We start from the raw sequence: 72089 nt of genomic DNA, 5'->3' as shown, positions 1-72089 counted from the left end.
GTCAGGGATGTAGGCAAACCGTAACTTCAGGTCACCAAAGATTTAAGTCAAATGACATGAGAATTAGCAGTATCGTTATTAGGAATAAATATCTAAAACTTTTTGTTATCCTTACTTAATGCATTCAATACATATTTATCACAGAGAGAGCATCCGTTATTTGTTTAATCCTTATTATGTGGAGTTGCATCAACTAGGAACCAATGCAAAAGACAATTGTAAGTTTCACAGATACTAAGAACTTGCTTCATAACACACTAATAATAAGTGGAGCAGACAGGATTCAAAACTAAATTGTCAGTCTGAGTCCCATGCACTCAACTTCATTGTTTCCTGACTTTCTGAAAGTTTTGAGCAGAGGTACAGAGGTCTTAACCACAGGTGCATATGAGACACATTTTTTCAACTGTTTCAGTTTCCTGAGCAGGAATGGATCTCAAGACTCTGACTGTATATCTCCTTCTTTGGTTTAGTAGGCTGATTATAAGAATGGAGGAGCAAATAGGCAGTTGAAGTGAAATCCAGGAGCAGGGGCAAGAGAGAGACATCCACCCTGAATTATCATGCATGAACTCTCTATGATCATTGCCCATTTTTCCTAGAGTTGACGCAGCAAGTGCTACTTATTACTCTCCACTGTGGTCTACCAGAAACCCCTACAGGGAAGAGGATAGTAAACAGGGGGTCTCTGCCAGGACTGACAGGGAACTGAAATTGATACTGGCCATGATATCCATTCCCCTACATTAAACCCAGCATATATGGGGTCAAAATCAAAGCACTCATCCACTTTCCCTGCTTATTCTTCAGCTTCCTGGCACCAGAATACACCACCCACCACAGAAGCAGACAACCAAGGATATCCACCTCCAGATTCCCTTATCTTGCCATTCTGCTTGCTGCAAGCAGCCTCACAAGGCCTAACACAGGCTGATGTGAAAACACCAACTAGCAAGCCTACAGGCTACCCACTCCCTACAATCATTCGCATTCCTTACAAACTTTAAAACCTATGACCTTCTCCCATCTTTTGGGGAGAAAAGATGAATTTGAAGGCTCACTCTCATCTCCCAGCTGATATTAACTGAAATAAAAATCCCTTTCCTTTCCATAAGCCTAGCATTCCAGTTTTTATGCGGCCCTTCTTGTGTGGTGGGTAAAGAACCTGTGTATGTGGCAGGCAACAAAATGACTGTTTGGGTTGGCAGAGGAGAAGACTGGCCGGACACCCTGAGTCTAGAGTCAGCCCAGATTCAATTGTGACTGCAACTCTTGCTAACTTATGATCTGCTCAAGTTATATAAAATACTGTGCTCCTTTATTCTTACATGAAATAATAAAAATTATACATTTATAATTTGGGAGAGATTATGCAGATGAAATCAAATAAAATACATGAAACAGACCTCAGAGCACAGGACTCAGGAAGCTCTCAATAAACATGATGTTTGGTTAATGTCATCCTCCTCCTCATCATCATCATTACCTTCATGATCATTTTGAAGGGCTTATGGGAAAGTTTAGAGAGACCCATTTGGTGCTACGGAGGGGAAAATGTCAACCAGAAGCAACAGCACTGAAACTGGAAGCAGAACTCTGAATTAGAGATCTCACAAGATTTCACAAGAACATAAACTTCATAGATGTCTGATCTGCAGTTTTGTATATTGGTGCCCTCCCATCTGTCTGTTGCAACTGTCAAGTTTGTTTTCTTGAAGAGGAAATAATGCCTCAAACAGTCTGTCCCCTAATCACTGTCTCCCACAGCACTTACTGAGATGGGCTGCATCTCTGCTGGAGCATGACCAAGGAGTATGGATTCACTACCCCTCTCCTGTCTGGGGTGTAATGAAGGCTCAGGATCCCTCCTCAGGACTGACAGGAAGACAGACTCATACTGGGACCTTCTGATGCAGATGCCCATCAAGGGAGGAGACACAGGCACAGAAGCACAATAATAGAATTAGCAAACTAAAGTGCTGCAGTCCATTATCTTTTCGTTTATAATTGTATGACCATTTATTTACAATTGTATCACCTTGGGGGTTCAATGAACAGAGTTCATAATTAACAAGTTGTGCCATGTTATCCCACTCTCTGAGGACTTGCTAATACTAATGGAAGAAGAATTGGAGACAAGTGAATGTGCCTGGAAAGATCTGTGTTCTTCCTCTCCTCAGGATAAAGTTACCTTACTTCTTACTTCCAAGTTGCAGGACTTTAACATAAAATTCCAACTTCTTCTCGATTTAACAACTCAGTGTGTGATTTTGATATCTTTAAATCCATTTTATTAATCATGAAATCTATGCAAAATTAGTTCTTCTATAACAAGAATGTGATACTATTCCATTTTCTTAGTTAAAATTTGTCTCTAAGGATAAATTATTTTCATTTCCTTAGCTCTTGTTTGGGTTGGCATTTTGCATGTTGGAGATTTACAGGATTTTTTTTTTTTTTTTTTGCTAATTTGAATGAGACGTTCTAAATTTTTTATCTAATCAAACTACATTGACATATTACAAAACTAATGATTTTTACATATTTATTTGGCAACTGATACTTTACTTAAAAACTTCAGAGGGCCTCTTAGAAGGTTGCAATCAAGGTGTTGACTAAGAATTCAGTCATCCCAAGGCTTGACTGGCAGAAGACCATTTTCAAGCTCACACATGGGCTATTGGTAGGATTCATGTGTTTGCAGGCTATCAGTGAGAGAATTCCCTCAGTTCCTTGACATCTGGACCTCTTGATGGGTTAGCTCATAACTTGGCAGCTGAATTCCATCAATGTGAGCAACATAGAGAGCAAGATAGATGCAGCAAAAATAAAAATAGATTTTTTTCACTCTATTCCCAGAAGTGACTTCCCAACATTTCTTCACGTTCTCATTGTCAGAAGTGAGTCACAATGTCCATCTAATGGTTATTGTGAAGGAATACGAAATACACAAGGGAATGAAAAAATGAGTTAGGAACCATTGGGAGCATCTCAAATACTGCCCACCACACAGGCTTCATCTTATACAAGGACGTTGTGCTCCCAGAACTTCAAGATTCAGGTCATCTACACACACACACACACACAAACACATACAGTAGAATATTATTCACCCATGAAAAAAAGCTATCCTGCCACTTGCTATGATGTGGATGGACGTTGAAAGCATTTTGCCAAGTGAAGTAAGTCAGATGGAGAAAGACTAATACTGTACAATCTCACTTTTATGTGGAATATAACACATAAAACTCATAGAAATGGAAAATGGATTAGTGATTGTCAGGGGCTGAGGGGTGCTGAAAATTGGGAGATGTTGGTCAAAGGATACCAACTTTCAGTTTTAAGATGAATGAGTCCCAGGGATCAAATGTACATCCTGGTGACTATAGTTACCAGTACTGTATTGTGTACTTGAAAGTTTCTCTGAGAGTAGAGTGCATGTTCTCACCATAATATCAACAGCAACAAAGTGGTAATTATGTGAGGTAACGGATGTGATTTGAAGAGCCCCACCCCAGCACCACAAAGCAAAGCAGAGAAGTGTGAATTCGGAGCCAGAGCGACAAGAGCTTCGTAATCAGCACAAGTGCCCAGGTGTATGGTGTAGAGAGAGGGAAGATATTTGAAGGAACGTTATCAGGAATCATGGGGAAAACACATTGCTACTGCTACAGTAGAGTTTTTTGTATCTTCCCTTTTGGAGCTCTCATCTTTTTAGGATCTTTGGCATTTGCCCATGAGTACTTAGGACCCAAGACATACAGGTTACCTTTGAATGAAAGATCTGGTTTAGATCAGTAGTTCTCAATGTTGGCTGCACAATAGAACCACCTTGGGGCTTTTAAAAATCCTCATGCTCGGGGCACATCCCAGTTCTGTTAAATCACAATCTCTGGTAGTGCGATCCAGTTATCAGTATTTTTTAGCTTCCCAGGTGATTTCAATAAAACCAAAGGCTGAGAACCAGTGACATGCATCCTCACACATAACTTGCATGAACAAATTTGATAAATAAGAAATTTATATAGAAAATACACAAGAGATTTGTGAAAGATGTAACTTTTTACTATATAAAAAAGAGTTGTTCATCCTCTGGGATGCCTGGGTCATCAATAATAAACTGCAGAAGGCTCAATAGATATAACAGGATTCCATCACGCAGTGATTATGATATGCAAAGGAACCCAGAATATTCCCCCAGTCCCACTAAAGATATAACAAAAGAAGCAATATTCAGATATTACAAAATGAGAGAAATAAAAGCTACAGAACTGTGTGTTAAGAGATATAGGATTTTCAGATCTAGATATTTAGTTGTGCTACATTTCCCAACTTTCACTTCTAGTGGATGGCACAGGTACTGACATTAGATATTGTGCTGAGAAGCTGTCACATGGCTCTTTTGATGTCTCTGTTCCTCAGACTATAGATGAAGGGGTTCTGCATGTGGGTGACCAGTGTGCACCACCGAGACCACCACATCGTTCCTGGGAGAAAGTGAGACTGCAGAACTGAGACAAACCCCAAACCCTATTCCATAAAATAAGCAAACAATGGGCAGATGAGAGCCACAGGTAGAGAAGGCTTGTACTTCCCACCTGATGAGGGAACCCTCAGAATGGAGGAAGCACTTTTATAGTAAGAGAGAAGGATCGCTGAGATAGGGAGAAAACCAGAGATGGCACCAATCAAATACATGACTGTGTTATTAGTGGAGGTGTCAGAACAGGCAAGGTTGAGGAGTTGAGAAGTGTCACAGAAGAAATAAGACATTTCCATATCTTTGAAGTAGACAAGTTGCAACACAATCAAATTGTGCATCTAGGAGACCAAAAGGCTAATGATTAGTGACATCAAAACCAGAGGAAAGTACATTGGAGAGGAAAAAGTACATCAGGGTGTGGAGGTGGAAGTCAGAGTTGACAGCCAGGATGGTGAGCAGATTCCCAAGCATGGTGACAGGACAGGAACACCCCACAGAGCACAGACTGCAGTTCTGGATCATCTGAGAATCCCTTGAGGTAGAATTCTGAGACATGTGTTAGACTTTTTGGTTCTGTGTAACTTGGACAGTTTTTGAACAAGAAAGGAGGGTTGGAAGAAAAGGAAACAAGTATATGGAAACCCAGCTCTGTGTCCATATTGTTGATTCAATCAATTCACTTGTGAGGCCATACACCCCAGGACCTTCCCAATACTTCTCAGTGTCTCAAATCCAATTTTATTAGCAGTGTTCTTCATAGCTTTCTGTGTTATTCATCTTTTATATACACACTTTACTTTAGAGCTTCTCACCTGAAAACGTTATAACAACAAGGACACTTAAAGATAACAAATTCATGAACACCATAAAATACAGCCTATTATTCTAAAGAAATATATTAAATAAGAAATATCCTTCTGCCTCCAAGAGAAAAAGATCATACTAATTGAGTGACACTTAGAAGCAGTTTTATTTTATCCAGATACAGTGCAAGAAATTACTTTTATTTGGAATACTGATAAACTGCATAATTGCTAGAACTGCATTATCTGGATTCTAAATTAAGGTTAAATGTTCATGATCAGAAAGACTTTTTTATTATGTACAAGATATCTTCCTGAGTTTTTATCATTCTTTCATTTTCTGACTTCTCACTTCCATGGAAATACGTGCTCACCAGAGTATTATTGCTGTCTTTTAAAAGTGTTTTCAAATATAACCCTAACTTTGACCCGGTAGAGTTCAAATGTTGATAAACATGTTTTGCTAAATGCACAAAATCATACAGTATCATTGACCCCATGGGAGGCACTAGTGCACAACATATCTCACAATTTAAAAAATAAGTAAATTTTTAAAAAATTTTCCACTTTCTCAACTTATGTGCAATTATGTATCAACCCTACATAAAATTGAGGAAACATCTGGTGTTTGACACGGATCTTTGTTTTTTTTGATCTCCATTTAGTACTGCTTGGTAAAGTGCTTACGTGTATTTCTAAACTAAACATTTGAAGTGCAGTGTCCTCATCAAATCCAACTGTCTTATTTACAGTTAAAGAATGTAGAACCATAGGAGTCCCCAAACCAGGTCTGAAACCCAGCCTGCTTATGCCTGCTTCACTTCAGTCTGTACTGAAACAACGGAGGATTCTCCTTCAATCAATACTCGTTTAAATCAATTCTCCTTATATACAATTCTCCTTAAATCAGCTTCCTGAAGGCAACTTTGACCTTCACTTCCTTTAATAGATCACACTATGAGTTAATCTTGGGGAAAATGCAAAAGAAAAAAGAACAGAGATGGATATATCAAACACCTGGGGAGTTTCCAGGTTCGTAAAATGGAGATAATAATTGAATTTACATTATAGGGTTGTTTTAAGAAATTAAATGAAATAAAACATAAAGTGCTCAGACCCATGGTTCTCAGTCCTAGTTGATTATTGCATTTACCAGTGGATATGGTAAAATGTACCAATGCCCTGGCCACAGCCAAGGACCAACTAAATAATAATCTCTACGCACATGTTTCTTAGTGGTCTCATGTAAGGACAGAGTCAAGAAGAATGCCTTAGAATATTGCTGAGCACTTAGAAAATGTTCAGTTAATATTACCTATTATTAGAGTAATTAATATACAGTGTCTAAATTAAAAATATAAGCATTTAATAATATTTTCTTCTAAACTTATATTTTATAGGCATTTGAAATATTACCAATAAAATCTGAGTTGTCTTTAAATCCCTGCCTGGTTCCATTGCCTTGTACACCTGTCCCCCAAAATAACCACTGTCATTAATTTGGTGGGTATATTTTTTGTCAGTGTTTCCGTCATGGTCATATTTATTTATCTATCTATTAAGGATTTTCTTGGAAATTTACTTAAATAGCATATTACTACACATATTGCACCTAAAGTGTTCTCGTTTACTACCACACTGTGTTTAATACTAGATATAATACTTTAACAGATGCATAGTATTACCTGAGGGATGAACTTCATTTTTATGTACCAATTCCTTACTCAGCAATCCCAGGAAAGTTCTTTTGCCTCTCTCTACGTTGTACAAGTATGAATTTCTATATGATATGTGCATGGAGAACAACTGTTTTTGTTGTAAAAATCAATGCCAGTTAAATTTTAGTAGTTATTGCCTGTATTTGTTTTAACAATAGAAAAATCAGCTGCCATCAACTACATGTATTATTAAGATATAAAATCAGAAACATTCTCAAGTAGCTAATAATACTCATTCCGTGATAGCTTCATATGAAAATTCATGTCTTACATAGGGAATAATATGTCCATATTTCAGATTTTCAAACCAGGCTGTAAATTGAATTACCATTAATAGAAAATCCCATCATCCACTATATTAGTGCTAAGTGCCCCTAAAAACCAGTGGTTCATTACTCTAATTCACAGAAGTGTGTGTAAATCTCTCAACCTCTCTGTGCTCGTGCTCCTGATCTGGAAATGAAGAGAATAACAGCCATCTGAGAGATGCGTGGCATCCAAGGGAAGCGGAAATTCATGAATATTTGTCATTGTTTTGTAACTGGAATTTGAATCATTATTGGAACAGTGTGTTTATTGATGAAATAAACTCTAAGAAAGTCTTAATAACCTTTTATTTGATTATATGGCAGAGAATCTGAAGGATTTCTTGTCTCAGGGCACTAGAAATCCTAAAAACGTGTTTCAGACTGCACAATAAAATGTACCTTCCTGTTCTCATTCTGCCTTTTCTTTTTCATATTTATGAACATCACTGTGATTTTTTTTAGTCACTCAAGGCTTTATATGTTATTATATGGAAAATAATAGATCCTACTGAGGGTCTATGACATACACACAAGTACTATTTCATCCTGTCTCCTATCTCATGGGACGTCCCTGAAATGGATGTAGACACGGGCAAGGAAGCACCACTGTGTGTGTACCATATTGACTGTGCTCTGTTTCTTGAAGCAAAAAAGGGTCTATTCAACATTTAACTTATTTTGGGGTTTTCTATTGTTCTTGTTACCTACTCTGTACCAAAGGAGATATAAGCTCCAGGGAATTAGAAATGAATGTGACTCAGTCATTTCCTTTCAAGTGTTCAGTATCTATTTGCATAGGGACAAAAATAAAATGTTTAGTCAGGTATCCATTGAAAACCAAACCATCATATCACAAGATATTTTGATCAAATTGTACTGTATAAATGTAGCTTTGTGTTATTAATAATAATAACAATATCTAGATAGTTTGCCCATATATGATATGTATCCCTTGCATATTTAATCACATAGGTAGTATGCATTATCTACTTAGTCTTTACTCAACGGAGTGCTATCAACTAAGGATTAAATCTGATGACAATCTTGAGGCTCCAAGACACTAAGAAATTGCTCCATGTCAATGCATAATAAGTAGAGCAGGTTCAACTAAAAATTACACTATGGATCTCTGTAGCACATGCGATTAACTTTTTCACTTCATTAAAACTCAGAAAGTTTAAGGCAGACATACACAGGTCTTAACCAATGACACATCTATTGTACACCTTTTAATAGTTTCTGGTGTTCTACATATAGATGGACCTGAAACACTGATGTCACATCTCCCTTTGAAATAAAGAAGGGCTAAATTACAAGAATGGAGGAGGAAATGGATGGCTGAGGCAAAATACAGGAGCAGGGGCAAGAAAGAGATCTGCCTTAAATTGTCATGAGCCAGCTCTTTCTGTGGTCCCTGCCTGTCATCTCAGCCATCCTCCCTGTAGTTGATAGAGCAAGTGCCACCCACTGCTCTCACTCTGGTCTACCAGTAACCTCCAAAGAGAAGAGGACAGGGAACACAGGGTGTCTGCATGAAATGACTAGAGAAGGGATATGGCTTGTTGGGTTGGCAGTGGAGAATTCGATCCAGGGGCCTTATGTCTAGAGTCAGACTGTTTGATTCAAATCCAGGTTCATCTCATCCTGTCCCAGATCAAGTTAAATTAGAAGTCTATAATCCTTTTCTCATCTGTAAAATAGCCATAATGTGTGCACATATATCTTAGGGGTGACTATGCAGATGAAAAGAAACAAATTACATGGAGCACTTAGATCAGATCCTAGCATGTAGGAAAATTTAATAAGTATTGATGATATCGTGTATGTGATCATGCAGCATCATTCCCCACTCATCTTCATGATCATTTTGGAATGTTTAGGGGACAGTTTAGAGGAACTCATTTCCTGCTCCAGTGAGACAGATGCCTATGGGAGCTGGAATAAAGTGGGAGGAAAGCAGAACACTAAACGGGAGTTCTTGGATCCCCACCAGAACCAAGGCATTAACTTCATAGGCCCCTGAGCTGAAACTGTATATTCGTGCCCTCACATCTGGCTACCACAACTGCCCTAACTATCCTGATGATAAAGAAACAATGCTCCCCCAGTCCCTCCTGTATCCAGTATTTCCAATGGCTTCACCAGACTGTACTTCCTCTATGCGGCTGCATGACAAAGGAATGAAGATCCATCGTCCTTCCCATGCCTGGTGAGTGATGAAGGCTCAGACTTGGTTCTTGGGACTTGCAGGAAGACCAGCCAAGCATGGACCCCTGGACGCATACAATGACTCTGGGAAGAGGAGACACACATATAGGTCCAACTGTACTGGGTCCAGCAGACAAAGTTTGCAGGGCACAGGCTGATTATTTACAGCTGTTTGGGCTGGAAAGTTCAATGCACAGAGCTCATAATTTGTCAAATTGGCCCTTGTTATCCCAATGTCTGAGGATTTGTTAAGAGTAATGGAGCGGGTCATAGGAAAAGTAAATGTGTTTTGTAGCATAGGAGGAGATCCACATCTCATGAAGAATCTTACCTGTTCTCCTCTTTCTGACCTTCAAGTTTCATACATCTTCATAAGAAATTCAGACTTTTTAAATTAACATACGTCAACATGTGAATTTATTGTCAAATGCATTCCAGTGACAAAGTAATTTGGAGAAGATTAGTTTCTCTACATCAAGATTCTGATACTATCTCCATTTTCCCAGTTAACATTTGTATCTCTACAGACAGCACTTTTTTACGGTTATGGAAATAACAATTAATATGAGATCTAGCCTCTCGATAGTTTCTAAAGTGTTCATATGTTATTTTTGGCTATACGACAATGCTGTACACAAGGTCTCTAGAGTTTACTCATCTTGGTTGAATGAAACCTTTTGCCCTTTAATTAGTAACTCTCCATTTCCCCCTCATGCCAGCCCCTGGAAGCCACCAGTCTACTCGATGAGTCTATGAATTTAAGTATTTTAGACACATCATGTAGTATTTGTCTTTATGTGATAGGTTTGTTTCACTTAGCGTAATAACCTTAAGGTTCATCCATATTATTGCAAATGGCAGGATTTCCTTCTCTTTTCAGGTTAAATAGTATTCATATATATATATCACAGTTTTTATCCCTTTATCTCTCAATGACTGTTAGGTTGTTCTCATATCTTGGCCACTGTGAATAGTGCTGCAATAAACATACCAGTGCTACTATCTCCTTGAGATCTTGATTTCAATTTTGGGGGCGGTAAGTACCAAGAAATGGAATTGCTGGATAATGCAGTAGTACTTCTTTTAGTTTTCTAAGGAGCCTCCATGTTTTTTTCCATAGTGGCTACCACATTTTCTATTTACATTAAGAGTGTGCAAGGGTTCCAATTTCTCCACATCTTTGCCAACACTTGTTGTCTTTTGCTTTTTTATATAGTAGCTATCTTGACAAGAGTGAAGTGATATCTCAGTATGGTTTTGATTTGTATTTTGCTGATGAACAATGATTTTTATCACCTTTTCATGTACCTGTTATCCATTTGTATGTCTTCTTTGGAGAAATCTCTATTTAAATCCTTCACCGATTTTTTAATCAGGTTAGTATTTTTTTTCTATTGAGCTATAGGAGTTTCTTATATATTTTGGAAATTAACCAATTGTCAGGCATATGTATGGTTTGCAAATGTTTTTCTATTCCATAGGTGCCTTTTCACTGACAAAGTATCTTAAGAGCACTGAGTTGCCACAGGTCTCAAATTTTTGTTGAGATCTAGGTAGAGTTTTGTCTTAAAATCCCATACCCTCTCTATTATCTGTGATGCCTTTCTCATGACAAGGATAGTAACACCACTGCGAGATAGTTACTGTGGCCCTTTTTGGCATATTTCCATTGAGGCTCCCCCCTCATTCATAGTGTTAATCAATTATTACCATGCATTCTAAATGTTGAAGTTTATAGAGGAAAAGGCAAGCATAACTTCTGGGGAAAATATAAAGTCATAGACAACATTACTGTATTAGTTTGGGTTTTCCAGACAATCAGAACCAAGAGGATATGTATTTATTTATCTACAGAGAGATTTGTTTTAAGATATTGGCTTATGTGACTGTGGAGGCTTGGCAAGTATAAATTTTGCTGGGTAGGTCAACAGACTAAAGATTCAGGAACAGTTGCAGTCCAAGTCCACAGGCAATCCACTGGCAGGATTTCTTCTTCCTCCAGTGGGTCAGTCTTTGTTTATGAAGGCCTTCAACTGATTGGCGAAGGACCTCCCACATTAGAGAGAGTCATTTGCTTTACTCAAAGTCACTGCTCTAAATTTTAATCTCAGCCAAAAAACACTTTCATAAAATCATCCAGAATAACATTTGACCAAATATCTGGGCACCATAACCCAACCGAGCTGACACAGAAAATTAACCATCACAATTGCCTTGGCAAATTCCAAGGGCTTTTGACCATTACTTAGGTGTTCAGAAATGGGGACACAGCATATTAATTGTTCCAGAGTAGATAAGACCAAAACCATGTCATTTCAGTTAATGAAAATCAAGGAATCAAAACCCTAATTTACCAGTTTTGGTGGGAAGTGTCTCTTCTCATTGGCCAATAGGAGTTCATCCTCTGTAAAGGGCATTCCCTTCTCCAGTATCAAAGTTCCTGATCAGTGATGTTGGTAAATGATTGAGCTTAGAGGGAAAAGGCCAAGGAAATTAAACTAGGCAGTAGGCACGTTTTCAGGGAGTCCCAGATCACTGCCTCAGAAACTCTGTGCAACATCCCTAAAGGAAAGATAGATACCCTTATATTGGACACACATCAGAGCCCAAAAACAAAATGTCTGGACAAGAGACAGGGAAGAATACCTCCAAAGTGAAGTCTTAAAGCTACTGTTACTAGTGAAAGGAAATAGCTATGCTTTGCTGAATTAAAGTATAGAAGGACGAGTTTGGAGCAAGGTGAAAATATCTTTTAAAACAGCACAGATGATTAGTTGTATGTTATGGAAGGAGAATATATGTAAAGAAATATCAAAAATGGAGGGAAAATTCACAGTGCCTGTTGTGAGGGAGAAATTTTTCATATTATCCCTCTTGTCAACTAGGAGGACTTTAAGAACGTCAACATCTTCTTATGAGCAGTAGATGATCCAAACATACTAGTCATCTTTGAACAAAATATATGATTAGATCAGTAGTTCATAACCTTGGTTATACATGAGAACCAGCTGGCGTGATTTTCAAATCCTCATGCTAAGGATTCACTTCATGCAAATTCATTTATAGGCAATCATCAATATTTTTAAAATTCTCCAGGTAACCCCTATATGAAGCCAAATTTGAGGAGCAGTTATATGCATCATCACACATAGCATGCATAAACAGATCTGAAAGATACAAAAGTATGGACAACAGACACAAATTTTTTAAAGGGTTGACAATTGTAATTATTTAAAAGAAAAGTGTTGTACATTTCTCCAGGATGCCTGGGAGAAGGAATATAGAAGGCTCTAGAGCAGCAATATGATTCAATCATGCTCTGATTATAATGAGTATAGGATCTCACAATACTCCCTCAATCCCATTACAAATGCAGGAAATGAAGCAATATTTAGATATGAAAGATTGAGAGGATTGAAAGGCACAATAGATACAAAACTTATGACAGCAAGTGGGCAGGATGTTTAATTCCAGGTGTTTGCTTTTGCATGCTTTTCCAACCCATATAACTGAAAAAGATGACACAGGTATTGTTATTAGGCTGTTCTTCTGAGGAACTTCTGCATGGCTCTCTTGATGTCTCTGTTCCTCAGGCAGTAGATGAAGGGGTTTAGCATGGGGGTGACCACAGTGTACATCACTGAGGCCACAGCACTCTTCTTGGGGGAATGTGAAGCAACAGAACTGAGGTATACACCAAGGGCTGTTCCATAAAATAAGCAAACCACTGACAGGTGAGAGCCACAGGTAGAGAAGGCTTTGTACTTCCCAACTGTGGATGACACTCTCAGAGTGGCAGAAACAATTCGAGTATAAGAGAAAAAGATCCCTGTGAGTGGAACACCACCAAGGATAGCACCCATAAAATAGATTAATACATTATTTGTGGAGGTGTCAGAACAGGCAAGGTTGAATAACTGAGAAGGGTCACAGAAAAAATGAGGGATTTCCACATACACGAAGAAAGTAAGTTGTGATACCATCAAACTGTGCAGCTGAGAGTACAAAAGACTGATAAAAAAAGACACCAAAACCAGGAGGCCACATAGGCCTGGGTTCATGATGGCTGAGTAGTGCAGGGGGTGACAGATGGCCACAAACCGGTCATAGGCCATTGCAGTCAAGAGTAGATTGTCCAAACATCCAAAAAGAGTAAAAATAGACATCTGAGTCACGCAGCCCTCATAGGAGATGACTCTGCTGTGAGTGTGGATGTCCACCATCATCTTGGGGATTGTGGTAGAGGTGAAACCGATGTCAGCCAAGGATAGGTTGGAGAGGAAGAAGTACATGGGAGTGTGGAGGTGGGGGTCAGAGCTGACCACCAGGATGATGAGCAGGTTCCCCAAAATGGTGACCAGGTACATGAGGAGGAAGAGCCCAAAGATCAAAGGCTGCCATTCTGGATCATCTGAGAGGCCCAGGAGGAAGAATTCTGAGACACGTGTAAAATTTTGTTTTTCTATGTAGCTTGGACACCTTTGAAGAATAAAAGAGGGTTGGAAAAATGGAAACAAGTAAATGGACACCAAGCACTGTGTTCATATTTTGGATTCAAGCAATTCATCTGTGTGGTCACACACCCCACGATCTTCACAATATTCATCAGTATCTCAAATCTAATTTTCTTAGAAACGTTTCTTCATTGGTTTCCGTGTCATTCATCTCTTTCTATACACACTTTACTTTAGAGACACTCACTTGAAGTATGTTATAAGAACATGGAAATTTAGATATAACAAATCCATGAACACCATGAAATGTAGCCTACTTTTTAAAAGAAATATGTTGAAAAGGAAACATTCTTCTCCCTCTAAGAAAAAAAATCATGCTAATTAAAGGACACTTAGAAGTAGTCTTATTTTTTTCATATAGAATGCAAGAAATTGCCTTTTTTTTGGAATATTAGTAAACCTTATAATTGCTAGAACTGCAATATCTGGATTCTAAGTTAAATTCAAATAATCATAATCAGATAGTCTTTTTTTTTTACTTTTTTTTTTTGAGGAAGATTAGCCCTGAGCTAACATCTGTGCCCATCTTCCTCTAGTTTATCTGTGGGACACCTACCACAGCATGGCTTGCCAAGCAGTGCCATGTCCGCACCTGGGATCTGAACCAGTGAACCCTGGGCCGCTGAAACAGAAGGCGTGGACTTAACCGCTGCACCACTGGGCCAGCCCCAGAGAGTCTTTTTCTAACATGCCAGTTATCGTCTGGATTTTCATCTTTCTTTGGTTTTCTGACATCTCTCCTTTGTGCAATATGTGCTTGCAGAATGTGGGTAGTTTTTAAAAGACTTTTGAAGAGAACTCTTATGCACTGTGGGTTGGACTGCAAATTGGTACATCTACTATGGAAAACAGTATGGAGGTTCCTCAAAAAATTTAAAATAGAACTACCATATGACCCAGCAATTCCATTTCTGGGAGTATATCCAAAGGAAACAAAATCACTATGTTGAAGAGATATCCACACTCCCATGGTCATAGTAGTTTTATTTATAATATCCAAACATGGAAACTATCTAAGTTTCCATCAATAAATGTATGGATGAAGAAAAAGTGATATATATAATGGGAATATTATTCAGGCATAAAAAAGGATGAAATCCTGTCATTTGTGATAAAATGGATGGATCTTGATGGTATTATGCTAAGTTAAATAAGTGAGACAGAGAAAGACAAATATTGTATGATCTCACTTACATATCGAATCTAAAAATAAACAAACTTATAGAAAAAGAGATCAGATTTGTGGTTACCAGATGCAGGGGTTAGGTATTGGAGGGAATGGATAAAGGTGGTCAAAAGGTTTAAACTTCCAGTTGCAAGATAAAAGTGTACTGGGGATGTAATGAACAACATGATGACTACAGTTAACACTGCCCTATGGTATATTTGAAAGTTGTTAAGAGAGTAAATCTTAAAAGTTCTCATCATAAGGACAAACAACCATTTCTGTTCTTTTTTTTGTCTCCATATGAGATGATGGATGTTAACTAAAAATATTCTGATATCACTTCACAATATACGTAAATCAAGTTATTATGCTGAACTCCTTACTTAGACAGTGCTGGATGTCAATTGTATCTCAATAAAACTAAGGTAAAAATCATTTCAAATATAACTCCTACCCTTAATTTATAGACTTCAAATTTTGATAAATATATTTTGGTAAATGAGAAAAATCATACAGCATCATTGGCCCCATAGATGGCCTTAGTGTACAACACATTTCTCAATCATTCAACAATAATTAGCTTTAAAAAAACCAGTTTCTTCCAATGTCTACATCTTATGCAGGATTGTATATCAACCCTACATAAACTTGGGGAAACACCTGATGTTAGACACTGTTCTTTCTTTTTTCTGGTCTCCCTTTTGTAGTGGTTTGGTAAAATTGCTAACAAGTATTTTTTATGCTAAACATTTGCAAATACTGTGTCCTCCTTAATTCCATCTCTCTTATTTACATTTGAAGAATTTAGGACCGTGGGAGTTGCCAAAACCCGGTCTGAAACCCAGCCTTCTTGCGCCTACTTCATTTAAATCTGTACCAAAACAGGGAGAAATCTCCATGAATCAATTTTCCTTTAAATCAATTCTCCTTAAATACAATTCTTAAATCAACTCCCTAAAGGCAACTCTGATCTTCATTTTCCTTGACAGGTCACAATATGAATTAATTTGGGGCAATGCAAACGAGAAAAGGACAGAGATGGATATATCAAACACCTGGAAAGGTTTCACTTCAGTAAAATGAAGATAATAATTGAACTTACCTTATAGGGTTGTTTTAACAAATTAAATTAAATTAAACATAACGTGCTCAGACCCATGGTTCTCAATCCTAATTTCTTATCGTATTTACCCATGAATATTGTAAAAGGTACTAGTGCCCTGGCCACAGACTAGAACCAGTTAAATAATAATACCCATACACGCTGTGCTTAGTGGTCTCAGCGTACAGCCAGGGTCAAGAACAATGCCTTAGAACATTGCCAGGCACTTAGAAAACGTTCAGTTACTATTGCCCACTTTTGTTATAGTTTATGCCAAACGTCTATATTAAATACATAAACATTTAATAATACCTTCTTCAAACTCTTATTTGATATAGATTTCAAATATTACACACAAGACTAAGTTTTTCTTAAATCCCTGCGTGACTCTATTGCCCTGAACACTTGTCTCCCCAAGCAACAACTGTTGTTAATTTTGTGGGTATATTTTTCTGTCATTGTTTCCATAATGTTAGTATTTATTTATGTATTTGTAAAGGTTTTTCTTGAAAATTTATCTAAATAGGATATTACTACACATATTGGATCTAAACATGCTTATTTACTACAACATTGTGTTTAATATTAGATATAATACTTTAACTGATATGTAGGATTACTAAGGAATGAACTTCATTTTATGTATTAATTCCTTATTTCAACAATCCTATAAAAATTCCTTTGCCTCATCCATTTCATACAAGTGAGAATTTCTATATGATAGTTGCATGGAGGACAGTTGTTTTTGTTGTAAAAATAAATGCCAGTTAAATTTTACTGTTTCTTGCCTACATTTGTTTTCCTAGTAGAAAAATCAGTTGCTATCAACTACATGCTATTATCAAAGTATAAAATCAGGTATATCAACAAGTATCTAACTTGATACCTCCATGATAGTCATTCCATGATAGCTCCATGTGAAAATTCACATCTTAGATGGGGAATAATAATTCTACATTTTAGATTTTCAAATTGAGCTGTAAAGTACATTACTATTAATAGAAAATCCCATAATCCATGGGCTTTCCATATTAGTGCTGTAAGCACCCCTAAAACCACTGTTTCATTACCCTAATTAACAGAAGTGTGTATAAATCCTTCAACCTCTTTGTACTCGTGTTCTTGATGTGGAAATGATGAGAATAACAGTCATCTCCAGAGATGTGTGGAATCCAAGGGAGGGAGAACTTAAGAAATAGTTGGTTGTTGTTTTGTAGCAGGAATTGGAATCGTTATAGGAACAGTGGGTTTATTGATGAAATGCAACCCTAAGAAGTTTTTAATAACCTTTTGTTTGATTATATGGCAGAGAATCTGAAGGCTGTCTTGTCTCAGGGCACTAGAAATCCTAAAATGTGTCTCAGCCCACACAACAAAATGTACCTTCCTGTTCTCATTCTGCCTCTTCCTTTTCATACTTATGAAAATCACTATGCCAGTTTTTGAACAATTGAATTTTGGAGATGCTATGGAAAATAATAAATCTTATCAAATGTCTGTGACATAAACACAAACAAATGCTATTTTATTTTGTCTTTTGTCCTCTGAGACATCCATTAAATGGATGAAGGCACAGACAAGAAAGCTCCAGTCGTGCAACCTATAGTGTCTATGCTCTGTTTCTTGAGCCAAAAAAGAGTCTACTCACTATCTAACATATTTTGTTTCTTCTTGCTGTTGTTGCCTACTCTGTGACAAAGATGATCTAAGATCTAGGGAATCAGAAGTGAATGTGATTCAATCATTTTCATCCAAGTACTCAATATCTACTTGTATAAGAACAAAAATAAAGTGTTCTGTCAGGCATCCTTTGAAAACCAAATCATCAGATCATCGAATATTTTGGTTGAATGGTATGAATGAAGCTTATTGTTATCAATATTAATAATAACAATGTATAAATTTTTTGCCCTTATATATACCCATCACATTTTAATTGCATAAATGATCCCTTGTCCATTTAGTTCTTTCTCAGTAGAGTGCTATCAACTAGGAATCAACTCGGATGACAAGGGTGAGGCTCAGACATATTAAGAGCTTGCTCCAGGTCGCTAGATAAAAAATAGAGCAGACAGGACTTAAAATTACATTATGTATCTCTGTAGCACATGCAGTTAACGTCTTCACTCTGTTAAAATCCAGAACATTTAAGGTAGAGATCCATAGGTCTTAAGCAATGACTCATCTATTGTACATCTTTTAATTGCTTCCTGTTTCCTGATGGAAACTGGGGATGGATCTGAGACATGATGTTACATCTCCCTTTGAAACAGAGAAGCCTTAAATTATAAGAATGGAGGAGGAAGTGGACAGCTGAGGCAAAATCCAGGAGCAGAAGCAAGAGAGAGATCTGCTCTAAATTGTCAGGATCCAGCTCTTTCTGTGATCCCTGCCTGTGACCTCAGCCATCCTTCCTATAGTTCAGGCAGCAAGTGCCAGCCATTGCTCTCCACTGTGGTCTACCAGTACCCTCCAAGGAGAAGAACACAGTGAGCAGCGAGTGTCTGTATGAAATGACCAAAGAAGGGGTATGGCTGCTCGGGTTTACAGAAGGAAAATTCAGGCCAGGGGCCCTATGTCTAGAGTCAGACTGTTTGATTGAAACCTGGCTTCATCCCATTCTGTCCCAGATTAAGTTAGATTAAAAGTCTAGAATCCTTTCCTCATCTGTAAAGGAACAATAACATGCGCACATATATCTTAGGCGTGACTGTGCAGATGAAATGAAACAAGCCATACGGAGCATTTAGTTCAGAGCCTAGCACCTGAGAATCTTTAATAAAGGTTAATGATACCATGTACAGGGTCTTCTTGCATCATCCCCTCATCTTCATCATCACCTTTATGAATCATTTTGGAGTGCTTAGAGGACAGTTTAGAGGGGCTCATTTCCTGCTCCAGTGAGAGAGATGGTTATGGGGGCTAGAACCGCTGTGGGAGGAAAGCTGAACTCTGAATGAGAGTTCCCAGATCCCAAGCAGAACCAAGAACATTAACTGCATAGGCCTCTGAGCTGAAATTGCATATTAGTGCCCTTAAGTCTAGCTACTACAACTGTCCTACTTATCCTGATGGTAAAGAACAATGCTCTCACAGCCTTTCCTGTATCATGTATCTGCAAGGACACTCACTGGACTGTGCTGCTTCTATGAGTGGGCGTGATGATGGGATGATTATCCATCACTGTTCCAGTGCCTGATGAGTAGAGAAGGCTCAGGCCCCGTTCTCTGGACTGGCAGGAAGACAGAGTCAGGCATAGACTCCTGGATGCATACAATACCTCTGGGAAGAGAAGATGCACATACAATACCTACTGTCCTGAGACCAGCAAACTGAAAGTTGGGAGAACACAGGCTGATTATTTAGAGCTGTGTGGGCTGGAGAGCTCAGTGCGCAGAGCTCATAATTAGCCGAATTGGTCCATGTTATCCCAATCCCTGAGGATTTGTTAAGAGTAATGGAATAGGATCATAGGAAATGTAAATCTCCACTTCTAAGGAGGCATCTCACTTATAATCTTCCTTCTGAATTTCAGGTTTCATACATCTTAATAAAAAATTTAGCCTTACATTTTAAATTAACATACATCAACATGTGAGTTTATCATCATCAAATGCTCTCAAATGACCAAGTAATTGAGGGAGAATTAGGTCTTGCATATCAAGAATATGACAACATTTCCATTTTCTCAGTTAATATTTGTGTTCCTATGGACAACTTTTTTTTATGTTGTGGAAAGATCACTTAACATGAGATGTATCCTCTTAACAAATTTTGAAGCATTCACATATTATTGTTGACTATAGGTACAATACTGTCCAGCAGATCTCCAAAGCTTATTCATCTTGCTTGAATTAAATTTTATGCCTTTAATTAGTACTTCTCCATTTCCCCCTACTGCCAGCTCCTGGCACATACATGAGGTAAGTGCAATCAAGTAATGTTTATCTTTCTGTGATTGGCTTATTTCACTTAGCATATTATCCTTAAGTTTCATCCATGTTGTTGCAAATGTTAAGATTTTTTCTTTTTGGGGGGTGAATACTATTCCATTATATATATAATATTTTCATTATATATATAATATGTATATATTCAATATATATATATAATGATACAATTTTCTTATCCATTTATGTCTCAATGACATTTAGGTTAATATTTCTAGATCTTGGCTTTTGTGACTAGTACTGCAATGTACATAGGAGTGCTACTATCTCTTTAATGTCTTGATTTCAAGTCTTTTGGGAAAATATGAAAAAGTGGGATTACTGGATGATAGGTCAGCTCTACTTTTCATTTTCTGGGGAACCTCCTAACTGTTTTCCTTAGTGGCTAAGACAATTCCTATTTACACCGACAGTGTGCAAATGTTCCAGTTTCTCCACATCATTGCCAACACTTATCTTTTCTTTTTTGTCACTGAGGAAGATTTGCCCTGTGCTAACATCCAGTGCCAATCTGCCTCTTTTTGTATGTGAGCCGCCACCACTGCATGGCCACTGACAGATGAGTGATGTAGGTCTGCACCCAGGAAATGAACCTGTGCCACCAAAGTGGAGCGAGCTGAACTTAACCACTAGCCCACCAGGCCTGGCTTATTTTTCTTTTTTTATAATAGCCACCCTGACATGGGTGATGTGATATCTTAGTGTGGTTTTGATGAATAGTGATATTGAGAATCTTTACATATGCTTGTTAGTCACTTGTATGTTTTCTTTGGAAAAATGTTTATCTGAGTACTTACCCATTTTTTAATAACCCAAGTTATTAGTTTTCTTACTAATGAGTTGTAAGAGCTCCTTATATATTTTGGAGATCAACCAGTTATCAGACCTATGGTTGACAAATGTTTTCCCCCATTCCATAGGTTGCCTTTTGCTGATGAGGAATCTGAAGTGCACTAAGTTGCAACAGGTCTCAAATTGTTGCCAAGATCTAGGTGAAGTTTTGTCTTCAAATTCCATAGGTTATCTATTATCTGTGAGGCCTTTTCCATATCAAAGATAGTAGCACCACTCCTACATAGTTACTCTGGACCTTTTTGGCATATTTCCATTGAAGCTTTCCTCTAATGCATGGTGTTAATCAATTAGTAGCACTCATTATAAAGGTTGAAGTTTAAGGAGAAAAAAAGAATATATTACCACTGGGAAGAATATAAAATGAGATATCAAAAGGAAACAATACTGTACTGCTCAGGGTTTTCCAGAGAAACAGAAGAAACAGGATATGGATAAAGGTACATAGACAGAGAGATTTGTTTTAAGAAATTGGCTCATGTGATTGTGGAGGCTTGGTAAGTCCAAATTTTGCAGAGTAGGCAAGCAGGCTGAAGATTCAGGGGAGACATTTTTCAGTTCAAGTTCAAACCCTGTCTGCTTGCAGGATTTCTTCTTCATCCAGGATGTCAGTCTTTGTTCTATTAAGGCCATTGTCTGATTGGATAAGGCCTGCCCACATTAGGGAGAGTCATCTGCTTTATTCAAAGTCCACTAATCTAAATGTTAATCTCAGCCAAAGAAAATTTTTACAGAAACATCCAGAATAATGCTTGACCAAATATCTGGGCACCATGAGCTAGCCAGGTTGACATATAAAATTAACCAATACAATTGCCTTGGCAAATTCCAAGGGCTTTTGCCCATTACTTAGGTTTTCAGAAATGGAGACATAGCCTGATCACTGTTTCAGAGTACATCAGACACAAACTGTCTCATTTCAGTTCATGAAAACCAAAGATTCAAAACCCTAATGTAGTCATTTTTTAATGGGAAGTATTTCTTCTCACTGGGTGGTATGGCTCCATCCTCTGTAAAGGGCATTCCTTTCTCCAGTATCAAAGTTCCTGATCAACAAAGTTGGTAGATGATTGACCTTAATGCAAAAGGCCAAGCAAATTAAACTAGTTAGTAGACAGCCTTTCAGAGAGCTCCCGATAACTGCCTCAGAAACTCTGTGAGATATCTCTAAAGGAAGGATGGGTACCCATAGAGTGGACACAGATGATAGCTGAATGACAAATTTGTTAGGACAAGAGACAGGGAAGAACAGCTTCAAAGTGAAGTCCTAAACATACTGTTAATAGTGACAGGAAAGAGCCACCCTATGCTGAAGTAAAGTATAGAAAGATGAGTTTGAAGTTAGGTGACAATATCTTATTAGCCAGCACAGACAACTACTTGTATACTATGGAAGGAGAAGATATGTGAAGAAATATCAGGAAATGTTGTGAAAAATCACAGTGGCTGTAGCGAGGGTGAACTTTTTCATATCATCCCTCTTGTGAGCTGGTAAGACTTACTTTACAAACTTCAGCATCTGCTCATGAGCAGTAAAAGATCCAAACACACTAGTCATCTTTGAATGAAATACGTGATTCAATCAGTAGTTTACAACCTTGGTTATAAATGAGAACAAACTGGGATAATTTTTAAATTTTCATGCTAAGGCTATACCTCGGTTCAATTAAATTATAATCTGTGGTGAGAAGTAGTCAGCAATATTTCTAAAAATCTCCAGGGGAACCCAACATGATGCCAAAGTTGAGGACCAGTTACATGCATCCTTACACATATCATGCATGAAGAGATCTGAAAGATACAAAAGATATATATTCTAATTTTAAATTTAAAGAAACTATCATATCAAGTGCTGCCATACTTACCCCAAAATTGTCCTCTCAAACATTGATGTTTTTAACCTTCATTTGGTTCTGTGATGGTTTGTTACAGAAGAAATGAATGTAAATAATACAGTCATCAAAATAAGTGCTTACGTATCAGGTCTGTGCTTGTTTCTTCACATGTATCGTTATATGTCATCTTCAAAACATTTCTTTGAGATATTTTCTCCTATTCACTCCACTTTCAAAAGAAGAAACTGAGATTGAACTGGACTCTAACTAGGCCACCTGACACTATCTTTGCTTTCCTGTGTTTTCATAAGAACAGTGATGTGATTTTCAACTTCAAAGGAGGAATATAGGTTTAAAGTTGGTTTGCTCAGATGATTAATAGAAGTACACCACCAAAAATAACTGAGTTGTTGCTTCATTCTTTATGATCCTTCCTTTATCCTTTTCTTTCCTTCTTTCTTTTATCTAACCTTTATTTCGCATCATCGCAATTTTGAGATATACCCTCTAAGATCCCAAATCATGTAATAATGAATACAATAGAATCAAAGTTGTTTTCTTGGGTGATTTAATTTATTTCTTCTGAGACTCTCTGGAGGTGCCATCAGGAATCATAGTTACACACGTGTGGAAGGTATTGAGAACTTATTTCACTTTTCAGAACAACCTTGATAGAATCGAGTCTGCAGGGAAGGATGCAGTAGTAGACGCTGTCAACATTCCTCACACATTCCCTGGATCATTGTACCATCTTCACTGAGTGACTGCCTATGGCCAGCACCAACTGGAACCCACTTTGCCTAATATGTGGTGGCAGAAGTGATAGGGAATTATTGCCCATCAGAGACAGGCATTGAGGGAGAAATGTGGGGCATGCCATCTCCTTGACCTTTAAGCAAGACTAATTCTGAGGTTTAGATTTGTACCATTTTGGAGAATTTCTCCAGCAGGATGAAAACTGCTCAATCACAATGGTAGCTGATCTAATGCAAGCTTTATTGGATGTGTTTTCTTCCATGTATCTCTTCTCCTCCCTCCCATCCATGTTCCTTTCTCCTTACAACAAGTGCTTGCACATAGATTCTTGGCTCAGTGTCTGCTTCTGTGGGAACCAAAACTAATAGAGATGATAAAGACTGTGATGTATCAAGGCAATATCATGAATGGATTTAGGGACTTTGAGGAAGAAAAAAGAAAGTAATTATTGCAGACATGGTAAGGACTGCAAAATTGCTCAAAAATTATAATTTGTTAAAGATAAAAGACTTATTTGGTATGACTTCAATTCACTGTGATTCCTTTAGGTCTAACCTAATGTGCATTTATTGTCTACTGTGGACAATCTGAGGAGGAGACCAGAGAGATACAAATGATTGCAAGACAGAGAGGTAAGCATAAGAAAATTGAAGTGTAGCAGATTCTTTGGAAAACAAAGGTAAAAGTTTTCAACTCACTTGAGTAATTCCAGGAGAAACTCTTTGGACATTTATTCTTTAATATTTTTACCAAGGTGTAATTTACATACCTGTAATTCATCCATTGATAATGTAAACTTAACAATTTTAATAAATGTAGATTTATGTGACCATTAGCAAAATCCAGTTTTAGAATATGTCTATCACTTCAAAAATTTCCCTTGTGCCCAATTACAGTTAATTCCCACTCTTACCAGAGCCCTAGGAAACCACTTATCACTTTCTGTCTGTATAAATTTGCCTTTTCTAGATGTTTTGTATAAATAGAATCATGCAATATGTGGTCTTTTGTATCTGGCCTCTTCTACTTAGCATATGTTTTTGAGGCTCATCCATGTGGACGTATATTTCAATATTTTCTTCCTGTTAATTGTAGAGTAGTATTCTATTGTATGTATATACCACACTTTACTCATCCAGTTACCAGTTGATGGACATTTGGATATTTCCAGTTTGAGGTTAATACGAATAATGCTACTAAGAACATTTTCTGTGTTGACATGTTTCTGTGTTGAAACACATTTTCATTTCTCTTGGGTAGATACCTTGGAGTGCAATTACTGGGCTGTATGGTAAACTTACACTTAACCTTTTAAGAAACTGCCCAACTATTTTCCAAAGTGGCTGCACCAATTTATATTCCCACTAGGAAAGCACGAAGGTTCCGGTTTTCTCACACATTTGCCAACACTTGTTATTCAGGAAAAACTTCTAGTAGGAGAATATGTTTGAGTGTTGAGGAACAAATAATGAATAGAATTTAACTAGAGAATGGGTTTGGGTGACATTCAAGAGTGAGGCATATCATCAAGACATATGGAACTATGGCTGAGATATTAGAAATACGATTCGATGTGTAGATGGAGGACAGACCATTGAGAGTCTAATTTGACATACTAAAGATTTTAAAAGTGATTGAGTACCAGAGCCATGCTATAATCATACATATAACATGAGGAATTTAGGATTGCTCTGAGTAGGAGAAATTAGAGGCAGAGAGAACAATTAGAAGGTTGTGGAAGTAGTTCAGGGGAGAGATGATGGGTACCTGACCTAAGCCAGTAGCAGTGAGATGAGTAGATTTTGGAAGAAAGATGCTGTAAGTTTGGTGGATTAAAATGACACAAATACATTATCTTACAATATTGGAGGCCAGAAGTCTAAAATGTATAAGCATATCTGCCTAACTTCTGGAGGATCTAGAGGAGAATATGCTTCTTTGCCTTTTCCAAATTTTAGAAGACCCCCGCATTCATTGACTTGTGGCCCCTTCCTCAATCTTCAAAGTCAACATTATAGCATCATCGAATCTCTCTCTAGCCCTCCTATCTTCTTCTAAGGACACCTGTGATTACATTGAGCCCACCCAGATAATTCAGAATAACTTTCCCATCTCAAGATCTTTAACTTAATTAGACCTGTAAAGCACCTTTTGAAGTCTAAGGTAACACATTCACAAATTCCAGAGTATAGTACATAGACATCTTTGGGAGGCTACTATTCAACCTACCGTGAGATATATATGTGTGTGTGTTAGAATTTGCCAACAATTGATTTATAAGGCCTTGAACTGAGAAGGTGTCACAGCACTCCCTGTTGATTTTCATTGTGCAGATCATCTCGTGGTCCTGGCTTATGTAAAAGTAAGGCCCCACTAGACAGGTATGCTTTGCTGGCAAGTAATAGAAGAGAATTTCCTGATTCATCTGAATATAGCCAAGCAGAGGGTCAGCTGGACACTGGACACAGGGGTTCCAACACTAAGTAGATTTCCTTTCAGATTATCATCTTTATTTTCTCAGACTGGCTACCCCCAGGTGAAAAGAAACTCAGAAGGCAACAGCTCTCACAACTCACACCTCACAGCTTCAGTACTAAAGAGGAACTAGTTTTAACTCCTCATGTGTGAAAAAACATTTCCAGAAAAGAATTCTAACTGATACAATTATGTCCTCTACCCACCTTGGATCAATCAGCTGTGGTCAAGAGATAACGTTACTGGCAGTGCCTTCACAACCATATGTGTTTGTTCAATTTGTCAAACCTATTTTTACTGAGTATTTACTATGTGTCATTCATTATTTTAGGCTCAATTATGCAGGATAAAGAGTATCACAAGTGTGGGGAGTGCAGGTTGTCATCTTATAAAGGATGATTTAATAGACCTCATTGAGAAACTTACATTTGTGAAACAATGAATGACCTAGATGAGTGCATATCTGGGGAAAGAGTGCCCCCAGCAGAAGGTGAGGCTAATACAGAGACCCTGAGATGGGAGGTTACCTGGAGAGAATGTGGCTGGAGCAGAGAGAGTGAGGGGAGCACAGTAGAAGCAATGAGCAGGTATCAGGGGCTGATTATGTGAGACTGTGTCTGCCATTGAAGGACTCTTGCTTTCATTTACTCTGAGTGATATGGGCAGTCATTGCAGGGCTCTGAGCAGTCGAGTGACGTGATCTGACTCAGCATTTTAAAAGATCATTCTGGCTGCATGGTTGAGAATGGATTTTAGGGTGTGAGGAAGCCTGCTTGGAGCTGAATTCAATAAACCAGGTGAGATATAGGAGGCTAGGACCCAGGGGAATAGTAATGTAAGGGTTGAGAGGCAGTGAGTTGGGCCAAGAGGATTTGTTCTCAGTCAGGATATGGGTGTGAGAGAAAGAAAAGAGACAAGAACGACTCCATGGTTTGGAACCTGAACAACTGAAAGAATGGAATTGCATCCATTGAGAAAGACAGGGCTGTGGGTGGAGCAAATTTGGGAAGGAAAGGGAATATCAGAAATTAGTGTTTGAAATGTCAAAATTGAGATATTCCAAATGGAAAAATATTATATAATTCCCCTTATATGAGGGAACAAGAGTAGAGAAATTCATAGACACAAAAAAGCAGATTGGTGGGTCCCAGAGGCTATGGGAGGGAGAATGAGTATTATTTAATGAGGACAGAGTTTCAGTTTTGGAAAATTAAAAGTTCTAGAGACAGATGCTGGACATGGTTGTTAAATAATGTGAGTGTACTTAATGCCAAGTGTACACAATTGTACACTTCAAAACGGTTGAAATGCCGCTTTATATGTTATACAAATTTAACCACAAGAAAAAAGATGAAGTAACACAAACTAATGCAGAAATATTGTGAGATTTCTTTCAGATGAATTTTCAATATCATTATAAAATAAAGCATATTTGGGATTTTTTAGATAAAAATTTCAACTTTAGACCTCCACAGACTTTACCAGGATTTCTAACCCACCACAATGTTGACATTTTGGTCTAGGCTGTCCTGTGTATGGTAAGATTTTTGACAGACCCCTACCATCTATCCACTAGAGGACAGCACTGAGTTGTGATAATCAGAAATGTCTCCAGACATTGCCAGTTGTCCTGGAGGCTGAAACATCAACCTGACTGAGAACAACTTGCGTAGAAAATCCCATGGGTACCAGAGTTGATAGTGCTAGCTTTTAAAGAGAAGAGAATAAGAGGAAAAGCAACATTTTAGGGAACACAAAACATTGGTTGAATCTTGGAAAGCTTGAGGTGAGGATCATACAGAACCCCTCATTGGTGCTATTTTCTCAGAGGTCAAATGTATTGGTCTGGTGATCATCTGTCTCCCTGGGTGACAGTATGAATCAACTAATTGTATAGAAAGAGGGAGAAGTTCCTGTTGAGAGAGTCAGGAGTTAGAAAGAGAAGCTGATGCTTGGCCAAATCCTACCCATGATCCTTCAGTTCTCAGTTATAAGGCCCCAGTGGATAAGGCTCTCATTGGACACTATACCATCTATCACAACACTAGCAACCATGGTAATCAAATAATTACTTCTATTTTAGTATTTTAATATTGACTGTCTCTTAAAAACCTCTACCTGAACTTTGAATCCCATCACTTCATTATTTTTGGCGGGATTTACACCATCACTTATCCCTTCCTTATCCTGCAGACATTGCTATATCTGCATGCAATGTTAAAATTTCCAGTGTCTTGGGAATGATCCACATTCCCGTTTCTTTCAATGAAAATGAAACTGACTCCTAGACTCGTACCTTTGGATATTGCTCCAAACTTTTGAAGAATTTGGTGTGTACTTGTTCCTTCCCTTTCCACTCTGCTCACTCTCTCTTCATCCAGTTCACCTGGAGTCTTTCTACCTTCATCCCAAATTGCTCTCCCTGAGGTCTGCAGTGACTTTCTGTACTCAATAAATTCTCAGGGATATTTTCACTTTTCAAATACTTGATTTTTCAGTATCCATGTCACTAATGGCTGTCTTCTCATTCTGCGTATAGGGACATTTCTCAGGCATTTCATTTTTGTGCCAATGGACCTCTGAAGGTCAAATCTATTGGGCTCCAAGTTCTGTCTGACAGGCATTGTGTTATAACTCAGTTCTCTGGTGATCAATTCTTCCTAGAGAAGCTCAAAAGCTCCAGTGATGGGGACCATGGTCACATCTGTGCTGAACCCCTGCATCTACAGCTTGATATACCAGGCTCAGTTTTCTATTGCTATCTAAGAAATTACCACAAGCTTAGTGGCTTAAAACAATTTACCTTTTTAATCTCATAGTTCTGTAGGTTGAAAGTCAGGCTTGGTTTAACAAGGTTCTCTGGTCAGGGAATCATAAGGTGAAAATCAAGGCTCCAGCCAGGCTGAATTACCATCTGGAAGCTCTAGGAAAATTTTGCTTCTAAGCTCATGTGGGTTGCTAGCAGAATTCACTCCTTTGTGGTTGTAGGACTGAGGCCCTGTATTAGTTTCCCATGGCTGCTAGAAAAATTGCCACAAACTAAGTGGCTTAAAACAACAAATATTGATGACCTTACAGCTCTGGAGGTCAGAAGTCTAAAATGAGTCAGCAGTGCTGCATTCCTCCCAGAGTCTCTAGGAAAGAACCCATTTCCTTGTCTTTTCCAGTTTCTAAGCCTTCTGATATTCCTTGGTCCCTCGCCCCCTTCCTATATCTTCAATGATAGTAATACTGTCAATCTCTCTCTCTCTCTCTCTCATTTGCTCCATTTTCTCATCTTCTTTTTTCACTCTAATCCTCCTGATGTCCTCTTTCAAAGATCCTCATGATTACATTGGGATTCAGCCACTTTGAGAATTCATGATAAGCTACCCATCTCAAGATCCTTCATTTATTCACATCTGCAAAGCCATTGTGCCACGTAAGGTACATATTCACAGCTTCTGGGGATTCTGGAGTGGGCATCTTGGAGCTCTATTATTTGGTCTGCTACAGTCCCTATTATTTAGTAGCTGTTAACTCAGGGACACCAACTCTGAGAGGCCCCCTGTGTTCCTTAACACATTACCCCTTCCTTCTTCAAGCAAACAATGACATGTCAAATCCTTTTCCTGCTTCAAATTTCCTACTTCCTCTTCTTTGACCAGCTAGTGAAACTCTGGGTTTTTAGGGCTCATATGATTATATTAAGATCACCCAGATAATTACCTATTTTAGGGTCAAATGCATTGGAACCCTAATTTCATCTACAAAAATCCCTTCCTAGAGGCACCTAGATTAGGGTTTGATTGAATAACTGAAAGAAAATCCCATTTCAAGGGCTGGGAATCTTGGAGAAACATCTTGGAATTCTGCATGGGAGCCCTGGGAATATTCCTCAGCAGAACATCCTGTTGTCCAACATGAATTTGGGACTTACATGGATCGTATAGGTAGGTAGCAATAGTAAAACCTAGCTCATCTTTCAATACCTTTGCTTCTTGCTCATTATTCCTTGGGCATCTACAAATTTATTTTTATACATTAGGTAAATCAAGTTTTCCTTATGTAATTTCTTTAGCAGTTTCTATCATCTCGATATCTAAAAATTTTTGTCTTGATTAATGTCCTACATTTATACCAGTGAGTACTAAGCTTAGACTTGAAGCATCTCTAGGTATCCCATGAAATAATAGCATTCTTAAATAAGGATAATGATCACAATTATGATAATAATAACAATGATCTAAAAGTATCACTTGCTAAATTTTAGTTTGGTTCTATGATTGAGTGTGTCTTTACTCTCATTGCTTCTGTTGATACATTTTTATTTCTGCACACACGATGATGAACACCATTATAATACTAATGGAGCTAACATTTATTAATTATTTGCCATGTGCTAGATTCAACACTAAGCTTACATTCATTACGTGTAACAAATTAAAGATGGCTACAAATTGTCTCCCATGAAGAGACAATGTCCATTTCTTCTCTCTTTTAATGTGGAATGGCCAGTGACTGGAACAATGGAGTTCAGCAAAAATGATGCTGTCTCACCTACAATATTAAGTTATAAAATCTTTGGCCTTTTTGAATATTTATTCTGGCAGCACTAAGCCACCATATAAGAATTCTGACTACTCTGAGACTGGCGTGCTGGAGAGGCCATATGTAGCAGCTTTGGGAATAGTCTCAGCTAAGACGACTTTCCAGTTCTCCCTGCTAAGGCACCAGACACATGAGTGTCACCATCTTAGACTTCTCAGCCAGCCAAACTGCTAGCTGAACAGCACCAGGTAATGTAGAGCAGAATTGCTGAGCCTTTCCTGAACTCCTGACCCAACAAATCATGAGATAAAAGTAAAATGGTTCCTGTTAAGCCATTAAATTTTGGCTTAGTTTGTCATGTGGGAATAAACAGATGAGATATTACCTTATTTGATCCTCACCTTTTAAAAAATATTCTGAAAATTGTCATTATTATTGGCCCCATTTGTAAAACTAAGAAAATGACGTTTTGAGAAGCTGGATAACGTAGCCAAAGTTTACAGAGGTAGTAAGTAGTTTCAACTGTCATTCAAACTTAGCATCACAGGTTAACATTCAAGACAGGGAACATGACATTTCTCATAATAAGATTATCAAAGGATTTGGGTACCCCATTTTAAAACTGCCACAATTTGAGTCTATATAGTTTTACTGAGGCAGCTGCGTGGAGAATCACAGTGTGACTGAATAGCTCTTAAATTGGTAAGACATAGAAGGAAACAGAGAGAAAGGAAGAGAATGGTAAACCTTTCATCTATTCAAAAGGTAGTCACTAGATTGCACTGTCCTTATCTTCTATCCATGATGCAGATGGCATTCCATGTTTCTGGACTTTATGGCCCTACCTGTGGCTCACCTGAATCTGCACTCCTTCCCTGCCAGTGTCCCTACAATTGTCCCCAAGGCTTGACTTCACTCTATCCCCAAAAGATATCAATTCCCAAAATTGAGGTCTTTCCATTTCTAGAGAATTACATCAGAGCAAAATACAATCTCCACTACTCAACCTATCCAATTCTCTCTTCTCTCTGCCCAATCCTAAGAGAGCAAACTCTTGGAGAGAGACTGGAAACAGATGGTCCATCTGTCTCATATATTGTCCAACCTAGCCCCCTCTTGGCACCAATTTTATAATCCAGTTTCTGCGTGCTAGAGGGAGGGGGGTCCATGGTGGCCATCCCTCATCTAGCATGACAGTATTTTATGTCCTTTCACATACATACATATATAACCACAGAAAATGTGTAATTTTGTATTGTGTTTTTAACTAGATGGGATTGCATTGATTATATTGATTTGCTGTTTTTCCTTATCAACATGCTGCATAGTATTCCAATGTATGCTTGTCATGCTTATTCAGTTATTTCCCTATTGATGGGCATGCAACCATAGGAGTAACTTGCAACTGGTTTTTAGTATCTCTAGGCTTATTTCCAAGGTCACTTGGAATCAGGATACTAAGTCTTGTTCAAGATAGAAATGAACTATAACTATGTAATAACTTACAATGTGCTGTTTAAAATACAGAAACCTCCCCTGTATCTCCCATATCAGCTTTTCTGCATCGTTCATTCAAAATTTATAGATTGACAATCCAAAACTGGGTTGCATAGCTTGGTTTTGGCTCTCTGACCAATGGGGTTTAACTGACCTTTCAGGGCACTCATGCTTTTACTTCCCTGACACTGAGATATCTGCTCTTAATTTGATGGTTTATAATTGGAAGATAATACACATCCTGGCCTTCTGAGAGAAGTACTTGGACATGCATGGATGTCTTGGATCCTGTTTTGTTTTCCTGTACTTTATTTTTCTTATTCTACTATATTGTCTCTTGTTTTAAAATCTACAAGAAGTATACATTTTTCCCACTTTTAGAATTCTAATGTCTAACTGACATCTACCAGTGAAGTTGCCATTTCAACCCAAATTATTCTTTGGAAAACACATCTGCCCCTCTCTCAAGGCATTAACCAGTGAACTTTACTCTATAGTGGAATTCTGTCTAGTATCTTGTTTACCACTTAATGCTGGGCTCTTACACAATACTTGACCTAAATCACTCAGTAAAGATATTACTAGTTAATTAATTTGTAACATCTAGGTGAAAAAACACTTTCCAAATCTTTCAGATGCACTAAGTTGACTTATTGATTCTTTGTTTTTTCCATTTTCTTTTAAGGACTATCAACTTGCAGAGCAGGGGTGATTGGGACTTTCCAGGATTTGTTTTCAAAGTCCTAGGACAGTTTTTCCTAGTGTCTAGGTATATACTCAAAAGCATTGAAAGCAGAAACTCAAATAGATTCTTGTACAGCAATGTCCATAGCAGCATTATTCACAATAGCCAAAATATGGAAATAACCCATGTCTATCAACAGATGAATGGATAAACAAATGTGGTATATCAATACAATGGAATATTACTCAGGCTTTAAAAGGAAGGAAATTCTGACACATGTTGCAACATGGTCAAACCTTGAAAACATTATGCTAAGTGAGATGAACCAACACAAAAGCATAAGGATTATACAATCTCTTTGCCTTTAGACTTGCCTGCCTTAAATCCATCTTTCACTCCATGCACAAGGGAAAATTGTGATACACATCATGTTACTCCTTTGCCACAGATCCTCCGTAGTCTCCATCCTTTAGCCATTATTTATTTCAATGTTGCCAGATACATGATCCCCACCCATCTCTCCAACCTCATTTTTCACCATTCTCATCTCTCACTTTATGCTTAAGCAAAATCTAAAAGCATTCCATCTCATGTTGCTTCTTGCTTATGGGCCTTTTCACTTGCTTGCTTCTCTCCCACAAAAGCCCCTACTCAGTCATCCCTTTAGATAACTCTTTGCCCATAATTTTCTTCTTCCAGGAATCCTTCCCTGAATCCCTTACTCCAGGCTAGATTGGAGACTTCTTTCTCTATGTCATTCTGCAGATGGCCTTCCTCATAGGATTTAATTCACTGTAGTACAAAGACTAGTTTCTGCATCCATCTTTACCTCTTGAAGGTGGGCTCCCTGAAGACAAAGACCACACCATTAATCTTTGTGTCCCCAACAACTTACATGTAGCTGGAGCCAAAGAAGCCCTTCTCGCATAATGGCTTCCAGGACTTTTTCTCTGACTGAGAAACAGTCTATTTCAATTCTTCTCTCTTTCTGGCATGGCTCAGAAAAATTACGTGCTAACACTAGACCCTAGAAATGGAATAGGACATATTTATTTGGTGCATGGATAAAGGGGGGAGTGTAAGTGACAAATGGCTGTATCCTCCACTTCTAATTTCTAACCTCTGTTCCTAAGTTAAAAGGTGTGTAATGTGTGGAAAACTTCTTCCTAGGAGGAATGTTATTATTCATAATTTCATGACACATTTGGATCATAATTTGGCCACTGCTCAAAATTCAAGTGAGACTTTATGAAAGAATTAATCATTGCGGTGAATTTGAATTTTGAGAACCTAAGCACAAACCTTGGAGAAGCTAGACCCACAGTTTTGTCCATCAGAACAAGATTGATTCTTATGATTTCTCTCCTTAATATTCATTATTTTTTCACTGAACATTATTCATTGTCTCAATCTTTTTATTTGGCTTGAGGAAGCAATATTTGACCATAGCAGGAAACAAACCATCTCTGCTGCCAAATAGTTATGTACTTACTTTTACCAAGCACGTCTACTTTCTAAACCTTGAGGGTTTGCATATTCTGTACATCTCTTTCTCAGGGTAAGCAATATGCAGCTGAGAACATACTTCAGCTTTGTAGGCTGACTCCTTCTTTAAAGATTTCTCAAGTCAGAAAAGGTCATGAAAAGAATTTTGAGTGCTATCCTCTATAGTGCTCGTTAAATATGTAAGAAGAGACATTGAACCAGGATGTGTACATATGAGTCCTCAAGGACGAGGGCCAGACGCTAGGCAATGCTTAGAGTAGCACTAGGGGGAGAGACAAAGTGGGGGCATTCGTCCAGTTTCTGCCCATCCTCTGGCTCTCTCCTTTCCAGGTCTTTTGCCAGAGATAAAGGAATGAGTATACTCATCCACATTTCTTCTATTGCTCTCTCCTGGAAACTGAATCTTCAACTGTTTGAAGAGAGAGTGTAAAGAAGGCAGGTTCTCCTCATTCAGGGCTGGACGATATTTATCATTTTCACATAGAAGTAAAAGGACTGAGAATATGAATATTGAGGTACCTCCAGGAAGGGAATTTGGAAGATGATGAATGTCTTCATTTATAATCCCAGAAAAATAACTGTGTGACAATTGATTCTTTGCAAAATTTCTTGTCAATGTGTAATTGGCCTATTTAGTCTCTCAGTTACCTCCTGTTTGTACCGCTAGATAATTAGAACAGAAATTCAGGGACATCCAAGTAGGTATTTCAGACAAAGCCTGTGAGAAGCAGTTGCTGAAGCTTCTATGGGTAAAGATTTCAAATGAGAGAATAGGCAGATGCAAGAGCAAGAGAAAACAGGCTAAATTGTTGGGACCAGGGATGGGTCAACATTTGCTATAAGGATTGAGAAGACACACTGGATACTTAATCATCAGAAATTTATATTCATTTTCTGTCTCCCTTTCCAGCTTTCTTCGACCACCATCATCTTTCTTTTATTCTTTCCATACAGTAACCTCCTGGAGGCAAGTGTTATTGAAACTTTTGGAGTCATAAACACCCAGGAGTTTTTGAAAAGCTGAAGCAATGGAAAAATATTGGGTTCTAGGCTCATCCATTTATTAGTAAGTCATCAAACCAATATGGTGGATCTCCTGTGTGCCAAGAACTCAGCTGGTATTGAGACCTGGAGAGGTCAAGAATCACCTGAGCAGGTGAAAGCTGTGCCAAGTATAAAATGACAGGTAGGAACTAGAGAAGAAAGTAGAAAGAAGTTTAGGCAGAGGGAGACGGTCTTGAAAATTGTGGGGAAATAAGAGACTATGACACATCTGGACAAAGGGAAGCTTTTAAGAATGATCAGAATTTAGTTTAAAAGTTGAGAAGCGCTGAGAAATAATGCTGGAGGGTAAGGATGGAGCCATGATACACCAAGGAGTTTGCACATTTTCAGAATGTGGAAGGAAGGTGTTCTAAGAGTTTTACATAGGGAAGTGATACAATCAGATTTCCATTTTGGAAATATCAGTCAGGTGACTGAGTAATCAGGTGGAATTCAATGTGAGCCTGGAGACCAGGAAGGAAGCCCTGCAATAGATCTAGTAATAAATGAAATTGTTTTTCCTCTTTTCCAATGCAATTGATGCCATTAACATGCACAGCACACTCCAGGGAAGACCCAGAATCTTAGGTATTTCACACACAAACTCTGCTATTCTGATCAATAATACAAACTGGAATGCAAGAGAGCAAGCCACATTCATTAAAAGTCAAGGGAATCTTTTATAAACTATTATACTTTAAAGATGCATCATAACAATTACTTAGAACATCTCTCAACTGATCAGAAAACACCAGAGATGATTGCAGATTGCCCATCCCCCAAAGGGGCAGAACAAACATGTTCATCCATAGGTAAACAATTTGCATATGATATGGCCATTTTTATCACTCCAGAGACACTATCTGCTTTTGTTTCTCATGCCTAAAAAGACTGACAATGATGACAGCCAATTGTGGCCTATTTACTTTCTAATCGGGGCATTACAGAATACTAACTGTGTAAAAATACTTCTAACAAAACAAACAGAACACTGAAGATCATTTCATGATCTTATGCTGTTCCTTGTCCCTAGGTATAGGATCCATTCCTCTGTGTCTGAATACAGAACCCCCAGGACCTAAAGTAGACAGAGTCAGAGTGTAGGTAGGCTTGACATGAGTGCTCCAGTCTTCCCAGCCCCATTCTAAACATCACTCTAATGTGATTGCCATGTCTGACCCTCATTCTTTAAGGCTTATATATAAATATACTTGTGCAATTTCTCTCTCCCTTCAGTATTTAATGAGCACCATAGAAGATTTTACTCAAAATTCTGTTTGTGACCTTTGTAGTATCTTACCTTATCATACTGAAATGGTTTAAGCCTTGATATCCCTGCTTTCTTTGGATGGTTTCACCAATTCCTTAACTTCACAGATGAAGAGCACTTTCTCAAGTGGCAAATGTCCACAAAGCATCTGGCCCTGTTCCTGCAGGATGTTGATGGTTCCTGTTACACAGAACATTAAGCATTTGTGAACGTGGTTTAGTATTTGGTGAAAACATTTTCTTTCTTTCTTTTTATTCCCCTTGAGAAGTAAGCCTACATTCTACTCATTCTGAAATACTCTCTCAAATTTTCTCACTTCTGAGACATGTCTGACCCTTTTCTGAGTCCCACACAAGGTAGATAACCCAAATCAACTTACTGAGCTTCCCTGGACCTTGTGTTCCACATTTGTGTTAGAGCGAGTATGGACCATTCTATCTCTAAGGGCCAAAGTTGCTCTTAACTTTTACATTTTATCATTATAAGCCAAAGATAAAGAGGATGACTGAATGTCCCAGAGGCCAATGGACAGGGGTTGATCAACACTAAGAAATGGTGCTTATAACAAACCACAGAATGTAGGATTCCACAATTTTGTTATGTAAAGGTGTTTATGCCCAATCCTTCACTTCAAGACTAAAAATGTAGAGATACTATAGATTCTGTATGGTGTCTATTTCATGTTCTTTCCCTTTGTCAATCATCTAGCTGATTGTGTCAGCATCATGGAACCAGGAAATCAAACAAATGTTTCAGAATTTTTACTCCTGGGATTTTCACAAGACTCAGAACATTAACCCATCCTATTCAGTCTGTTCATGTCCATGTTTGCGGTCTCCATGCTTGGGAACCTGATCATCAATCTGGTCATCAGTTCTGACTCCCATCTCCACAACCCCATGTACTTCTTCCTCTCAAACTTATCCTTTGCTGACACCTGTTTCACCTCCACCACTGCCCAAAGATGCTGCTGGATATCCAGACACAAAGTAAATCTATCACCTAAGTAGGCTGTATCACCCAGAGGAATTTTTTCCATGGCTTTTGGAGGGCTGGACACTTTTTTCCTCACTGTGATGGCCTATGACAGGTTTGTGGCCATCTGTAACCCCCTGCAGTACACAGTCATCATGAACCCCTGCCTCTGTGGCCAGCTGGTTCCTGTGTCCTGGTTTATAAGCTTTCTGTAGTCCCTGACCCATAGTCTGCTGATGTTGTGACTGTCCTCTGTACCAATTGGATAATACCACACTTTTACTGTGAACTTGCTCAGGCCCTCAGGCTTGCTGGCTCAGACACACTCATCAATCACATTCTGCAATATATAGTGACTGGCCTTCTTTGCATGTTTCTCTGCTCAGAGGTGCTTTTCTCCTATACACAAATTTTCTCCTCAATCCTGAGAATCCCATCAGCTGATGGAAAATATAAAGCATTTTCTAGCTGTGCATCTCACCTGTCAGTGGTTCCTTTATTCTGTGGGAGAGGCTTCGGTGTGTATCTCAGTTCTAATGCATCTTCCTGTAGAAGCATGATTGCCTCAGGGATGTATACCATGGTCACCCCAATGCTGAACCCCCTCATCTATAGGATCTGGAACAGGGACATCAAGAGTGCTCTACAAAAAGTTCTCAGGAAAATTCTCTAGGTTCAGTGATGAGAACAACCATCCTAGATTTTTGAGATGACTGTGGCAGCAGCAGTTGATTGAAGACATCCTACCTCTTAATCACATGGAAGTTTGTTCTTTGCCCACCTCTATAAGTGATTTTGGTCAGAATTGCGCTATAGGCACTTTGTCTTAACCTCTTATGGTGACTCCTCTGTTATTCTCAGTTCTACTCTCCTCATCCCTCCTTTTACTTATCCATTACTACACCTTGCTTGAATTCACAGTCTTGCAGATTGACACCAGCCACTTCAAGTATCGACTCAGAATAGTTCAGAAAGAATGATTAAATAGTGAAATCTATTGAGAACCATTGCTAGTTATTATCAAATTCAACCAATGACAACATTTACTGAGCACCTTTGGTAGGCCAGGCTGTTGTAGCTGTCTGGAAGACAGCAGTGAAGAAAAAAAACAGAGAAAATCTTTGCCCTTATGAAGCTTAAATCCTGGATCTCAGCATTCATTAGATCACGTTATATGTCCAAACAGAAAATACACTGATGGATAAATTATGTATTTTGTGATTGGTGAGGCTGAACTTTTCTCTATGTGTTTGTTTAGGGCATTTCCAAAATAAGCTGTAAAAATGTAGCACTAGAGATAGAAAAAACACAGAGTCCAGAATATTAGAACTAGATCAGGTTCTATTATGTTTTTAAGTCTATTTGCTTCATTTTGCAGGTGAATTCTTCAAGGACCAAACACAGGATCCCAGAGAGTGAGAAAATCTAATTGAGAGGGGACATATCTTCAAGTATGGTGTCAGGACAAAGCACTGGATTACAATTCAGGAGAGTAAGAATGGAGTCACAGATTTGCTGCTCTCTGGGAATGTGATGCTGATCAGCTTCAGCTGGTGTAGAATCTGTGATGACCAGCATATCTCTTGATAAGTATTTATTTTCATATCTTCTTCACTACAAAGAAGTTGGATAATGCGTTAAGTCTTTGGATGGTAGTGTTTGCCAAGGCTCTGCAGGAAGAAAAGTTAAGCATAAATGCATACATATTCTTCTTTGTAAAGATGAATCACTTCCCACTCCAGGATGGAAGGGGTCTGATGGAATCAACTTGCCACCAAGTAGAGTCCTCAAGGGAGATTACCATTTTGAAGAACAATATAATGGACTTCTAAGAGGGACATCCACCTCCCCTTTAATCGCTAGGCTTTGAGTCTGAAAAGAGGCTTGGCTATGGAAACTGGAAGAATTCAATTGTGGCAGCTGACATCTGACTTTTGCTGACTTACTCTCAATATTTTAGGTCATCTAAGTCAAACAATACACTTGATGTGTGCTCATTTATGACCTGTCACCACTACCACAGATCCTTGTGGGTCATGGACTCTGGCTGCTATTCCAGATTTCTTGTTCAATCATCCACCATCCTTCTCATGGTAAAGGTGCCATTTGAGTTTAGAACTCAAGATACTTTTAAACATAATTTAAAACTTCTGCTGTAGTGTGAAGTTTAGCTAACTGGGCCATATTCAAAAACTCACAAATTTCAAAGTTGGAAAGACAGTGTAAATGTTGGATATCCATTGACTAAGACTGCTTTAACATTCCCTTCAGCTTGACTAAACTTTATACAAGTTTCTTTTGAACTACAGATCCATGATCTCTCTTTTCTTAGAGCATTTACTTTTAAAATTGGTCATTGCAAATTCTTTCTCTACCCTATTGAAATGTACATAAATATTCTCCCAGATTCTCATCAGTTTTATGACCCAAGAATGTCTTTCTTAAAGACCAGGGGGCCATCCCTTTGAAATGCAATCATCAAGAAAGAGCATCCCTATCTCCCAGCTTCTGTGGGAGGGTAGGAGCCTAAATTCAATAAGCAATGATTAGCAAACACAGATGGTCTAATCACATCAACCACCCTCCCCCCTAACATAGTCCAGTACTTTTCCTTCAACTCACCTCAGCTTTAAAATACTCCCATGTTTCATTTCAGTGGAGGTAAGTTCAGTCTCTCTCCCTTATTGCAATAGTCTTGACTCCTATTGCAATAGTCTTGAATAAAGTCTTCCTTAACCATTGGATTATGATGCAATTTTCCTCTGGTATAATCAATGACTAATGATACTTCATAACAAATTTCTCCCAAAGTATTGTTTTGGCAATAAACTTGTCCTATGTCTTGTCTGTTTAAGCTGATAATATGACATCTCACCAAGAACTTCAGATTGGAAGAGCAGCAAAACTCACTTTTTTGATGCATCAGTTTAATTTGCAACAGAATAGTTGAGGCAGCCTGATATAAAGACTGTCCCTCATAAGACTGAAAATGTATGAGTTCACTCAGAAGGTAATGCTAGTGAAAGAGGAACAGAGACTAACTTGATAGAGAGCATATTAAGAGAATTTAGATGGGTGGTCATGGAAGGTATCATTATATGATGATATTTACATGAAAAGGGGGAGAAACTGAATATTGAGAAGCTACTTATGACACTCTTGTAAGAGCAAAGTGTTTATGTGAAACTTTTAATGAATGGAAAAAGCAAACTATATAACTGAGGTAGTGTTATTCAGATCATTTAATTGCTTTGGAAAAATGTAATAAGGATTTAAAACAACAAAATTTGGGGTGATGTCAGAATTATGGCACGGTTGTTCCCTTTGTCCCTCCCTTCTAAGTTACAATTAAACAGACATTCATTAACGAACAAAGGATTCCCTACACAGCACAACAGTAAGCCTGAGAGATTCATGCAGCTATACATGTGAAGGTGGGTGGACTGGACCCCTGGGAAACAGTGGAAATCTTGGAGTGGCCCCCTCTCCTTCCTTGGTAGGAGTGATCAGGTCATGGACCCTCACACAGCAGCCAGCGCTACTGTGAGTGGAGGTAGGGGCAGCCCAGATGCAATTATTGAGCAGTAGCTCCCCTGCACGAGTGCCTACCATGCTGTGGCAGCCCGGCCCATGTGAATGCTCCCCACTAAGTGGCAGCAGCTCAGCCCACACAAGGACAGACCATGCCAGCATGGATCCCACCAGCAGAGTGTGACACACCCACTCAGCATGGTGGCCCAGCCCATGTGAAGGTGTCTGGCTCACATGAGCATGACCCGTCCACTGAACATGGAGGTCCTGACTGCACAAGTGCAACCCACTGACAAGTGGCAGCCCAGCTCATGCAAAGACACCTCACCCTGCAGCTGCAGCCCAGCATGTGTGGATGTAGAGTAGCCCAACCAGCACAACTATGAGCAGCCACACCAGAACAGAGAAAACAGCCTGTGTCCCCCAAGCGGTGGTCAGTGGAATCTGCAACCAGAATCAACAGGAACCACAGCAAAACCAGTGACCCAGCCCATCAGCCATGGCAACCCCAAAACCTGTTCCACCAGCAGCAGAGGCTGTATAAAAGTCTCCAGGTCCTCAGGTCCCCACCAGCAACAGTGACACCTGTAAATCCACCACCCATGACAGCAGTGCAACAAGCACTCCCAAGACAACCTGGGAACAGCAGCACAGGCGGTGCATGGGACAGCAGCATCCAAGCCCATGGAGACCCAGTGGAGGAATACAAGACCCAGGGGGCCAGAGCAAAGTAACCAAAGCTGTACCCAGATAAGAAAAGGTGATTACTATCACAAACACACAGGCAGAGGATCAATTCATCAAACACCATGAAGAACTAGAGTAACACTGCAAACAGAAGGAAATTGACAACTCTCTAGAAAACAAACCTGAGATCACAGAAGATTACAATCTAAATGACAGAAAATTCAAAATAACTGTCACAAAGAAACTCAGTGAGTCAAAAGAAAACTCAGAAAGACAGTTCAATAAGCTCAGGAATAAAATTAATGAACAGAAGGAATACTTTGTCAAAGAGATTGAAGCCCTAAAACACAAAAAACAAAACCAAAATTCTTGATATGAAGAACACAATTAGTGAGACAAAATGTAAAGTAAAAAGCAAAATATAGAGCAGACCTTATGGAGGAGAAAATTAGTGATCTCAAACATAGGTATTTACAAATGCGTCAGGTGGAGGAGTGAGAACTAAGATTTTTAAAAAATGAAGAAATTCCTTGAGAAATATCTGACTCATTTAGGGAAATCAAAATAAGGGTTGTAGGTATTCCAGAGGGAGAAGACAAGGAGAAAGGGGCAGAGAGATGATTCAAAGAAATAGCAGTGAGAACTTCCCAAACCTTGAGAAAGAACTGCACATTCAAGTAGATGAAGCCAATAGAAGTCCTAATTACATCAATGAAAAAGAGCTTCTCTAAAGCATATAATAGTAAAACTGTCAAAAGTCATTGACAAAGAAAAAATATTAAGGGCAGTGAAGAAGAAGAAAATGACCTACAAAGGAACTCTTATCAGGCTTTTAGCAAATTTCAAAGCAGAAATCTTACAGGTTGGAGAGAATTCAATCCTATCTTCAAAAAAGTGAATGACAGGGGCTGGCCTGGTGGTGTAGTGGTTAAGTTCATGCACTCCACTTCAGCGGCTTGGGTTCACCAGTTCGGATCCCAGTCGTGGACCTACACAGTGCTATAAAGCCATGCTGTGGCAGGCATCCCACATGTAAAGTAGAGGAAGATTGGCATGGATGTTGGCTCAGGGCCAATATTCCTCATAAAAAAGGTGGATTGGCGGTGGATGTTAGCTCAGGGTTACTCTTCCTCAAAAAGAAAACAAACTGAAAGACAAAAACTATCAACCAATAATACTCTATCCAGTGAAATTATCCTTCAGATATGATGGAGAAGTAAACACTTTCTGAGATTAAAAAAGGTTGAGGGAGTTTCTCGCCACTAGACTTACCTTAAAAGAAAGGATGAAAGGAGCCGTTCTACCTGAAACAATAAGGCAAAGGTTTACAAAGCTTTGAGCAAGGAGACAGACAGAAAAAATAAAACCTTTCAGCTCTCTAATAGAATAAGTTAGCAAACATATATAACATAAAGGATAAGGGGAAAGAAAGCATCAAAAATAACTATAAACCCTTCAATTTTGTCACAAACTTCAGACATAAAGAAGGAATAGTTTGTGACAAGAATAACACAGAAAGGGAAGACGAAACAGACGGAATCTGCTTAGGCTAATAGAGATAAAAGGCTATCAGAAAATGGAATATCTCATCTTCAAGATCTTTTATACAAACCTCATGATAATCAGTAAACAAAAAATCAGAGCAGAGTCACAAGTGATAAATAAAGAGAAACCATCACAGAAAAACACCAAACTGAAATGGCAGTCAGAAATACAAGGGAAAAGAAACAGTGAAAATATAGAACAACCAGAAAACAAGAGATAGAATGGCAGTATTAAGCCCTCATATATCAATAATCACTTTCAATGTAAATGGATTGAATTCACCAATAAAATCAACAGAGTCACTGGGTGGATTGAAAAACAAGACCCAAAAATATGCTGCCTCCAGGAAACACATCTCAGCTGTAAAGACAAACATAGGCTCAGACTGACAAGGTGGAAGATGATACTCCAAGCAAATGGTGGGCAAAAGTGAGCAGGTGTAGCCATAATTATATCAAACAAAAAAGATTTCAAGTATAGAAGATATAATGAGACAAAGAGGGGCAGTATATAATGATAAAAGGGATATTCCACCCAGGGGACATAACACATTAATATTTGTGCACCTAACACTGGAGCACCAAATTATGTAAAGCAACTAATAACAGACCTAAAAGGAGAAACTGACAGCAACACAATAATAGTAGCAGACCTCATCACCCCACTTACATCAATAGATAGTTTGTCCAGACAGAAAATCAACAAGGAAACAGTGGCCTTACATGAAACACTAGACTGATGGACTTAACAGGAACATATGGAACAGTTCACTTCAAAAACAACAGAATACACATGGAACATTCTCAACGATAGACTATATGTTGGGAAACAAGACAAACATCAATAAATTTAAGAAGTCTGAACATATTTTCTGATCACAATGCTATGAAACTAGAAATCAACAACAAGAAAACAGTTAGGAAAGTCACAAATATGTGGAAGCCAACTTTCTAATGAATAACCATTAGATCAATGAAGAAATAAAAGGAGAAATCAAATATTTTATCCATATATTTATCTGGATAAAAATGAAAATGAAAACACAACATACCAACTCTTATGGGATGCAGCAAAAGCAGTACTGAGGGAAATTTAGAGCAATACAGTCCTACCTCATCCAACAAGAAAAGTCTCAAATAAGTAATCTTAAACTACACCTAGCAGACCTAGAAAAAGAACAAACAAAGCCAAAGTCAGCAGAAGGATGCAAATAAAAATTAAAGCAGAAATAAATGACATACAGACTAAGACTCAGTAGAAAGGATTAATGATACTAAGAGCTGGTTCTTTGAGAAGATAAACAAAATTGACAAACAGCCAGATTCACCAAGAAAAGAAGAGAGAAGATTCAAATAAATAAAATTAGAGACAAAAGGAGAAATTACAATGGATACCACAGAAATACAAAGGGAATACTAAGAGAATACTATGAAAAGCTATATATCCACATTGGGTAACCATAAAGAAATGAACAAATCCTTAGACTCATAACAACCTACCAAAACTGAATCAAGAAGAAACAGAGAATCTTAATAGACCAATCACAAGTAAATAGATTGAAGCAGTCACGAAAAAACTCCAAAAAACAAAAGTTCAGGACCAGACGGCTTTGCTGGAGAATTCTACCAAAAAGTCAAAGAAGATTTAATGCCTACCCTTCTCAAACTTTTCCAAAAAGTTAAAGAAGATGGAACACCTCCTAACACATTCTATGAGACCAACACAAGAACAACAGAAAGAAACAAACTTATAGCCAGTATCACTGATGAACATAGATGCAAAAATCCTCAACAAAATATTGATAAATTGAATCCAGCAATACATTAAGAGGCTCCTACACTGTGATCAAGTTGAATTTATTCCAGGGATGCTGGGACGGTTCAACACCTGCAAATCAATCAGTGTGATACACCACATTAGCAAAATGAGGAATAAGAATCACATGATCATCTCGATAGATGCAGAGAAAGCATTTGAGAAGATACAGTATCCATTTGTGATAAAAAAAAAAAAAACTCTCAATAAAATGAGTATTGAAGGAAAGTATCTCAACATAATAAAGGTCATGTGTGACAAACCCACAGTCAACATCATATGTAATGGTGAAAAACTGAAAACCATCCCTCTGAGAACAGGAACAAGACAAGGATGCCCACTCTTGCCCCTATTCAATGTAGTACTGGAGGTTTCCGCCAGAGCAATTAGGCAAGAAAAAGAAATAAACAGACTCCAAAATGGAAAGGAAGAAGAGAAACTATCACTGTTTACAGATGTCATGATTCTATATATAGAAAACCCTAAAGAATCCATCAGAAAACTATTAGAAATGATCAACAGCTACAGAAAAGTCGCAGGATATGCAATCAATTTTTAAAAATCAGTTGCATTTATGTATACTAACAATGAAATAGCAGAAAGAGAACTCAAGAATACAGTCTCATTTACAATCACAACAAAAAGAATAAAATATCTAGGAATAAACTTAACCAAAGAGGTGAAGGACCTGTACACTGAAAACTATAGGAAGCTATTGAAAGAATTTAAGAAAACTTAAAGAAATGGAAAAATTTTCCATGCTCATGGGTCAGAAGAATAAACATAGTTAAAATGTCTGTACTACCTAAAGCAATATACATATTCAATGCAATCCCAATCAGAATACCAATGACACTCTTCACAGAAATAGAACAAAGAATCCTAAAATTTATATGAAACAACAAAAGACTATGAATACCCAAAGCAATCCTAAGGAGAAAGAACAAAGCTGGAGGCATCACAATCCCTCACTTCAAAATATACTACAATGCTATAGTCATCAAGACAGCATGGTACTCGCACAAAGACAGACACACAGATCAAAAGAACAGAAGTCAAAGCCCAGAAATAAAACCACACATCTATGGACAGTTACTCTTCAACAAAGCAGCCAAGAACACACAACCGAGAAAGGAAAATCTCTTCAATAAGCGATGTTGGGAAAACTAGACAGCCATATGCAAAGGAATGAAAGTAGACCATTATCCTACACCATACACAAAAATCAACTCAAAATAGATTACAGACTTGAATGTAAGACCTGAAACCATAAGACTCCCAGAAGAAAATATAGACAGTTCACTCTTTGACATTGGTTTTAGTAGTCTCTTTTTGAATACCGTGTCTACTCAGGCAAGAGAAAAAAAAGAAGTCTATTCAGGAATTGATAAACAATAATGTACACCCCAAATTACACAATGTTGTAAACTAGTATGACCTCAATAAAATTACTTTAAAAAACTGGGCAAAGGATATGACCAGACATTTCTCCAAAGAAGATATACACATGGCCAACAGGCACATGTAAAGATGTTCAACATCACTATTTATTGGGGAAATGCAAATTTAAACTACAGTGAGATATCACCTTACACCTGTCAGAATGACTATAATTAATAAGACAAAAAATAGCAAATGTTGGAGAGGATGTGGAGGAAATGGAACCCTCATGCATTGCTGGTGGGAAGGCAACATGGTGTAACTAATATGGAAAAAAGTATAGAGATTTATCAAAAACTTAAAAATATAAAAACCATATGATCCAGCTACCCCACTAGTAGAAATTTATCCAAAGAACATGAAATCAACTCTTCAAAGAGATTTATACATCCCTTTGTTCATCACAACATTATTCGCAATAGCCAAGACATAGAGGCAACACAAGGGCCCATCAATGAATGAATGGATAAAAAAGATTTGGTATATATATACAACAGAATACTACTCAGCCAGAAAAATAGAAAAAATCGTTCCATATGCAACAATATGGATGGACCTTGAGGGAATTATGCTAAGCAAAATAAGTAGACAGATAAAGAGAAACACTGTATGAATTCACTCACATATGGGAGATAAACAAACACATGGACAAGAACAGATTTGTAGTTACCAGAAGGAAAGGGGGTCAGGTAAATGGAAAAAGGGTAAAGAGGCACATATGTGTGATGATGGATAAAACTAGACTATTGGTGGTGAACATGATGCAGTCTATACAGAAACTGTATAGTAATGTACAACTGAAATTTACACAATGTTATAAGCCAATACGACCTCAGTAAAATACTTTTTAAAAGTAACAATAAAATGACAAAATTGGGGAGATCTGAGTGACCCAGAAGGGAGTAAGTCTCTCATTGGAAAATCTGGATAGCTATATGCTGGTGGATTTTGACAGTGGAAACGATGAGAATTAAGTAGTATGTCTGCCAAGATGAAGTTAAAGCACCTTCCACTAGTTGGTGTCATCTCTTTATTCTAATGGACAAGCCTTAGAATGTTCCTCAGTTCTTCAGAAACCTCCTCTTCCCAGAAGGGCAGAAACATATTCAGTGTTAAACCATGAAGTCATCCCCATGTTCAATGCCTTCGAAATCTAATGAACAAAAGAATTGAAAGACTCTGGCCAAACTACTAACAAAATTTGGGAGAGGAGTGCTTATGATTGGACCATTGGCTCTAAAAATTTGAGGAGGAGATGTTTCAGGAGGATGACACAGGCCAAATTAATTATTATTCTTAATTCATACTTTACATCCCAGGGTGTAGTATTTTTAAATAAACTTTTTTGAAGTATAATACTCATGCAGATATTATTTCAAACTCTGCACCCCTTTTCTACAAAACATCTCTGAGTTTGGGTTTCCAGATTCATCAAGATTTTCTATGAGGACCTCCCTGATGCCCCCCAATTTTTATTGTTCATCTCCTCTCCTTGAATTTTCCCACATGGAACCCAGAATTGGGTTTGTAATTCACAGACCATCACTGACTGTTCAAATAACTATCTTGGAACAGTCCTTAAAGTCTTCTCAAATTAATTTTATTAGTAACAAGGCATCCCAAGTTGAGTTCGTTGTGAAGCAGACTCTGTGACAGTGATTAACATGTGGAGGTTTAAGACGTAGACCTCCTGATATAAACAACTTTGGAAAGGTAGGTATGTAAGGAATTCGGACTCACCTAAAAAGGGTAATGGCCTTTGTCCCAGTTCCTAGGAGGTGACATTTAAATCCTTGAAATTTCCCCAGGGTTAGCAGTTATTGGTTATTCATGGTGGGCACCTCTCCTGTGGATCATACCTGATAGTTTATGCTAGATGACTCAGGATGGAGGCTGGTCATGCCAAAAAGTCCAATCATATGATTAAAGAATTGCAACTTTTGGCAAAGAGATATCAGCCCAGCCTCTGGAGAGGGCAGCTGGAAATCAAGTTCAACTTTATGGACAATAATTCAACTAATCATTTCTATGCAATGAAGCCTCAATAAAAATTCTGGACATGGAAGCTCAGGTGAGATACCTGGTTGGCAATATTCTTTGAGTATTGTCACACATCATACACAGGAGGAGGTAACATGTCTGGGGTCTGGATTCCATGGAGAGAGGACAAGAAGCTTTACATATGGAGCCCCTTCATACATATATGCCCTATGAGTATCTTCCTTTGGATAGTTCTAATTTGTATCATTTTGCAATAATAAAACTGTCATCATAAGTACAATGCTTTCCTGAGTTCCGTGAGCCAATCTAGTGCATTATGAAATCCGTGAGAGTCCCCTCAGTTTGAATCATTCTAGCAAAATATTGAATGTGAGGGAGTCCCCAAAAGTGTAGCCAACTCATCTGAAGTGAGGGCAGTCCTGTGGGACTGTTCCCTCAGACTTTACAGTTTGGCAAACTCTTTGTAGCAAGGAAAAGCAGTGAAAAATGTCAAGCCACGTTTAAGCCCAGCAAAGGCCCCTCAAAACTACCAGGGAGCTCTGGAGCTAGGACAATCCCTTGGAGTCTGCTGGAATTGGGGAAACGGGGCCAAATATTTATACCTGCATCAAAGAGTCATCGGATGTGGGCTGCCCAAGGAAGTAGGCATGACCTTGGTTAAGGTGACTTTCTGCAGCTGAGGCAGATCCCTACAGGGCTTGATTGCTGAGGGCTAACACACCCAACACTTGGAGTAAAATGTCCCTTGTTTCTCACAGGAAATCATTTCTTTATTGTGGTGAAATAACATAAAATTTACCACCTTAACCATTTTTAAGTGCACGGTTTTGTGGCATGAAGTACTTTCACATTTTTGTGAAACCATCACCACCATCCACCTCCAGAACATTCTCCTTTTTTGAATCTGAAACTCTGTCACCATTAGACACTAACTCCCCATTTTCTAACCCCAGTCCTTGGCACCCACCATCCTACTGTCTGTCTCTATGAATTTGAGCCATCTAGAGACCTCCTATAATGGAGTCATACAGCATTCACCCCTTTGTGTCTGGATATGTAATATGATTGGTGAGATATTAGATGGAATAGGAGGGAGAATTATCAGGGAAATTGGGAATTGCCTTTGCTCCTGTTGTCCTCTCCCATTTTCTCCTTAGGAATCATACATTCTAGTTTTCCTAGGAAAATCTCAAGTGATAATTGTTTATTCAAACTCAGCATTAATAGTGTCCAATTTGAATTTTAAAATATTACCCTGGTTTGGACAGGAAATTAAATTATCACCCTACTTGCTAAATAATCTGACCAAGATCCTTAAGGAGCAAAAATATAGATGTCTTTTTCCTTAAGGTAGGGTTTAGATCCTCCTAATATACAGAAAAGATCTTGGGAAAACTAGAGAAATAATAAATAACAAGGAAGAAAGAGTTATGATTATTCTGCAATTATAGAAACAAGACTGCTCATGCCCAAGAGTCTTGGGTAATGTGTCAGGAAAGTAACAGAGTATGATGCATGTTGTGATGTGTGATGCATAATCCTTGGGGGGGGGGGGGTGCTATCACTTAAGTAGGCAGTCCAAAATAATCTCCAAACTTTATTCTAGCAACACTAACATAGGTAATTGTAAATTTAAAGCAGAGAGCTGTGGAGGTACATATACACTATATGAGTGCAGACTCAGAATTTCTTGTTACACTGTTTGATTTTGCTGCCTTTTCCACTCCTATGAACCAAAAAAGAAAGCACAAGTATTGAGATTAGGCTATTCTGCTAACAATCCTCCACAACACGCTCTTGATGTGACTGTTCTTCTGGCTGTAGATGAAGGGGTTCAACATAAAGGTGACAACAGTGGACATCACCAAGGCCACTGCTTCCTTCCTTGGGGAAGATGAGCCAGTTGAACTGAGGTAACCCCAAGGCCTATTCCACGAAATAAGCAAACAGCTGACAGGTGAGATCCACAGATGGAGAAGGCCTTGTATGTCAGACCTGAAGATAAGATGCTCAGTATGCAGGAAATAATTTGAGTATAAGAGTATAGGATCCCTGTGAGTGGAACACCACCAAAGATGGCACCAATAAAATAGATTAATATGTTATTGGTAGGGGTGTCAGAACAGGCAAGTTTGAGGAGTTGAGGAGGGTCACAGAAGAAATAAGGGATTTCCACATCTGCACAGAAGCTAAGCTGTAACATCATCAAGTAGTGCAGCTGGGAGTCCAAAAGACTGATGAAAAATGACACCAGTTCATGATGGCTGGGCAGTGCAGACGATGACAAATAGCCATAAAACCAACATAGACCATCATGACTGGCAGTAGACTATCTAAATATACAAAAAGAGAAAATGAGGACACCTGAGTTAGGCAGCCTGCATAGATGATGGATTTGCTGTGTGTCTTGAGGTTAACCAGCATCTTGGGGACTATAGTGGTGCTGAAACTTATATCATCTAAAGACGGGTGTGAAAGGAAGAAGTACACGGTGGTGTGGAGGTGGGAGTCAGAGCTGACAGTCAGGATTATGATCTGGTTCCCAAACATGGTGACCAGGCACATGGTCAGAAACAGCCCAAGAAGTAGGGGTTGCAGTTCCAGATCATCTGAGAGACCCAGGAGGCGGAATTCTAAGACACCTGTTAGATTTTGTGGTTCCATCTAGATAGGATATCTTTTAAAAAAGAAAAGAGTGTGGAATGAATAAAACAGTGTAGAGGCACCCAATAAAATGTTCATATTTTGGATTCAAGCAGTTCAAAATGAACTGAAACTTTATATCCCATTACCTTCAGAGATATTTCTCAGTTATGAACTCTCTTTAGAACTTATTCCTTATTGGTATTGGGACTATTCACCTATTTCTATATACACTCACTCTAGAAGCACTGAGACAAAGATTATTAGAAAAGAAAGGATGTTCGAGATAACAAGTCCATGAACACAGTAAAATATCTGCACCCTACTTTTGAAGGACAAATAAAAAGTTAGAAGTGTTCTTCTCTCTTAAGAAAAAAAATATACAAATTAAAGGACACTAAGAAGCAGTCATATGTACTTTATCTTACCCTAATGAAGTGCAAGAAATGCCCTTACTTTGAAATGTAGCCCTAGATCAGCTAAAACCTCATTAGCTAAATTCTGAATTAAAATAGAATGTTCATAGTCAGATAGCATTTTGTATGCCAATTATCCTCCTGGATTTTCATTTTTATTTGATTGTATGACGTCCATCTTCCATGGGTATAAGTGCTCACTCCAATGCGTGGAGTGTCTGGTCAAAGAGTTTTCAAAATAATTCAAATATATAAATATTTAGCTTTGGTGAACTTATTTTGAAAAATAAGTTTTTGGTAAATGCACAGAATCATAACATCACAGATCCCAAAGATAGCATTAATTTACAATGCACCAATGATTAAGCAATAATTACATTTTGATTAACAATCTGCACCTATCTTTTATTTATTTATTTTTTTGAAAGGTTATTTTCTATCACTGCTACACAATCTCATGGAAACATCTGAGGTTAAGATCACTTTTTGCTGTTTTTGATTGTAGTGGCTTGGTAAAACTTCTTAAATATGTTTCTAATCCTAAACATTACATTTGTGAAAGGTTGTTTCTTCCTCAAATCCAACCTCTTAAGAATTTTTGAGAAATTCAGAACAAACTCCAGGCCTGAATCCATAAGATAACCTGCTTATCCCAGCTTAAGAGCTTTTTAAGTCAATACTTCCTAAGAAGATGTATTGCATCTCGCCTAAATTGAGCTGCCTGAAGGCAACCAGGTCTTCACTTCTCTTAGCAGATGAAAAATGGTTTCATTTGGAAATTTAAAAATACCTGGAGAAAAACAAAAATGAAAATATGACATGCCACCTCTTGTGGGATGCAGCAAAAGCTGTCATAAGAGGGAAATTCACAGCAATAAGAGCCCACCTCAATAAACAAGAAAAATCTCAAATAACAAGACTTAAACTGCACCTAACAGAACTGGAAAAAGAACAAACAAAGCCCAAAGTCAGCAGAAGGTGGGAAACAATAAAAATCAAAGGAGAAATAAATGAAATACAAAATTTAAAAAAAAGTAGAAAGAATTAATGAAACTAAAAGCTGTTTCTTTGAGAAGATTAAAAAAATTGACAAACCCTTAGCAAAGCTCACTAAGAAAAAGAGAGAAGGCCGAATAAATGAATTTATTTTGTTTTTATAGGCTGAATTAAATAAAGTCAGAAATGAAAAAGGAGAAATTACAGCAGATACTGCAGAAATACAAAGGATTATAAGAGAATACTATGAAAAACAATATGCCAATGAATTGGACAATCTAGAAGAAATGGATAAATTCTTAGATTCATACAATCTCCCAAAACTGAATCAAAAAGAAATAGAGAATCTGAATAGACCAATCACAAGTAAACACATTGAAACAGTCATCAAAAACCTCCAAAAAAACTAAAGTCCAGGACCAGATGGAGTTTCTAGAGAATTCTGCCAAATAATCAAAGAAGATTTAATACCTATCTTTCTCAATCTATTACAAAAAATTGAAGACGATGGAATTCTTCCTAACTCATTCTATGAGGCCAACATTACCCTGATCCCAAACCAGATAAGAACAACACAGGAAGGAAAATTACAAGTCAATATCACTGATGAACATAGATGTGAAAATCGTCAACAAAATATTGACAAATCAAACACAGCAATACATTAAAACGATCATACACCATGATCAAGTGAGATTTATTCCAGGGACACAGGGATGGTTCAACATCCACAAATAAATCTCTATGATACACCACATTAACAAACGGAGGAATAAGAATCACATGATCATCTCAATAGATGCAGAGAAAGCATATGACAAGATCCAGCATCCATTTGTGATTAAAAAAAAAAAAACTCTCAAAAATGGGGATAGAAGGAAAGTACCTCAACATAATCAAGGTCATATATGACAAACCATCATCCAATATGATACTTAATGTTGAAAACCTGAAAGCCATCCTTCAGAGAACAGGAACAAGACAAGGGTGCCCAATCATGCCATTCCTATTCAACAGAATACTGGAGGTTTGAGGCAGAGCAGTTAGTCAAGAAAAAGAAGTAAAAGGAATCCAAATTGGAAAGGAAGAAATGAAACACTCACTGTTTGCAGATGATATGATTCTATATAAAGAAAACCCTAAAGAATCCATCAAAAAACTATTAGAAATGATCAACAACTACAGCAACGTTGCAGGATATGCAATCAATTTTTAAAAATCAGATGCATTTATGTACACTAACAATGAACTAGCAGAAAGAGAAATCGAGAATACAATCCCATTTACAATCACAACAAAAAGAGTAAAATATCTAGGAATAAACTCGACCAAAGAAGTAAAAACCCTGTACACTGAAAACTATAAGACATTATTGAAACAAATTGAAGAAGACATAAAGTAAGGGAAAGATATCCCATGCTTATGGGCCCAAAGAATAAACATAGTTAAACTGTCCATACTACCTAAAGCAATATACAGATTCAGTGCAAGTGCAATCAGAATCCCAATGACATTCTTCACAGAAATAGAACAAATAATCCTAAAATTTATGTGGAACAACAAAAGATGCCAAATAGCCAAAGCAATACTGAGAAAAAGAACAAAGCTGGAGGCATCACAATCCCTGACTTCAAAATACACTGCAAATCTTACAAATCTATAGTAATCAAAACAGCATGGTGCTGGAAGAAAAACAGACACACAGATCAATGGACTAGAATTGAAAGCCCAGAAATAAAACCACACATCTATGGACAGTTAATCTTTGACACAAAAGCCAAGAACTTAAAATGGAGAAAAGAAAGTCTCTTCAATAAACGGCGTTGGGAAAACTGTACAGCCACATGCAAAAGAATGAAAAGAGACAATTATCTTGCACCATACACAAAAATCCACTCAAAATGGATTAAAGACTTGAATGTAAGACCTGAAGCCATAAAACTCCTAGAAGAACATATAGGCAAGCACACTATTTGGTATAGGTCTTAGTGACATCTTTCCAAATACCATATCTACTTTGGCAAGGGAAACAAAGAAAAAGTTAACAAATGGGACTACATCAGACTAAAAAGCTTCTACAAATCAGAGGAAACCATGAACAAAATGAAAAGACAAGCCACCAACTGGGAGAAAATATTTGCAGATCACTTATCCAACAAGGGGTTGATCTCCAAAATATATAAAGAACTCATACAACTCAATAACAAAGAAACAACTCAATCAAAAAATGGGCAAAGGATATGAGCAAACATTTTTCCAAAGAAGATATACAGATGGCTAACAGACATATGAAAGGATGTCCAACATCACTAATTATTAGGGAAATGCAAATATAAACTGCAATGAGATATCACCTTACACCTGTCAGAATGGCTATAATTACCAAGACAAAAAACAACAAACATTGGAAAGGATATGCAGAAAAGGGAACCCTCATACACTGCTGGTGGAAATGCAAACTAGTGCAGTCTCTTTGGGAAACAGTATGGAGATCTCTCAAAAAATTAAAAATATAAACACCATGTAATCCAGCTATGCCGCTACTGGGTATTTATCCAAAGAACTTGAAATCAATGATCCAAAGAGATTTATTCGCCCCTATGATCATTGCATCATTATTCACAGTATCCAAGACATGGAAGAAACCCAGGTACCTTTCTACAGATGAATGGATAAAAATGATGTGGTATATATATGCAATGGAATACTACTCAGCCATAAAAAAGACAAAATCATCCCATTTGCAACAACATGGATGGAGCTTGATGGTATGATGTTATGTGAAATAAGCCAGATAGAGAAGGACAAATACTACATGAGTTCACTCATATGTGCAAGATAACAAATACATGGATAAAGAGAACGGATTAGTGGTTACCAGAGGGGAAGAAGGTTCATCAGTGAGTGAAAGGGGTAAACGTCACATATATGTATGGTGACGGACAAAAATTACACTTTTGGTGGTGAGCATGATGAAGTCTGTTCAGAAACTGATAAATATTAATGTACACCTAAAATTACAGAATATTTTAAACCAATATGATCTCAATAAAATTACTGGAAAAACAATTTAATTTAGGGAAAATGCAAATTCAAAAATAACAGAGAATACTATTACAAATGCCTGGGTAGTTCGCTCACCTATAAAATGGTTATATTAACTGAACCTGCCTTATTGGGTTGCTATAAGAAATCAAATTAAATAATAATGATAAAGCGTTTAGACAGTGGTTCTCAATGCTAGTTGGGTGTTATAATTACCAGTTGATTTTTAAAAATTTACCGATGTGCTGGTCACAACCTAGACCTAATATAAATCTCTATATGTAAATCCTTTGGTCATACTAACACATAGCTAGGATAGAGAACCATTTTCAGTCATGTAGTAAATGCTCCATCAACATTAACATTTATCATTATTAGCTACTAATCATATTAAAACATATTTAATCATACGTGCTTCAGAACTCATATTTATTATTGATAAATTTAAGATTTTTTGCTATCCCTGTATGATCCCTTTATTTTGTACTTCAGTTGCTCAAAGGCAAACACTGTCAAGAATTTAGTGGATGTATTTTCCTTTCAATGTTTCCATAATAGCAGTATTGGTTTATGTATTCATAAACAGTTTTCTTGAAAAATTACCTAAATACTATCATAATGCACATATTGTTTCCTGAGAAGTTCACATTTACCAAAATATTGTATTTTAGGTCTCTGTGAAGTACACATATTTATTTCAAACAACTTAATTTATTCATAGTATTACTTGAGAGATGAACTTCATTTTATCTTCCAATTTCTTACTAGAATATCTCTAATAATATTGCAGTGCCCATCTGCTTATCACACGAGTATTTCCATAAGATATATGCATGAGACTTAATTATTTGAGTTGTAAAAATGAATACATGTGCAATTTTACTATTAATTATCTACATTTATTTTCCCAATAGAAAATGTAAACAAAATCAACTACATATTCTTATGGTCAAGGTATAGAATCAGAAAGATCTCTCAAGTCTGTCTTGCAATGGCCTTTCCATTATAGGTCCACATGAAAATTCCCATCTGGCATAGGGCATAATATTTCCAAATCTCAGATTTCCAAAATGGACTACAAAATGCATTACTATTCATAGAGAATACTATGTTCTATAATATTCATGAATTAAAGGCCCCTGTAAATGACTTCGCCCACTCCCCTAATTCACAGATGAACTCACCAAATCACAAAAGAAAGAATCTAGGCTTTGCTTCTGTTTGCTCATCTGGAACTAAAGCGGGTTTCAAAAGAAAACAATCATTCCACTCTGTTCAAGAGCACGGAGCCCAGGAATGGCAGTCAGGAGACCTTTGTCTGAGTCCCACATCTTTTACCCCCTAAATGTGAAGTGTGTGTCAATCTCCCCACTTCTCTGTGCTTGTATCCTTTAGCTAGAAATGGGGAGAATAATATCCATCTCTGGCATGTGTGTAACACCTAACAGAGGTTTGCATTTCATAAATATCCTCCGGTGGTTTTAAATCAGAATTAGAATCATTATTGAAATAGTGGGTTTATTGATAAAAAGTAATCCCAAGAAAGATGTAATGACTTTTTAATCTATTATATAGCAAAGAGACAGAAGCCTACCATGTCCCAGGTAATTCATTTATGGAATGAGTGGAATTCCTACCAAGTGTCTCAGTTCACACAATAAGATTTACTTCCCTGTCTCTTTCTCTCTCTCTCTCTCTCTTTTTTTTTTTTGCTTTCATTTTTAAGAAAATATCCACATGTTTTTTAACTGAATATCGTAGATTCTATTAAATGGAAAATGAAGGGTCTCTTAGAAAATTTGACACATAGATACAACCATTGTTTTATCTTTTGTCTAGCCCTGTGTAACATCGCTGGAAGTAATGAAAGTACAGGCAGGAAAATACCCTGTGTACGGAAGCCATTTTGCCTCTGTTCTGTTTCTGAGAACTAAGAAAGTGAATATTCAATATACAACAGAGATTGTTGCTGTTCTTGTAGCCTATTTTATGCCAAGCAATGATAGGCTGTGAGGAATCAGAAATGAATGACACTAGGTTGTTTCCCTTCAGGCATCAGAGTCTACTTGCATAAGGATGAGAATTAAATGTTCTCTCAGGATCCAGAGAAAGTCAAACTTGTAGATCCCAGTGATACCGCCCCTGATATCAGTTTCCCCACATTAAACCCAGCATATATGGGGTCAAAACCAAAACACTCATTCCCTGCTTACTCTCTGGCTTCCTGGCTCCAGAATCCACCATCCTCCATGGAGACAGACACCGCCAAAGACAAGCACCTGGGTTATCTCCTCCCTGCAAAGAGATACAGGCTGGTGTGAAAGCTCCCGCCAGCAAGGCCATATGCTCCCCCTCCCCTACCTAAAACCCCAAATTAAAATCCTTCCTTTTAGCTTTTCAGGAAGTTTGGGATTTCAGCATTAGCTGCCCTCTCTCCTTGCTCAGAGCTGTGCAAACATAAAATTCCCTACTTTCTTCCACTACCCCCGGTGTCAAAGATTGGCTTGATGCACAATGGGTGAGCGAACTCACTTCAGGTTCGGTATCAACAGGATAATTTAGTTGGGTCTCTGGTGCTTAGCCTTCATACTAATAAAAATGCCTAAAATTTACTTTGCCCTTACTATATGCATCATCACACATTTAGGCACATGTTCAATACCTTTTATATTTAAATCTTACTCAATGCAGTCGTTCCAACTGCAGATCAACTCAAATGAAAATGTTGAGCCTCAAACATACTAACAACTTGCCCAGTGTCACACCAATAATAAACACAACAGATAAGATTCAAATTAAATGAGGTATCTCTGGGGACCAGGATCTGAAACTACTCTTTGTTTAAAAATGAGAGTTTAAGCAGATATACAGAAACCTTTTCCAAACTTCCTAGGTTATAGCTTTTAATTGTTTCCTGAGTAAGAATGGAACCCAACACTTTGACTTTATGTCTCTCTTAGATCAAGAGGGAGTAAATTACAACAATGAAGGAGGAAGTGGAACAATTAAAGCAAAATCTGGGAGCAGGAACAAGAATGATCTTCCCAGAATTAGCATGTGTCAACAATTTCTGTGATTTCTGTACATAATGTCAGCCATACTTAGTATAGCTCATGAGCCAGGGAAACCCACTCTTTTCACTGGTGGTCTACCAGAAATCCAAAGAAAAGAGCACCGGTGAGTGGGGGCCTCTGCCTGTAAAGAAAGGAAGAGAAATGCCAAGTTGAGTTGGCGGGAGAGAATATTGTCTAGGTGCCCTATGAGTGAAGTCTCACTGTCTGAATTAAAACATGACATCAGCCCTTTTGATTGCAAGACCTTTTTTATGTAAAATTATGTAAACTTTTATGTAAAAATTACATAAAATGCTGTACTCTTATCCTCAACTGTAAAGTGATAATAATGTTTGTTTCCCTGTTTTGGGGGTAGTAATGCAGTTTTATCTGTGCGTTGAGCTCTCAAGTCCATAGAGCTTAGCTTACTACCTGGCACACAGAATCGCTAAGTAAAGGTTTCTAATATAGTGATACTATCATTTTCTTCAGTATAATCTTTATCACCTTCCTGATCCCTGATCAGTGCTTTGTGAACAGTTTATTGGGACTCATTCCTGCTGTCATGGGGAGCATGTCATACCTACAATTGTAGAACCACTGTGGGAGAAAAGCATAACTTTGAATGACAGTTTTTGGATCCCCACTAGAACCAAAAACAAACTATGCAGGGCTCTGAGCTGAAACTTTGCATAGCAGTGCCCTCCCATCTGTTTGTCCCAACTCTTCTGTTTGTCCTACTGATGAAAAAAAATGCTCTTGACAATCACTTCTCCATCCACCATCTCTATGGTATTCACGTGACTGTTTGGTGTCTCTGCTGGAGTATGACCAAGGAATGAGAATCCACTGAACATCTCCTGCATGGCAAGCAATAAAGGTTCACACTCTGTCCTCAGGACTGGCAGAGAGACAGAGTTATTCATGGGCCTCTTGATGCAGACGGTGATTCTGATGTGAACCCCGCTGGACTGGGACCAGGGTTCTGAAGGGCTGGAGGCACAGGCTGATTATTTACTCTTCTATGTCCTTGATAGCTCAATGCACAGAGCTCATAATTAGCAAAACTTGCCCATGATATCCCATTCTCTGAGGACTTGCTATTATTATTGGAAGAGGAAAAGGGAAAAGAGAATGTATTTGAAGAGTTCTCTTTTCAGGAGGAAGCTTACCCATACTCCTCACTTCTGATTTCCAAGTTGCAGGGATTTTATAAATTCAGATGATTTTTTTCAATCAAAAAAAGCAATGTGTGACTTGTTTGTCTGCAAATTCATTGAGTTCATCATGCTATGTTGGGAGAATTATGTCTTCTTTACCAAGAATCTAATGTAATTTCCATTTTCTTAATTAAAATTTATGTCTCTAAGGAGAATTTCCTATGTTTCTTTCTATATTCCTTGGGGTTTTATGTTTAAAGGTGTATGTTTTTGCTATTTTGAATGACAGCCAAAGTTTTAATTTTTCTGTAAAATGTATGTATGTCGGTACATTAAATAACCATTTTGACATACTTATTAAATTGACAATTTGCTTAAATACTACAGGGGATTTCAAAGATGTCTGCATTTTAAATATGGGCTGCTGTCATCTCAACACTGGACTAGAAGAGGATCTGATTCCAAGGTCACTCATGTGGCAATGGCAGCATTCAGGTCTTTGTGTGCTGTTGGCCATAGGCATCTCTCAGTTTCTTGCTATATGGGCTTCTCCATTGGGCAGCTGACAACATGGCAGCTATCTTCCACCAGCATGAGCTAGTGAGAGAGTAGAAGGCGGCTGACAAGTTGAAAACCTGAGTCTATTTACACATTAATGTTAAGGTGATATACCAATATTTTTGATAGTTTGTTCCTTGGATGCAAGCCACAATGTCCAGCCCAATTAGAGATGGGTATATACAAGTGCACAAATAATAGGAGGCAGGAGATATTGGGAACATCTGAGAAGCAGCCCACCACAAAAACCTGACCCTCTATCAGGGATTTGAGCTGTAAGCACAAGATTCTATAGATGTCTCTCTACTTTCCAGCATAGTCCCCAAATCTTCACATCATCATCTTCTCAATAAACCTTTACTGGAGAAGGACAGGCACATGGAAAAACTTGCTCTGCTTTAGGTATTTCTGCCAACCCTCCACCCTCCCATGCTGCTCCTGGCCATGTCATAAGGAGTCTCCCTAGTTTCTCTTATATCAACAGAGTCCTTTCATCTTTGCCAGGAGAAGTCACAGCCATTTCTGCACCAATACAATAAGCAACTCTAGAAGCTTCTGATTTATGCTCAACTAGTAAGGGCTCATCTCCCTCCAAATATGTTTTCTTTAGAATCTTTGTATTTGAACTCTTGATGTCTTTTTTAAAATGTTATTTTGGATTACGTAGTGAGGTAAAGTGGAATGTATGGGAATCATGATTTGTGGCAGCCTCTATATCTTATCTTTGACATCCTATTGGGTCAGATTTCTTTGTATGAGGAGCTCAGAGATTGAGTTCTCATTAACTGATAGGAAGAAAGCTTGAGTATTTACCCGGTTAACTTGGATATGGGAGAAAGTATACTAATTACGCGTGTGTGCATCAATGTCAGGGGAAAGTTTTAGGGAGCCCAAATGACCAAATGGCAGGAGTATAGAGAAGGATTAGAGAAGGAAGTTTGAGTGTTGAGACATTTTGTATGTTTGGGTGGGAAGATAAATCAAAAATACAACTGTAGGAATTTCATAATGGGAAGAGCCAATCAAGTCATAGGATCATTGTCAGTGAAGTTGTTAGGCAATTTAGCTTAGCAGCAAAAGGCAGAGTAAATTAAACCAGTTATTGGATGGCTTTTCAGAAAGCCAAGATTGCTACCTCAGAAACTATGTGTAGCATTTCTAAAGGAAAGATTGATATGTACTTAGGTACCTGGGTATGTAGCAGAAAAGAGAAGGAGCCCATGACACATTGATCATGAGAGAAGGCAAGAAAGCATGTTTACAAAGTGGAATCCAAAAGAGCCTGTTCCTGGTGAAAGGAAAGATCTCCCCTTTGCTGAGCACATTGTCCTTTGCCACCCTTGAGTAATGAAAATGAAGATATAGTTAAATTTATTCATAATGACTTGGGTGACAATGATCTACAGGCACAATGAGAACCACACAGCCACTAGAAATATCATACCACTACTTTAAGTATCAATTGTATACCCTTGACCAAGACATAATCGTTACAATCACTTTCTTGTCACAAGCTCACTTTGCAATCTTCCAATTGCATCTCACAATGTAGCTTTATGATTTATCAGCCAGGGTTCAACCAAGAAAAGAGAAACCACACTAGTTATTTTAGTGAAGATAATTTAAGTATTGCTAAATAGTTATTAAAACATGAAAAGCATAAAAGAAAAATTATTGTAATATAGAGTCAGAGCTGTAGGATGTAGAGAAAATATGATGGGCTAAGGGGTATATGGAAAAGGTTGGGCATTAGTGTGTGTGACCTTTGCTGACTGTAACTGGAAGAATCTAAAGGGAAGCCAGAAGGAACATCTGAGCTTTGGTTTATAGATTCCCAGCCCACTCCCACTGTCACCCCTCACACAGAATCATAAATTAGATTACAGAAGGCTAGTTTTGGAGAAGAAAACAATAGCTTAATACCCAATATATAGGACCAGCTCTAGCATGTGGAGGGAGGAAATAGGTGAAAAAATATTACCAGGAACATGAGAAAAAAATCACATTGCCTGTTACTAGGGCAAATTCTTTCAAGTCTTCTCCTTTATGAACTCTGATCACTTTAAGATCTTCAGGACCTGGTCATGAACAGTAAAGGACCCAAGACATATCATTTATTTTTGAATAAAAGAGCTGACAAAATTTAACAGATCTCCACATTGGCTGCATATTAGACTCACCTGAGGAGCTGTTAAAACCATTCACACTCTTTTCACTCTGCAGTCTAATTAAATCTTAAACTATGGTTGTGGGAATCCGGCATGAGGATTTTTAAGTCTCATCAGATGCTTCCAGTATGAGGCCAAGCTTGGGGACCAGTGACACACATTCTCTCACACAATCTGTATCAATAGGTTTGATTGAAGTCAAAGTTTTATGGAAAATAGACATGGAAAGTGCAAATGGTTGAGAACTGTATATATATTAAAAGAGAGAGTTCTGAATTTCCACAGGATGCCTAGGTCATAGGCGACAAACACAGAAGATTCCAAAGATGTAATAGGATTCAATTGTGCACTGATTCTGACACATGTGGGACCCCAGAGTACCCCCTTAATCCCATCAAATATATGCCCAAAAAAGCAATTTTCAGATATGATAAATCAAGACAAATGATTACCATGAGCTACAAAAACTATGTGACCAAAGATGCGTGTTTGCCAATTCTAGATGTTTAGTTTTGCAATTATTTCTAATCCACAGAACAAAAACTGGCACAAGTATTGAGACTAGGCTGTTCTGTTGAGGAGCCTCTGCATGGCCTTCTTGATGTCCCTGTTCCTCAGGCTGTAAATGAAGGGGTTCAGCATGGGAGTGACTGCAGTGTACATCACTGAGGCCACCACATCCTTCCTGGGGGAAAGTGAAACAGGAGAACTGAGGTACACCCCAAAGCCAGTTCCATAAAACAAGCTAACAGCTGACAGATGAGAGCCACAGGTGGAGAAGGCTTTGTACTTCCCGCCTGTTGATGGGACTCTCAGAATGGAGGAAATAATTCGAATATAAGAGAAAAGGATCCCTGAGATGGGAATACCACCAAAGATGGCAGCAATGAAATAGATTAATATTTCATTAGTGGAGGTATTGTCACAGGCAAGCCTGAGGAGTTGAGGAGGATCACAGAAGAAATGAGGAACTTCCACATTCTTGCAAAACGTAAGTTGTGATATCATTAAGCAGTGCAGCTGGGAGTCCAAAAGACTGATCAAAAAAGACATCAGAACCAGGAAGCTGCAGAGGCGTGGGTTCATGATGACCAGGTAGTGCAGGGGATAACAAATAGCTACAAATCGATCATAGGCCATCAGAGTTAAGAGTAAACTGTCCAAACATCCAAAAAAGTAAAAAAAAGACAACTGAATCAAGCAGCCCACATAGGAGATGACTCTGCTATGAGTTAGAATGTCCAAAATCATCTTTGGGACCGTAGTAGTAGCAAAACCGATGTCAGCCACAGATAGGATGCAAAGGAAGAAGTACATGGGAGTGTGGAGGTGGGAGTCAGAGCTGACAGCCAGGATGATCAGCAGAGTCCCCAGCACAGTGACCAGGTACATTGACAGGAACAGGCCAAAGATTAGAGGTTGCAGCTCTGGATCATCTGAGAGCCCAAGCAGAAGGAATTCCAAGGCATCTGTTAGATTCTGGGATTCCACATAGCAGAGACACCTTTTGGAAAATAAAAGAGAGTCGATATAAAGGAAAGAAGTATACAGGTACCCATAAGAGTGTCTATATTTTGGATCCAATCAATTCATATATAAAGTATTCATGCTTGAGGATCATACCCTTTTAGCAATATTTCTCGGTGTGGCAAACACAGTCTTCTTAGAACTCTGTTCTCATTGGCTTTTGCTCCATTCACCTGTTTCTATGTGCATCCACTTTGGAAAGACTAGGCTAAAAATTTAGAGGCACGAGGATACTTAGAGATTTTAAAAATCCATAGTCATACTAACATAGCAGTTCCCTTCTTTGATGGAAACAAAAGGAATAAGAAATACAGTCTCCTTTAGAGAAAAAATTATTGTAATTAAAGGACATTAATAAGCACTCAAATGTGCTTTATTTTATTCAAATGCAGGGCAATTAATATCCTTGATTTGGACTATTTATAAACACTCTGTAAGAATGAGGTAAGTGCCTGACTCCATTTTTTCAGTATGATGTTTGGGTGCTAAAGGTTTTTAAATCATGCCTTTCTCTTGCCTCTGCCCAGTAACTGGGCTAGCTGATAAAAAAGACTGGGTCCTCCAGTGATTAAATAAGCCCTAGGGATGTAACGTACACTATGGTGACTATAGTAACAATACCGTATTGCACATTTGAAAGTAGCTAAGAGAGTAGATCTTAAAAGTTCTCAGCACAGGGGAAAAAATTGGTAACTATATATGGTGACGGATGTTAACTAGACTTATTGCGGTGATCACTTCACAATATGCAAAAATACTGAATCATTGTGTTGTATACCTGAAACTAATATAATATTATATGTTAATTACACCTTAATTGAAAAACAAAGAAAGCCTGGATCTGTCCTCCTTTGGCAACAGGGAGAGATTCAAACCTCACAGGCCCATGCACAGAGGCAGGAAATCTCACTGTGAACCTACACCATAGCTACAATAAAAAAAAAAACCGTCGCCAGCCACTTTCTTTGAACTCTTCTGTCATTTCAGACCACTTTAGGCCTGCTGTGCTCTGTCCAGACAGGGAAATCTTTATACAAGGAATAAAACTTTTTATACCCTCTTGTGTGTATGCTGTTATCAGTCTCAACATCCAAGCCAAATTGGGATGTCCATGGAAGCGGAGGCCCACCCTATTTCTGCAGAGTGTCCACTACACTTGATGCAGCAAGTGGGGCACAGAGACAATGACCACCACCCTGAGAGGTCTTTCTTCTCTTGCTCTGGCTGGCTCCCTTGCTCTGCTCTCTGATGACAAGGATGCACTTTGAGATGCTGCCTCCTAGAAGCTTGCACTTTGGACTGTGCTGCATTTGTTGAGTCCTTCCCATTGAAACCAAGAATTAAGGGGTTAAATTTTCTCTGGGCCAGAAAAAGAGAGAAAAAAAATTTGAAATAATCTTTGCTAACTGCATCTGGGCATACTCAGCATAAACAAGTGTTTTTTAAAACTAACCAGGTCTTTCTTTCTCTCCTTCGTATATGAATGAGCTGTTTTTCTCAGGAAATCAAGGTCCAAACATCAAGAAGAATGGACATTCAGCCTCACAATGCCAAAAGCAGGCTGAGGATGGAAAGTAACCAGAAAAGTCCAGACACTCAAGGAAAAAGTGGTTTCATCCTCAAGGCCAAATGCAGGCTGGTGGAAAGGTTCCAACCAGCAAGGATACATTCTCCCCCTCCTCTACCTAAAACCCAAGCACATGCTCCCCCTCCTGTACCTAAAAGCCCAAATAAGAACCCCTACCTTTTTCCCTTCAAGGAGGCATATTTGAGTTTTAACTCCCATCCCCTCATCTGGTTGGCTTTTGATAACAAATCTCTTTCCTTGCCACAAGTATGATATTTCAGTGATTTGAGTTTCCTGTGCATCAGGTAACAAACCTGTGTTTGTATTTGGTAACACAATCTTCCCTTATAGACACAATTTACCTAATTTAGATGTTTCAATAATTACTTGGCTATTAGAGATGAGAGTATGGGGTTGAGTCCTTCCTTAATGTAGCCCTAGGTCTTGTGTCGCAGGTCAGATCGATCTATCTGAATGTCCTAGAACAAAGCTGTGACTAACACTAGGGCCAGGGGAAAAAGTCTTACCCTGATTGGTTGTGTGTTTAAACCAGGCATTGGCCTTGTGGATGGAAAGGATATATCCTGAGCAAGATATAGTTCCACTGATTGGTTGCTGATGAAAGAGTGGTCTTTAGGGAATTAGGAGAGAGAGAGAGATAGGCAAAGAAAGAGAGAATGAAGAAGAAAAACAAGAAGAAGAAAAAGAAGAGGAAGAAGAATAAAAAGAGGAGAAGGAGGCAGAGGAAAAGGAGGAAGAGGAAGAAGAGGAGGAGGAAGAGGGAAGAGGAGAAGAAGAAGGAGGAGGGGGGAGGGGAGAGGGAAGGAGGAGGAGAAGGGGAAGTAAAGGAGAAGGGGAAGGAGGGGAAGAAGAGAAATAAAATATCTGGACATGAGGGGGGAAATTGAAACAGAAGTATACAATCTGACCCCATTGGAAGTCTAACATTTATTAAAAGAATTTATAGAACAAAAAATGAAATGGCGCCAATTAGCTTTGGCATCTCTTCAATGTAGGTTCTGAATTAGCTTTAATATTGGCTGAAAGCACCAAAGGGCAAAACTTTGTGTCGTCAATGAAAACAGGGGCTCAGATCACAGCTGTGGATCCCACTAAATTTGAATAAAATACTCTCTATAATCTTAGGGAGGTTCTTCAACATAAAATTAGAGGCCAAAGAGTATGCCTCGCCTTCACCATTGGAACTATTATCTTGTCTGAATTCCCCATTGCAATAGCACCCATTGACCTCAAAAATCCTAGAATGGACATGGACATTCTGACTAAATTAAAATTAAATTAAGCCTTTGGCACTGTATAGAAAAGACCTAAGCAGTTTTTCACATCCTGTTCTGTCTCCTTTACTCCCTCACAGAACTATTCACTTCTGACACTTCTGGTCACTAAATGAGGGGAAATCTCTTCACACCAGCTGTATGTCTGACAATTTATTTCAATTCTGACACTATTTGCCTATAGTGTCAGATCCCACAGATTAAAGGGTCAGTCCCCCAACACTGCTCCCACTTCAGATGTCAATCACAAGTGGTAGGTCCCCAGGTTACGCAAAACTTCTGTTCAACTTGGCGACAAATTAGAGGTTCCCACAACCTCCTCCTCAGGTTCGATTAATTTGTCACTCTGGGAAGAGTGCTTGAAGAGAAATGACCAATCTTATTCATTTATTTAGTTATACAACATCCCTGGAAGGGATCAAAGCCCAGGCAGGAAAGCCCCCAGTGTGTGGAAGCCATATGCTGTGTTCCTGTGAAATAACAAATGGTAACCAATATTTAAAAGAGATTTTTAATAGATACATATTTTGTTTTTATTGCCTAGTCTGTGCCAACCACAGTGGAGGTGTTGGGAAATCAGAAATTAATGAGACTGAGGCATTTCTCTGCAAGCATTCTGTCTGGAGTGACCTGGACAGATAAAGAAAAGTTTGAATAAATTGGTTTGGTTTTTTTCTTAATTTTAACATTTTATTTAACCAACTATACAAAAAATAATATAATTTCACCAATATACAAAATTGAGATGTTTTACATTTTTTGGTACTTCTTCAAATTCTGGTATTCCATACTGACAGCGTATATAAATTTGGACTAGACACATTTCAAGGGCTCAATAATGACATGAAACTAAATTTTAAGGAAAGACATTGTCCTGTGCCCTGTAAATGGAGTCTTGCTGCTTGGATCCCAACCTGACCCCACCCGTTTTTAACCCCAGGACATGGTTCAAATTAAATAAACATACTGTACTCCTCTCCTCAACTGTAAAATTATATGTGCACATATATCATGGAGGGTGATTATGGAGATGAAAATTAAAAACCCATACGCAGCACATAGCTTGGAGGCTGTCACAGGAAACCCTATGTAAAACTTCATAATATAATGGTTATTCTCCTTATCACCATCATGATCATAATCATCACATTCATGATCATTTTGGAGTGCTTAGGAGATGGTTTGGAGAAATCCATTTCCTGCTCCTGTGTGGGTGATGCTTATGGAAGCTAGACATGGTGGTGGAGGAGAGCCACATTTTAAATGACAGTTACAAAATCCCTAACAGAAAAGGAACATAAACTTCACTGGCCTCTGAGCTGAAACTCGCATATTCGTGCCCTCCCATCTGGTTATCTCAATTGTCTTGCTTGTTTTGATAGTGAGGAAACAAGATCCTCTATAATCTCACCTCCATCTACCATCTCCCTGGGCACTCACTGGTCTGTGCTGTATCTCTGCTGGGTCATGACTTAGGAGATTGGATCCACTGCCCTCTCCCGCCTGGTGAATGATGAGGGCTGAGACTCTGTTCTCAGGACTGGCGGGAAGATAGACTCAGGCATGAATCCCTCGATGGAGACAATGACTCTGAGAAGAGGAATGAAGCCTAGCTGGGGCTGCCACATTAAAAGGCTGGAGACACTGGCTAATTATTTAGTCCCATATGTCTTTGAGAACTTAATGCACAGAACTCGTAATTAATGAAATTGGTCCATGTTATCCCAATCTCTGAGGACTTCCTAATATTAACAAAAGACGAAAAGGAGAAAAGTGAATGTATTTACTTGAGTCTGGGCCCTTCCTCTTCTCAGAAGGAAGCTCATCTGTACACCTTGCTTGTGATTTCCAATTTCAAGGATCTTAACATAAACTCCAGACTCTTTTCTTTCTCAATTTAATTATGACTTTTGGAGTTTGACATCTGCAAATCCACTGTGTCCTTGATGTAAATTAGGGAGAATTAGGTTTCCTATAACAAGAATCTAAAACTATGTCCTTTTCCTCAGTTAAGACTTTTGTCTTGAAGAAAAATTTTCTATTTCCTTTTTTTAAGGCTTTTTTACTATGTAAATGATGGCCCAAGTGCTAGTTTGTCTCTTTCAGTGATGTATGTTGATATATTAGAAGACTATTGACTTTTATGTTCTTATTACAACTTTATATTTCTCTTAAATAAATCAGGGTTTCTAACAAGACTGCAATCAAGATGTCAGCTAGGTCTGTGGTCACCTCAAGGTTTGACTGGGAGAGGACCTGGCCCAAGCCCTCTCACATAGCTGTTGGAAGGATAACATTATTTGTGCACTGTTGGCCAGAGGCCTTCCTCAGTTCTCTGCCACATGGGAAGCTCACAGGTGGCAGCCGGTTTCCATCAGAACAAGCAGATAGGTGACAGAGAAACAACGGCCAGAAATTTGAAAGCCAGAGTCTTTCTGTACTCTAATCTCAAAAGTGACATCTCATCAGTTCTGTCACATTGTGTTGGTTGGAAGCAACCAACACTCAGGGGGTTTATGATAAGTGAAATAGGTCAGATAGAGAAAGATAAACACTGCATACTTTCTCTTATATGTGGAATCTAAAAAAGTCAAACTCTTAGAAACAGAGAGTAGAATGGTGGTTACCAGGGGCTGATGGGTTAGGGAAATGGGGAGATATTGGTCAAAGGGTACAAACTTCCAGTTATAAGATGAATAAATTCTGGGGATCTAATGTAGAGTATGGTAACTGTCGTTAACAATAATATATGATATACTTGAAAGTTGCTAAGGGAATAGATCTTAAATGTTCTCACCCCAAAAACAGAAGTGGTAATGAAGTGATGTGATGGAGGTATTAGCTAACCCTATGGTGGTAGTCACTTTGCAACATATAAGTGTATCAAGTCAATACATTGCACACCTTAAACTTACACAATATGTCAATTATATCTCAATAAAGTTGAAAAAGAAATATATCAGCCTTAGAGTAGATAATGATGGTGATGATATTTATATTTACTTAGTTCTTACATGTGCATATTGTCTGTTTAATTCTAGGACGCTTTCAGATAAATATCATTAAAAATGAAACATTAGAGGCAGTGAGAGTTATAAAAATATATCCCAGGGTACTCAGGTAAAAAGAGGAGCTGATGTTGTAAATCAAATTTTAGCCTCCAAAGCCCATATGTTGAAACTATACACTGGCCTCTTAATTATTGATTATGTTGGTTTGCCCTTATTGATCCGCTACTATTCACTAAACAGTATTCTATTCGGTCTATTTGGTAGTATCTTCTCAACCAGCCTCAGGTAAGTGCTCTTGTTATCATAAATCTACAAATGAGGAATTTAAATAGAAATGTTATGTATGATACTTAAAGTTATACAGTTTGTGACAGCAGACTACTTACGAATTACTGGAGTGCTTATTAAATTAACTTCCTTAGTGCTGCAATAGGATTTACCATTTGAATGAAACTACCATTTGATTCATCCATGACAAAATTATGTATAATTATTATATTGCCTTTGAAGATAAGCAGTATGCACTTAATTTGCTGCTGAGAATTTGGGAGCTCAGAAAGGAACTTTGACTTGCCAAAATCTTCAAATTTTTGAGTCAATATCTGGGCAGTGGAGTGTCTTCATACTCCACATTCTTTTTTTTTATTTCAGCAACATTGGATTATAACATTATAGCTTTCAGATGTAAATTGTAGTATATTTCTAATTCTGTGTAGATTACAACATAGTCACTCCCCAAAAACTAACTATAGTCCATCACCACACACGTGAGCCTAATCCACCCTCTTGCCCTACCCCCTCCTCCCTTCCCCTATGGTAGCCACCAATCCAATCTCTGATGCTATGTGTTTGTTTGTCGCTGTTTTTATCTTCTAATTATGAGTGAGATCACACGGTATTTGACTTCCACCCTCTGACTTCTTTCACTTAGCATAATACCCTCAAGGTCCATGCATGTTGTCACAAATGGCCAGATTTCATAATTTCTTATGGCTGAGTAGTACTCCATTATACACATATATCACATCTTCTTTATCCATTCGTCCCTTGACGGGCACCTAGGTGCGCTTCCAAGTCTTGGCTATTGTGAACAATGCTGCAATGAACATAGGGGTGCATGTATCTTTATGCCTTTGCATTTTCAAGTTCTTTGGATAAATAACCAGCAGTGGGATAGCTGGATCATATGGTAGGTAGATCTATTCTTAATTTTCTGAGGATACTCCATACTGCTTTCCAGTATGCTTTCCAGTGGCTACACCAGTTTGCACTCCCACCAGCAGTGTACAAGGGTTCCCTTCTCCTCACATCCTCTCCAACACTTGTTGTTTCCTGTGTTGTTAATTATAGCCCTTCTGACCAGAGTGAGGTGATACCTCGTTGTAGTTTTGATTTGCATTTCCCTCATAGCTAATGATGTTGAGCATCTTTTCATATGCCTGTTGGCCATCCATATATCTTCTTTGGAGAAATCTCTGTTCAGATCTTTTGTCCATTTATTAATTGGGTTGTGAGTTTTTTTGTTGTTGAGCTGTATGAGTTCTTTGTATATTTTGGATGTTAATCCCTCATCTGATATATGGTTTGCAAATATCTTCTCCCAATTGTTAGGTTGTCTTTTTGTTTTGTTGATGTTTTCCTTTGCTGTGCACAAGATTTTAGTTTGATATAGTCCCATTTGTTCATTTTTTCTTTTGTTCCCCTTGCCTGGGTCTGACATGGTATTTGAAAATATGCTGCTCAGACCAATGTCAAAGAGCGTACTGCCTATGTTTTCTTCTAGAAGTTTCATGATTTCGAGTCTTACATTGAAGTCTTTAATCCATTTGTGTGTGGTGTAAGATAATGGTCTACTTTCATTCTTTTGCATGTGGCTGCCCAGTTTTCCCAACACCGTTTATTGAAGAGACTCTCCTTTCTCCATCATATGCTCTTGGCTCCCTTGTCGAATA

The 72089-nt window shown here is 38.2% G+C and overlaps 5 pseudogenes; 1 reads left to right on the top strand and 4 right to left on the bottom strand.

The window, feature by feature from the left end:
• On the bottom strand, positions 4390 to 4875 carry OR7E250P (olfactory receptor family 7 subfamily E member 250, pseudogene; annotated as a pseudogene).
• OR7E241P (olfactory receptor family 7 subfamily E member 241, pseudogene) lies at positions 13057 to 13986 on the bottom strand (annotated as a pseudogene).
• OR7H10P (olfactory receptor family 7 subfamily H member 10, pseudogene) lies at positions 37430 to 38352 on the top strand (annotated as a pseudogene).
• OR7E231P (olfactory receptor family 7 subfamily E member 231, pseudogene) lies at positions 50459 to 51362 on the bottom strand (annotated as a pseudogene).
• OR7E239P (olfactory receptor family 7 subfamily E member 239, pseudogene) lies at positions 63299 to 64261 on the bottom strand (annotated as a pseudogene).

This window comes from Equus caballus, chromosome 7, assembly GCF_041296265.1.
Source record: "Equus caballus isolate H_3958 breed thoroughbred chromosome 7, TB-T2T, whole genome shotgun sequence".
NCBI classification, from domain to species: Eukaryota; Metazoa; Chordata; class Mammalia; order Perissodactyla; family Equidae; genus Equus; species Equus caballus.
The sequence above is the reverse complement of the archived record's forward strand: the minus strand, read 5'-3'. Positions and strand labels throughout refer to the sequence as shown.